Source organism: Pleurodeles waltl, chromosome 10 (genome assembly GCF_031143425.1).
Source record: "Pleurodeles waltl isolate 20211129_DDA chromosome 10, aPleWal1.hap1.20221129, whole genome shotgun sequence".
NCBI lineage: Eukaryota > Metazoa > Chordata > Amphibia > Caudata > Salamandridae > Pleurodeles > Pleurodeles waltl.
This window is the reverse complement of record NC_090449.1, coordinates 515,362,887-515,434,975: the sequence shown is the minus strand read 5'-3', so window position 1 is coordinate 515,434,975 and position 72,089 is coordinate 515,362,887. Positions and strand designations below refer to the sequence as shown.

The 72,089-nt window shown below is 45.4% G+C and overlaps 1 protein-coding gene across 1 annotated transcript; it reads left to right on the top strand.

The window, feature by feature from the left end:
* Nucleotides 1-28,835: 28,835 nt before the first annotated feature.
* Nucleotides 28,836-58,870, top strand: LOC138260787 (antimicrobial protein CAP18-like). The gene is made up of 4 exons (XM_069209240.1): nt 28,836-29,050; nt 31,737-31,844; nt 52,910-52,978; nt 57,344-58,870. Exons 1-4 carry the CDS (start codon nt 28,877-28,879, stop codon nt 57,404-57,406), a joined length of 414 nt encoding a protein of 137 aa, XP_069065341.1. The 5' UTR covers nt 28,836-28,876; the 3' UTR covers nt 57,407-58,870.
* The last annotated feature ends 13,219 nt before the right edge of the window (nt 58,871-72,089 follow it).

Genomic DNA, 72,089 nt, shown 5'->3' with positions numbered 1-72,089 from the left:
GGCACTCACTAATACATTCACTAACCTACCCAGGCATACAATCATGCATACACTAACACACCCAACCGCACACTGATACATACACTGACACATCCAGGTACACACTCAAGTATGCACTAACACACTAATGTACCAACACACGCACTGCATACACTAACAAACCCAGGCATTCACTGATACATACATTAACATACACAGGCACACACTCATGCATACACTAACATGCACAAACACACACTAATACATACACTGATGTACCCAAGCACACACTAATACATACACTAACACACCCAGGCAGAGACTAATGCATGCAGTAACATACCCAGCCATAAACTGATACATGTATTCAAACAGCCAAGCGCATATTAATGCATGCACTAACAAACACTGGAATGCATAGATACATACCCTTTTATAATCAGCCACACATTCATGCATACATTAATACACCCAGGCAACACTAATGCATGCACTAACATACCCAGCCATACACTGATACATACACTTACACACCCAGACCCACACCCATGCATACACTAACATACTCAAGCACACACTGATGCATACAATAACACACCCAGGCACACACTGATACATACACTGACACATCCAGGCACGCACTGAAGCATATACTGATACACCCAAGCATACACTCATACATAAACGGAGACACCCAAGCACACACTAATGAATACACTGGCAGCACACTCAGGCATACACTCAGGCATACACTATGACATACAATAAGATATCCAAACATACACTGATACATGCAATAGGACACCCAGGTGGACTAAACCACACACTAACAGACCCAGACTCCCATGTGAACTTGCTAAAAGATAGTAAACTCTATAATCATACATCTAATAGCATACAAACAATAAACTACAATAATACGGAGACAAACTCATCATTTTGATGGATTAAAGGGTGGTTCTAACAAGAACCTTTTTTTTCTTAATTTTTCTGAAGCAAGTTTTTTTGTATTTTTTTCTGTTTTAAAAAGCAAAATACCATGAATGCAAAACTTGCAAAGAAACAAGCTCCATGCATAAGTGTTGCATGGTAAAACAATATCAGTGTGTTATAACAATAACAACTACAAAAAATATTATGACTGCCAACAATACTTTTTCACTCTTTCCAAAAACATCACATCTGAAGTTTGGAGTTTGGAGTGAGACGTGAGATGAGTTGGTGACACTTCACACAGTTGGTTACCATGGCTTCTAACTCTACAAAACAAGCTTCCATGGTGATTTGGGCAGACGCCTGAGGTTCTGCAGACGTTGCGGTACCTGTGCCACTTCCAGATGTTGCTTTCTCCCTTATCATCCTCATTTATGCACTCTCATGAATTGTTTTCACATGCTTTCACATAGAGGAAGTTCAGTGACTGTATTTTTTCGAGGTGCATCTTGACAGTTGTTTACTGCACAGTCTGCACTCCACAAACCATGCAGACACCGTCTTTTCTCCAAATTGTATAGAAAACCACTGCCACACATCACTTTCCTTTCTTGATGTACACACCTCTTCTTGATCTTCGGGATCTTCCTCTGGTTCCACAGAAGCAGGTGGAAGGTTGCCTTCTGCCATTTCTCTTCTGGAGCAAAAGATTTTCAGCCTTTCTCCAACAATAAATAGCACGGAAATAACTGTTTTGGGGGTGGTTTTGTCAAAGAGTTGGATATAGTTAAACATTTGTCAATAAAAAGAGAGCTTTTATTTTTGACATGGAGTGGATCTGTAGATCTTGCCATGGATCCACGGATTCACTAAAACCATAAAACAACTGATTTTTGTAGAAAAATGTAAAGAGGATAATTTATAGGATTTCAAATATGTTCACCCTTACGCTATAATTCAAAAGAGAGATTTTTATATATTTAAAATATTTTTTTAAACATTTGCAGGATCCACAGATCACTCCTGCCCATGTGATCAGAACAAAAACCATAAAGTATGTCCTGTTCACATTTTACAGGACCACGGAGGATCCGCTGATTGGCAAAAAACTGAACAAAAATATTAGAGTGAATATAATTACTTTTAAATTATCCATACTTTCTCATTGACTTATCCAAGTAATTCAGATTTTCCCCTCATTTTCACTGCTTTCTCCTTACTTTTTAATCTATTTTTCAGTGCCTTCACATTGCTTTACGCATATTATTACTTCTTTCTCTTTGATTTTTCTCCTCTATTTGGTGTATCACCTTCTTGTTTGTCCCTCGTTTTCACAGATTTCTCTTTGCTTTTTTCCCATGTTTTGAGTGCCTCCTCATTGCTTTTACTACTTCCTCCTTGCTTTTTACCACATTTTATAAGTATCTACTCCTTGTGTTTCCTTTATAATGTGGGGTTAGAATTAGGCAGGGGCTTGGCCTGCGAACAACCCACTACAAAATCCCTAGAAATTCAGTGGAAAAAAACCCAAAGGTTATAGGGATGTTATAGTTATGAAATACCATAAAACAACCTTCAAAATGTACTGATTCAGTGATGTCCTCAGCGATGTCAATGACCATGTCATGAGTAATGTAATATGTGAGGTCATAAGCAGTGCATGCCGGGCGTAAGTTAGAGCTTGTAACTATAACTGCTGAATTTCTATTGTTTTGTGCAAGTGAATTCATTATATATATATATATATATATATATATATATATATATATATATATATATATTATTCCAATATTTTCTCACCCAGTCGGACAGAAAAATCAAGACTCAAAACGAAATGATATTCCTCCCAACGCGTTTCAGCCGTAGCCTTGTTCACGGATGGGGGAGTACGCCATACACCAAGTATAAATACAAGTATATAAACATAAAGAAAGGACTTACACCACAGTACATACATATATCAAATTGAAACGATGGACGCCATCTTGTAAGGGTTGTATAGAGCATAATGCATCCAAAAGAGCACTCATGAATACAGCAAAGTTTGTTTCTACCTAATGTAATTCCAAATGTCATCTTTCACAACACATATTTTTTAATGACCAATAAATAATAAAAATGTATGTAACAAAAGATTGGTTTGTTTGGACTTACAGTACTTAATTTCGGTACAGTAGATAAAATAATAGGATATGTTGAGCACGCGAAATATATGGTCATTTAGTTGATAATCTAAGTAATTAAAATACATTTGGATTATTTATTGGTCATTAAAAAATATGTGTTGTGAAAGATGACATTTGGAATGATACATTAGGTAGAAACAAACTTTGCTGTATTCATGAGTGCTCTGTCCGACTGGGTGAGAAAATATTGGAATTAATTAATGGGATTCCCGTATCAAGACCGCCATGAGTGAGCCTCGATAAGTAGGTGATGTCTGGTGATTAAAATTGTTATTGGAGGCTCCTGCACATTGTTTCAAATTGAGATTGTCGCCCTCCGTATGGAATGGTGGTTCATTTCATGCCATTATGCCTGTTGTGAAGATTTTGAAGTCCGACCGCCATCTCAGTAGTATCGGCGGTCGTTGTGGTTGTTGGAATTGAACAACAATGTACCTCTGAGTACGAGCCAGAGACCTGCAAGTACAGCTTTACCCTTGGAACTGAAGGGTGTCTCTCTGCCGATAACAGTAAGAGTTGTTTGAGAGATCTGTGGTGCCGCTTTCGGATATTGAGGAGCGTGCGGCTGCAATTTGCTGACCGTATCTACGGGAGACTGCCCTTGCCGGCTGACGCAGTGATTCTGCCGGCTCCTGGACCGTGGCTGTGAAACAACAACGAAGTGCCTGTGAACGCGAAGGATCGGTTCACTGAACACATAAGCAAAGGAGCCGCAGCTTAGATCCAGGGTAAACAAATGAACAACTATTAATGGTTTTTTATATAAACAGGCATGTATAGATCTTTTGTGGGGCGTGTGATTGAACTACAGGAGGTAAAAGTTTAAGACTGTGACAAAAACCATCTTTCTGCAGACAATCAATTGAGGATACCTTATATATAGTTTGACTGAGTCTGCTAAAAGTGACAATATTAGTCAATTAACAGCTTTAGTTTGGAGATACCAATTGTGTGTGTAATAGGACAATGTGTGGTGTGGAGTGGGACTTTTGAATATTGTATTCTTACTTGTGCCCACAAATGGACAGTTGCGGTATTGAAAGATTTGTGAAATTCTAAACGGAAATGGCTTCCTCATTAGAAGCTCGAAGAGAAGAGAAGTCTAGTAAACTTTTCTTCACCCAGCAGACCCGTGATAAAGATGCACTACAAGGAAGATCTAATGTAGGTTCAGGCTTACAAGTACAACTTATGCATGATAAATTGGAGAAATTAATGAGAAAATAACTTTCGAAATGGTGGGAGGTTGAATCTCTTCAACAATATATTGAGGCCCAACGTGTTCCGAGGGGTTACGCATTTACACAATTCCCTCATATGAAGGCCCTGATTTGGAACTATTAGAGGAATGGGCTGAAAACTCTAAAACAAGTTCTCTCAATATGATGAGGATTTTAATCAAATATGCGTCGAAAGACTGAGAAAAAATTATGGAAGAGATCGATAAAACCACCAAATTGATTCTCACTTTGGCATCACAAAGTTTCTTTGAGGAAGAGAAGGGTAATTTGGATAAAAAACTCTCCGAATTTGAAGAAGAGATTACTATGAAGAAACAGAGAAAATGTATACGTGACTTTACAGATTATCAGTCAGGAAGGATTCTTACTTTCCATCATAAATATGATCATATGTATACTGAGGATTATAAGTACCTGACACCCTTGGGTGACAATGGAATATCTGACAGCAATTTGAGACTAACAGAGGAAAGTGATGTATCTGATGAGAATCTTTCGGATGCACCAGATATTACAGTGGGAGAAAAATCTTGATGTGGATACTAGTGCTAGCAGATCTAATTTTTTAAAACAGTTTCACCTTTTAAGCCAAGGAAGGACAGAACAGAGGAAGGAATTTCAACCCAGGGGCAGGGGACGAGGACAGAGAGGCAGAGGAAGAGGAATCGTGCAGCGAAGGTACGAAGAAAGAAAAGAAGTTCCTATAACAACAGTAATGACCACGAGAGCACGCAAAGCTCCACAATGACTGTGGTGAACCTGTCCAATAAGAGACTGACTAAGGAGGAAGAAAGTCTCCTTGCTCTAGGGTTATCTTTCTGTCCTACCAATAATTTTGATTATGTACAGACTCGGATAGATCTTTTTCACTTTATAAGAAAATTAAAATTGAAAAAATGGTACAAAAACAAAGTAACGGCAGAAACTGGTTTGGAAAAAACTGATAACATCAGTAAACTTTGCATTTCGGATGTCGATTCGTTACATACACTATCTGTATTAGATGATGATACTAATGTACATGATGATCCTGTTATGTTGTAGTATAGTGGTAATAGGGCTTTAAGGAAGAGAATGTTAAGAGGATAGAACCTAGCGGTATCCGGTTAACGGGGATTTGGTCGGAAGGAAAGCGGAGCGTGAAGAGAGAGGAGGCAGTTGGAAAGGACGGAGCTGGGTCAGGGGTTTTAATATCGATTGTACTTACGAGAATAAACTTCCATTGATGAAGAACTGCATTGTGTAATTATTCCGGACGAAGACTAGGGGATGTAACAGTGGCGACGAGATAGTACGGATGAAGTACGACGAATCCAGCGAGGACCGAAGATTACTACGTGACCCCTGACCTCGGTAAACAACAGGAGACACGAAGGACGTCCAAAGTACACAAGCGCAAGTATAAATAAACACTATTTTAGTGTTTACAGTTTTGCGCGTGCGGGAACGCGTTGAACGGCAGCCGCACGAGCGTGCTAAGTGTAGAGCGTGCTAAACAGGTGAGTTGCCTGGCAACGCGACGCTAAAGGCAAAAACAAAACAAAGAGTTGCCTAGCAACGCGATGTTCGCAAGGAAATAAAGAAAAAGAAATCGTGTCTGTAACATTGCATCTAAGTATTTAAGTGCATCCTAGAAATAAAACATGATGTATGATGCTGTGAACGTACCATAATGCACGCAGTACATGTACAAGGAAAATAAATTACTTTTATAAGATTAAAAAAACAAAACAAGGAAAGAACGAACTTAACCAGTACATAACAATATGGCATCACAATTAATAAACCCACCACCAATTTTTCTACAATATCCAGGCGAACCATGCATGGTTTGGGAAGATTGGAAAGATGCGTTTGTTACCTACTTGGATGCCATTGGAGGGGAGATGTATGTAGAGAAGAGGAAATTGACAATTTTGAAGCACTGTCTTGGTGTGGAGGGAAGGAAAGTTTTGAAAACTCTACCTTTGCAAGGTGTACAAGGAGAAGATTCGGATCAAGAGGAGGAGGTGTAGGAAAATGCCATAAAGGCGTTGGAAGAGAACTACGGAAAAAAAATGAATATTGTGGTGGAGCAGCATACATTTTTCTCATTCACTCAGAAACAAGGAGAGACAATAGATCAGTATGTAAGCACCTTAAGAAGATTGGCTATAAGTTGTAAATTCAAAGATCTGAATGATGAAATAATTTGTGATCAACTCATAAATAGACTAAGAGATATGAGGATACAGGAGAAATTGCTTGGTTTAAAAAATCCTACGTTGAAAAAAACGGTTGAGGTAGCAAGACATATGGAAAGTACACAACAGTATGTTAAAGAATTAAATAGTACAGATGCTGGAAGTAAAGAACAAAATACCGTGAGCGAAGTAAAGTTTATCAGGAGGAATGTAAATGAAGGATGTTGGAAGAAAAAAGAATGTTATGGATGTGGCAGTAACAAACATTTGGCGGAGGCAAAGAATTGTCCAGCGGTCAACATCAAGTGTTTTAAGTGTAAAAAGATTGGACATTTTGCAACAGTGTATAGGATGATTACTGACAATAAATTCAAGAAATCTGTAAATGCAGTAAAAGAAGGCGGAATAGCCAGTAAAATGAGAGACGATAGTGCAAGTGAGGAAGAATTGGAAGTCATGACCGTCATGACCGTGGAAGGAGAAGATGCAATGGTGGGTATCCAACAGAATGTGAAGAAGAAAGAATATAAGCCACCTAAGTGCATCGTCGAAATAAATGAGAGACAGTTACATATGTGGGCAGATTCATGCTCGCCATTCACATTAATAGATGAACGGGTTTGGGAAACCTTGGGAGAAAACAAACTTAATCCAACTGATGTGGTGCTGGAAGGATATTGTGGTGGTAAGCTTCCAATTTTGGGTTATTTTGAAGCAGAACTTGCATTTAAGAACAGGAAAACCAAAGTAAAGATATATGTGGTGCGTCAAGGGAAATCGTTGCTTGGGTGGAAGGAACAACGAGCTTTGGGAATTATACTGGATCCCAAACATCCGGAACAAGTGTTGCTGATGGAGGAAAGTAGGGAAGAGAAATGGGTGCAGAGGTTTCCTAAGTTGTTTGGCAAGAGATTGGGTTGTCTCAGGGGTTTTGAACATCAGATCATTTTAAAGAAGGAAGTGGTACCCAAGATACACAAGGCACGGATGGTACCATTGGCATTAAGAAGTAAAGTGAAGGAAGAACTTCATAGGTTATGCGGAGAGGGCGTGATAGAGCCAATAGAAGTGTCTGAATGGTTGAGTCCAGTGGTCATAGCAAAGAAACCTGATGGAAGGATCAGAATGTGCATTGATGTAAGAGACTTAAATGACAACATATTGGTGGATCGTTATCCATTACCAAGGATAAACAAAATGTTAGCTAGTGTTCGGAAAGGAATATGTTTCACGACTTTGGATCTGTCGAATGCCTATCATCAAGTGCGGTTGTCAGAAGGGTCTCGACATTTAACTTCATTCATCATGACAGAAGGAGCATTCCGGTGTATCAGAATGCCTTTTGGGCTGGCATCTGCCTCTGCGGTGTTCCAGAGAATAATGCAAAGGATTCTTGTCAGTGTGAATAACACTTTGGTTTTTCAGGATGATGTCTTGATCTGGGGAGAAGATGAGCAAGCGCATGATAAGGTATTGTTGGAAGTTCTGGAAAAGCTGGAAAAAGCAGGACTTACCATAAGTAGGAAAAAATGTAAGTTCTGTGTTGAAGAAGTAGAGTATTTAAGGCACACGTTGAACCAAGATGGCATAAAACCTAAGCTTAAACTGATAGATGCTATATCGGAAGCTCCATCCCCTCAAAATAAGGAACAATTGAGGTCATTCCTTGGATTAGCTGAATATTACACAAAATTTGTAGACCATTTTGCGGACAAGGTGCATGTGCTAAGAGGTCTAATGAAGAATGGATGTCGATTTGAGTGGTCTGAACAATGTCAGGAAGCATTTGAGTTAATCAAGAGGGCAATAGTAAAAGCAATCACATTGAAACCATATGACCCCGATGATCAGACCATAATTGTGGCGGATGCAAGTAATTACGGATTGGGAGCGGCGTTGTTGCAGAGACATGAAGGCAAGGAAAGAGTGGTGGCTTTTGCATCACGTACGTTGAAGGGTGCCGAACCAACGTATTCCACAATCGAAAAGGAGGCTCTAGCATGCTGGTGGAGTGTGCAACATTTTCGAACATATGTGTGGGGAACGGAATTTGAGTTACAGACTGATCATAAACCATTAATAGACATCTTTACGACGAAAGGAGCAAGCAGGGCAACACCAAGAATTGCAAAATGGATATATAGACTACAAGAATACACATTTAAGATGGAATATGTTCCGGGTATAAGGAATATAAATGCAGACTGTATATCTAGATTGCCAGTGGATGATGGTGAGAAGATTGAAGAAGACGAGTGGGTGGTGGCAGATGTATCAGACATGGACAGGGCCATAGATAAGGAGGAGTGGGAAGCCGCCATAGGAGAAGACATAGGTGGTCATTACAACCCTGGCGGACGGTGTTAAAGCTGCGGTAATTCCGCAAACAGGCCGGCGGACAAAAAAAGGGAATTATGACCCTGGCGGAAACCGCTAACAAAGACAGCAACTTTAACACACCGTCCGCCACGGCGGTAGAGACAAGCAGCGCGGCGGTCACCGCCAACAGACAGGCAGAAGACAATGTACTGCGCACACCATTACAACCCGCCAATCCGCCACCTTTTCCGGGGCGGATTCACCATGGATAAAAACACGGCGGAAACAGCTTTTGCTATGGGAAAACGCTCACCTGAACACATCCCACAAGGAACGACGACTCCATGGACCTGGAACTCCAAATACTCCCTGCCCTTGTCTTTCTGCTCGCTTACGACCAACAGCGACATAGGCGCAGACGATACCGGTGAGTACTGCATCTACGACACGGGGGATGGGGGAGGCAAAAGTCAGGGGGACACTCACCAAACACCCTCACCCCCACCCTCGCATATTACAACATACACACCAATGCAGTCAAAAATATCACATTAACAATCCACAATTCCCCCGGAAGAATGCAAAGACAAAGCGAATTTCGGTCAAACATTGTAATGTGCCAATATACATGTCATACAAAAATATACAGATATATATTTCTAAATCACTCATAATTATATATACAATACAAGAAGTAGTGCAGATATGTACACAACAATGTCCGTGCACCAACAGTCCAAAAATGCATGGGCGAGGCCCACAATAGATACCTGGCCAAAATCGGAGAGAACACTGCCGGGGCATCAGATAGAAACACTACAGACACCTCAGGGGGAAGGGAAGGGGGGGGCACCTCAGGTAGATGACTGCAAAGCCAGATCCATGCCCATTGATGTATCCTGGGGAGTGCAAAGCCACAGTCTCTCAAGTCTCTACAGTGGGTGGCTTGCCCACTGTGCCATCCTGGGGAGTGCAAAGCCACAGTCTCTCAAGTCTCTACAGTGGGTGGGTTGCCCACTGTGCCATCCGTGGGAGTGCAAAGCCACAGTCTCTCAAGTCTCTACAGTGGGTGGCTTGTCAACTTTGCCATCCTGGGGAGTGCAAAGCCACAGTCTCTCAAGTCTCTACAGTGGGTGGGTTGCCCACTGTGCCATCGTGGGGAGTGCAAAGCCACAGTCTCTCAAGTAGATGCAGGTCTCCACTGGTTCTGGAGGGGGACTGGTGGCCAGACTGGATGAGTCTCCCCGTGAAAGTTTCTGCCCTGTCACTGTCCCAGCTGCACATGGGATAAGGATGCCTGATGTGGCGGTACATTCATTCCTACACGGTGCATGCCCTGTTCAGCGGTGCTTTGCCATGGCGGTCTCGGCCCTGTTCAGCGGTGCTTTGCCATGCCGGTCTTTGCCCTGTTCAGTGGTGCTTTGCCATGCCGGTCATTGCCCTGTTCAGCGGTGCTTTGCCATGGCGGTCTTTGCCCTGTTCAGCGGTGCTTTGCCATGCCGGTCTTTGCCCTGTTCAGAGGTGCTTTGCCATGCCGGTCTTTGCCCTGTTCAGAGGTGCTTTGCCATGGCGGTCTTTGTCCTGTTCAGCGGTGCTTTGCCATGCCGGTCTTTGCCCTGTTCAGAGGTGTTTTGCCATGGCGGTCTTTGCCTGTTCAACGGTGATTTGCCATGGCGGTTCAGGACTGTTCAGCGGTGCTTTGCAATGGTGGTCTCTGCCCTGTTCAGCGGTGCTTTGCCATGGCGGTCTTTGCCCTGTTCAGCGGTGCCTTGCCGTGCCGGTCTTTGCCCTGTTCAGTGGTGCTTTGCCATGGCAGTCTTTGCCCTGTTCAGCGGTGCTTTGCCATGGCGGTCTTTGCCCTGTTCAGCAGTGCTTTGCCATGCCAGACTTTTCCCTATTCAGCGGTGCTCTGCCATGGCGGTCTTTGCCCTGTTCAGCGGTGCTTTGCCATGGCGGTCTTTGCCCTGTTCAGCGGTGCTTTGCGATGGCGGTTCAGGACTGTTCAGCGGTGCTTTGCCATGCCGGTCTTTGCCCTGTTAGCGGTGCTTTGCCATGCCGGTCTTTGCCCTGTTCAGCGGTGCTTTGCCATGGCAGTCTTTGCCCTGTTCAGCGGTGCTTTGCCATGGCGGTTCAGGACTGCTCAGCGGTGCTTTGCCATGTCGGTCTTTGCCCTGTTCAGCGGTGCTTTGACATGGAGGTTCTGATACTGACATTGGTGTGTGGCATGACGATCTCCATACTGGACATTGGTGTGTGGCATGACGATCTCCACACTGGACATTGGTGTGTGGCATGACGATCTCCATACTGGACATTGGTGTGTGGCATGACGATCTCCATACTGGACATTGGTGTGTGGCATGATGTTACATCATTGGCCAGCGGGGCTGTGGCATCCTGTCCCCTCCTGGGCTGTGACTCCGGTGGTGGTCTCCTGACCAGTAACGATACTTGGGCCCTCCTGGGCTGTGACTCCGGCAGTGGTCTCCTGACCAGTAACGATACTTGGGCCCTCCTGGGCTGTGACTCCGGCTGTGGTCTCCTGACCAGTAACGATACATGGGCCCACCTGGGCTGTGACTCCGGCGGTGGTCTCTGGACCAGTGACGATACTTGTGCCCTTCTGGGCTGTGACTCTGGCGGTGGTCTCTGGACCAGTGACGATACTTGTGCCCTCCTGGGCTGTGACTCTGGCAGTGGTTTCTGGACCAGTGACGATACTTGTGCCCTCCTGGGCTGTGACTCTGGCAGTGGTCTCTGGACCAGTGACAATACTTGTGCCCTCCTGGGCTGTGACTCTGGCGGTGGTCTCTGGACCAGTGACGATACTTGTGCCCTCCTGGGCTGTGACTCTGGCGGTGGTTTCTGGACCAGTGACAATACTTGTGCCCTCCTGGGCTGTGACTCTGGCGGTGGTCTCTGGACCAGTGATGACGGTGCTGGTGGTTGTGTCTGGACCGCCGGAAATGATGGCGCACTTCTCCGCCGTGACACTCACAACAGGCTGGGGAGACTTCTTCTGGACCTTCCCCACCTTCTTTGGAGTTACAGCTGACTCACCAATCGCCTTGGATCCCATTTCACTTGTTGTCCCACCAGGAGTCTTGACACGGTCCCGTCGTCCACTCCCCAATTTCAGAGCCTTTACAGGGGGTGGGCTGCCAGTGCCTTGGCTCCGGGTCCTACTGCCTGCCCTGGTGGACGGTGCACTCCAAAAACCTGGAACACGGACCACTGGTACAGGAGGCTTTTTGGCTGAGGTGCTACGACGGGACTGATGAATTGCAGGGGGGGTGGGGGCAAAAAGGTCAATTTGACATAGGGACAGTTTCTGACGGACACTGGGATGGGTAGCTGGAGGGGGTCTGGGAGTGGAGGAAGAGGAGGTGGTTGTCGGAGGTGTCACTTTAGGTGTTTTGGGTGCAGGTGCAGGTACTTTGAGGCTGTCGTGAGGTGTATGGATGTTGGGTGAGTGATTGCCGGCGTTTGTGTACTTTGGGAGGGGGCGTCACAGACACACAGGGGACGTGGAGGTGGTGAGTGCAGGTGAGCGGCTTGTGGTGCTGGGTGTCCTGGTGTGAGTCCTAGTGCCTGTAGATGTGGTGCATGCAGGTGTGTGTGTAGACGAGACTGGGAGGGAGGAGGGAAAAGAGGAGGAGGGGACACAGTGGAGACAGTGGATGTTGCTGTGTCTGTATGTGGGTGAGGCTTGCGTGAGTGCCTGTGGTGTGTGCGGTGCCTATGTTTGCTTGAGCTACTTGTGTGTGTTGACTTGTGTGCATGCTGGTCTGTAGGTGTGCTTGGGATGGGCTGGGGTACAGGGGATTGGGTCTGGTTGGAGGAAGTTGGAGGGGGGAGGCTGGACACAGGGACAATGGCTGCCATCAGTGCTGAGGCCAGAGATTGCAGGGTTCGCTGAAGGGCAGCCTGACCAGAATGAATGCCCTCCAGGAATGCATTACCGTGTTTCAACTCTCGTTCTACACCCTGGATGGCATTCACAATGGTAGACTGCCCAACAGTGAGTGACCTGAGGAGGTAAATGGCCTCCTCACTGAGGGCAGCAGGGGTGACTGGGGCAGGGCCTGAGGTGCCTGGGGCGAAGGTGATGCCCACCCTCCTGGGTGAGCGGGCACGGGGCGAACAATGAGGGGCTGCTGGGAGGGCGGTGCTGGTAGGGGAGGTGGCGGCTGTACCTGTAGTAGTGGGGCGCACAGATGGTGCCGCCACCACAAGGGAGCTCCCATCGGCGGACAAGTCTGTGTCGCTGGTTGGTGATCCGGTGGCCGACGTGAAGCTCCCCTCGCCCTCCGTCCCACTGGTGCATTCAGAGTCTGTGGTGTGGCCCTCCATGGCCATGTGGGATGCAGCTCCCTCGTGTTCCGGTGCCACTGTACCTCCGCCTGATGATGCTGATGTACAAAAGGACAGGGAGAGCAGGAAAAGGGGGGGGGAGACAGAAGAAAGAGAGTTTTAGTGCATGGCATACCGCTACCGTTGGCAGACAAGACAGATGCAGCAGCCCCATGCATAACGCCTTGCTCCTGGCCTCTGCACATGCAATTTCTGGTATATGGCCTACATGGCAATGGTGGAAATCTGCACACATGGATGCCACAAGGGCAACTATACCTCAACTTGCCACTCTTCTGAGGTGGGGTAGAGTGCCACATGGCCTACATTACGGAGGGGCCTTGCCTACCTAACTCGCCCTGGCCTAGGGACACCCACAGCCCACCTCCCCCACCCAGACAGCTCCACTGCACGCAAAGTCCGCAGAATGAGGTTGTACTCACCCCCTTGTGTCTGCTGTGATGTCCTTAAGTGCCCATCCAACTCCGGATAGGCCACTGCCAGGATCCGGAACATCAGGGGGGTCATGGCGCGACGGGCACCCCTCCCACGTTGGGAGGCCATCCCCAGCTGAGCCTCTGCCGTCTTCTTGCTGCAGCAGCGAATGTCCTCCCATCTCTTCCGGCAGTGGGTGCCCCGTCTCTGGTGGGCCCCCAGGGTCCGGACCTCCTTGGCGATGGCACGCCAAATGTCCCTCTTCTGGTGGGCGCTGACCTACATGACATGCACAAGGGAAGAGGAACAGTCATTACCAACTGCACCGTCAATGTGAGTGGCCCCCTCCCTACTCTGGCCATGTGGCCCATTCATTCCCATGCATTACTGTTCAATGTACTCTGCCACCTTCCCTCTTCCACCCAGCCCTCTCCACCCAGGCCTCCAACTCCTGTGCAGTGAAGGCAGGGGCCCTTTCCCCAGACGCAGCAGCCATCGTCGCTTCCAGACCGAGGTCACAGCAGCACTAGCAGTGTAGGTCCTCTCCTGTCGAAGGTCAGGTATCTAGTGAGTGAACAGATAGAAAATGGCGGTGACGTCCGCGGCGGTGACGTCCACGGCGGTGCGCATCATCACCGCTGGCGCACCTGTTCATTGGCTCCTGGGACCCATAGGGTCCAATGTTAACCAATGCAGCATTGCGCAGCAGTCTATGACCGTCTACCGCGACGGTGTGCAACGCCAGCGCTGTTACCCCACAATCCCATTGTCCCAGTTTAGAGGTCAGGCTGCCACCATTTCAGGGGCCCACATGGATTCCTTTTCAACTGCGTCACACATACCGAGGCCTATACTCAACACACATACAGGAAGGGTTTATTGTCTGGTGCAGTCTTGTGTGTAACTGTGGGTACATACCTGGAGGAATAGTGACTGTTTCTTCGCTGTTGTCCTTCTTAGGCACCGTCAGCTGGGACATATGAGAAGATGGCGGAATCCTCCGGTGTACCGACCGCTGGTGGACCTGTTGACAATGGAAGAAAGACATTTAATCGTCACCTACAGGTTTGACCGTGCTACAATCCAGCAACTATGTACCCATTTGGAGCCAGACCTGATGTCACCAATCTGCCATCCGACTGGAATCCCCCCTGACGTGCAGGTGCTGTCAGTGCTCCATTTCCTTGCAAGTGGGTCTTTTCAGACAACAGTGGCCATGGCATCAGGGATGTCCCAGCCTATGTTTTCCAACGTGTTGTCCAGAGTGTTGTCTGCCCTGCTGAAACACGTAAGGAGATACATCATTTTCCCTGAGGTGGAGGATTTGCCTACAGTGAAAGGTGACTTCTATGCCCTTGGACATATCCCCAACGTCATAGGTGCCATTGATGGGACCCATGTAGCTCTGCCCCCCCTGCAGGAGTGAACAGGTGTACAGTTACAGGAAGAGTTATCATTCGATGAATGTCCAGATGGTCTGTTTGGCAGACCAGTACATCTCGCAGGTAAATGCAATGTTCCCTGGCTCTGTGCATGACGCCTACATCCTGCGCAATAGCAGCATCCCTGATATGATGGGTGAACTCCAGAGGCACAGTGTATGGCTATTGGGGGACTCTGGTTACCCCAACCTTTCCTGGCTACTGACCCCAGTGAGGAATCCCAGGACCAGGGCAGAGGAACACTACAATGAGGCCCATGGGCGGACTAGGAGGGTTATCGAACGCACCTTCGGCCTCCTGAAGGCCAGGTTCAGGTGCCTACATATGACAGGTGGGTCCCTATTCTACTCACCGAAGAAGGGGTGCGACATCATCATCGCCTGCTCCATGCACCATAATTTGGCATTGCGACGCCAGGTGCCTTTTATACAGGAGGATGATCCAGATGACGGTGTTGTAGCAGCTGTGGAGCCTGTGGAGCCCGTGGACAGTGATGAGGATGAAGCTGAGGAAGAAGAAAACGACAACAGGGAGTCAGTCATACAGCAATATTTCAAGTGAATCACAGGTGAGTACATTTTCAGGTTTAACATTATATTAACTTTCACACATCTACCTCTATCCTGTACCGAAATTTCACTCACTATTTGTTAACTGAGTTGTCCCCTTCCATTTCAGTTTCACAAATGTGGTAACCTACGTGTCAACTGCTTGCATCCTTGAAGGGCTTGTGATGTGTGACATTGGTATGTTTGCCTTCCAATGGGTAACCCATTATGACACTGTAATTGATAATACAAAATTACAAACATAGACTGACTCCATTTTATTTAGTGTTTCAAGGGTGTTTATTTAAGTGCAAAAAAATGAGGGGGGTTTGTAAAATGGGGATGGGTGATGGTGGAGGAATGTCCATGGCAGAGTCCAGTCTATTAGTCTCACAGGTGCACTGCCCATCTGGGCATTGGAAGCGGAGCTGGGGTAGTTCCGATTTGGACAGGGTAACAAAGTGGGATAGTGGGGGGACAATCAGGGTGGTCTTATTTCCTGGCGGGGGTCTTGCCATCTTGCTTTGTCCTGTTCCTGGATCTCAGGGCCCGCTTTCGTGGTGGTTGTCCGTCTGCAGGGGATGGGGTGCTGGTGTGGTGGTCCTCTGGTGGGGCGTCCTGTCCATTAGCGCCGGCGGAGGTGGTGGGCAGTTAGTTGTCCTGCCTAGTGTCAGGGGCCCCTTGGAGTGCCACGGTGTCCCTCATGGTCTTTTGAATGTCCGTCAGCACCCCTACGATGGTGCCCAGGGCGGAGCCGATGGTCCTGAGTTCCTCCCTGAACCCCAAATATTGCTCCTCCTGCAGACGCAGGGTCTCCTGCAACTTGTCCAGGGCCGTCAACATCGTCTACTGGGAGTGGTGGTATGCTCCCATGATGGAGGAGAGGGCCTCGTGGAGAGTTGGTTCCCCTGGCCTGTCCTCCCTCTGTCGCACAGCAGCCCTCCCAGTACCCCTATGTTCGTGTGCCTCCGTCCCCTGGACCGTGTGCCCACTACCACTGCCCCCAGGTCCCTGTTGTTGTTGGGGTATTGGGTTAGCCTGGGTGCCCTATAGTGGTGGACACACCGCTGATTGACCTTTCCTGGGTAGGGAGGTTTGGGCCCGCTGGGTGGATGCTGTGCTGGTGTCACCAGAGGGTGGAAGTTCGGTGTTGGGATGTGGCTGGGCAAGGGAAACCGACTGTCCTGAGGCCCACGGTGGTCTGGGCTGGTCATCAAGATCCAGTAGGGCAGAGCTGCTCTCGTCACTGTGGGCCTCTTCTGGGGGTGGAGTGGTGTTGTCTGGACCCCCTGGTGTGGTGACGTTCCTTCGGGTTCCTGCGGGGGTATAAGTACATGATTATTGCATGTGTGTGTTTCATGGTGTGCAATGGGTGGGTATGCGTGAACCCCAGTGCAGGCATTCCTGTGTGGGGGCTTGTGTGCTGATGGTTGGGGGGTGTTCTGGGTATGTGCAGTGGGCATGCTTTAGTGATGGGTGTCCATGCTTAGTTGTGTCATGCAGGTCTTGGGGTTGGGATGTGTAGTTGGTGTTATGGGTACATTGGAGAGGAGTCTGGGTGGTAGGGGAGGGTGTGAGGGTGGGGGTGTGTGATAGCATGCAGGTAGGGTGGGGGATATGATAGTGAAGATTTGACTTACCAGTGTCCGTTCCTCCAACGACTCCTCCGAGGCCCTCAGGATGCAAGATGGACAAGACTTGCTCCTCCCATGATGTTAGTTGAGGGGGAGGAGGTGGGGGTCCGCCGCCAGTCCGCTGTACTGCGATGTGGTGCCTGGATACCGTGGAACGCACCTTCCCCGTAGGTCGTTCCATCTCTTCCTGATGTCCTCCCTATTTCTTGGGTGCTGTCCCACTGCGTTGACCCTGTCCACTATTCTTTGCCATAGCTCCATCTTCCTGGCTATGGATGTGTGCTGTACCTGTGAGCCAAATAGCTGTGGCTCTACCCATAGGATTTCCTCCACCATGACCCTGAGCTCCTCCTCGGAGAAGCGGGGGTGTCTTTGGCGTGACATGGGGTGGTGTGTGTGATGTGTGGGGTGGTGTATGTGTTGATGAGTGTGGCGAGTGTAGTGGTATGTGGTGTTTTGTGTGTGGATGTTGTGTGGGTGATGGTGTTGTGTGCCTCTGTGTGATGGGGTTCTCGATTCTGTGCTCTCTCTCTCGCCTTCTCTAAGAACTTTTGGTTGTAGGGGTTTGTGGGTGATGTGGGTGTGTGTTTTATATTGTATTGGGTGTGTGGGAGTGGTGTGTGTATGTGTATCAGGTGTGTGTATTTGTAATTGTCCAATGTGGCGGTGTTTTGTAGATGTGTGTGTATTTTGAGCGCAGCGGTGTGTACTGCCAATGGAATACCGCGGTTGAAAGACCGCCGCGTGGATTCGTGGGTCGTAATGGCATGGGTGTGTTTCTGTTGGCGTGGAGGTGGAGGAATTGTTTCCGCATGTTTATCGCTGACCTTTGGTGTGGCGGTATTGTGTGGGTGTCTGAATTTCGGCGGATTCCGTGATGTGTGTCATATTAGCTGTGGCGGTCTACCGCCGCCGCGGCGGTGTATTGGCGGTCTTCTGCACGGCGGTAAGCGCCTTATACCGCCAATGTTGTAATGACCCCCACAGTGTTGAATAAGATAATAGAACAGTTACCGGAGATAAAAAAAAGACAATTGAATATCGATTTGGCTGAATATAAGAATGTGTGGGAGGAATTGTCTGTGATTAATGGTATACTGAGAACAGGGGACAAATTGGTTGTACCAGATAGCTTAAGAGAAAGAGTGTTGAAATTAATGCATGAAGGACACGGGGGCATACCGCCATCAAGAGGAAAGTTCGGGCAGATTATTGGTGGCCAGGAATGGACAAACATGTTGAAAGGTATGTAAGAGATTGTGTGGCGTGCGCATGCAGCGATAAGTCACATGTGTTGTCGTAAACAACCATTAAATCGAATGAATTACCGGAGAGAGCGTGAGAAAAGGTTGCCATTGACATATGTGGTCCCTTTGAAAGTTTGGGGTGGACGGACAGATTTGCAATTGTTATGATTATTATTCCAAATGGCCGGAAGTGGTGTTAATGAGGGAGGTGAAAGCGGGTAATGTGATAACCTTCTGCGAGGAAATTTTTAGGAGAGAAGGTTGACCTGGAGAAATAGTCAGTGACAATGGGCCACAATTTATTTCTTGTGAGTTTGAGAATTTTCTCAAGAAATGGGGAATTAAGCACCACAGGACTCCGGTGTGCCATCCTATGGGAAATGGTATGGTTGAACGATTTAATCGAATGCTGGGGGAAAACATCCAGTTGGCTGTGGGCAGTAACTCTTCATGGAAAACTCAGATTAGAGATATGTTGTGGAATTATAGGACAACACCACACAGTGTGACTGGTGAAACACCGTTTTTGTTGTTAAGAGGGAGAGTGCCTTGTACGGTGGCGGTACCAGCATGGGTGGTAAAGAATAGGAAAACTGTAGTAGATTCTGAAGAGATCTGCCAAAGGGTGAAGAAGTATCAGCAGCAGTATGTGTGAAGGCACAACGATAAAATTAAAAGAAAACAGGAGGTGTATGAAAAGGGCATGTGGGTAAGAGCTAGCACAGGTAACATGGTAAGGAAGGGTGAATCTAAATTATCAGAGCCTAAGTGCGTGATTGAAGTCAAGGGAAACTGTGTTAAGTTGTCGGATGGTAATTGGTGGAGTGTGAGGAGGATGGTTATGTGTACAGACGTGGAGAAGGATGGATGGCTCAGGAGAAAGGAAATGAAGGAAGTGTGGATTGAAGATAGTATGAGTAAAAAGTCTAGTGACAGAGTTAAGGGAAGACCAAGAAAATTGGAAGACTATGTGTGCTATTAGGGTTATAGATATAGCACTGATGTTAGTTTTAGGATTTTGTTATTTTTATATTTATTATGGGCTCTACTCAATTGTTATATAGAATAGGGGATGTGTTATGTTGTAGTATAGTGGTAATAGGGCTTTAAGGAAGAGAATGTTAAGAGGATAGAACCTAGCGGTATCCGGGTAACGGGGCTTTGGTCGGAAGGAAAGCGGAGCGTGAAGAGAGAGGAGGCAGTTGGAAACGACGGAGCTGGGTCAGGGGTTTTAATATCGATTGTACTTACGAGAATAAACTTCCATTAATGAAGAACTGCATTGCGTAATTATTCCGGACGAAGACTAGGGGATGTAACAGATCCATTTATAAATTTAATGAATCTGGGTATAGAGACAGAGGTGCTATGTCCCAGCCCATTCAGACCAAAATCAATCTTTTTGCCTGCTGTTCAGAGTGAAGCTATTCAAGTATTTGAAAAAGATATGATAAATCAATTTAAGAAAATGAGATATGGTTCTACAAATGTTAAATATGAGAATCTTACTATGAAACAGAAAATGACTCTGGACAGCTTGAAGAAAGACCCTAGTATTGTCATTCGTGAGTCCGATAAGGGGGGCAATGTAGTTGTCCTGAGTAAGATGCAATATTTAGGTGAAGGGGTACGCCAGCTGAGTGATCCTAATTGCTATGTCTTTGCCAATCAGGCGAAGTTTAAAATGTCTATTTTTCAATATCATGGGAAACTGGCGGGTTGGAGAGACAGAGGCCTATTGGAATGGGAGGAATATATATTTTTTTATCGTGTTCATCCAAAGATCCCGGTATTGCACCTTTTGCCTAAACTGCATAAAGACAAACAAAATCCTCCTGGTAGACCGATTGTGTCAGCAATGGACTCATTACTGGAGAATACCTCGAGATATATAGATTTTGTCCTCAGGCCTTTTGTGGAATGTCTACCTTCCTATGTGAAGGATGCTACACAATTTGTAAGGATTGTGGATGGCCTGGGTTGGGAGGAAGATTTTCTATTTCTGACATTGGATGTCACTAGTCTGTATACCTGCATCCAGCATGAATTGGGCCTTAAAGCAGTCAGACATTATTTAAGAGCTAGATCCTTATCGTATCTTATACATACCGAAATGATTTGCGACATGATTTGGTACTGTCTTACAAATAATTTTTCTATTTGATGACCAAATATACAAGCAAGTCCAGGGGACTGCAATGGGTACATGTTTTGCCCCGAGTTACGCGAACCTATTTATGGGCTGGTGGGAGGAACAAGTGTCCTCCAACATAGCCAACTATGAGGACAATGTGGTGCTATGGTGCCGGTATATAGACGATATTTTTATCATCTGGAAAGGGGATGTGGAATTGGCACTTAATTTTGTGGTGACCTTGAATGACAATCAATATAATCTTAAACTGAGTGAGCAGCATAGTAACACATCCATTCAGTTCTTAGATGTTGAAGTGAATATTGAAAACAACTTGGTACATACCAGGCTATATAGGAAAATAACAGCAGGCAATAGCTTGTTAAATGCCAAGAGTGCTCTCCCTCCCAATCTGATCAGAATCATACCGTATGGTGAGCTATAAAGAGCAAGACGAATATGCAGCACTGATGAGAAATATCAGCCGGAATGCAAGGTTATGTGCACAAAATTCAGTGAAAGAGGCTATAGTGCTAATATTATCCAGCAGGCTGTAAAAAAAGTAGAGAGAGTTTCAAGATCAGAAATCTTATACCGAATGCACCACTATACCACCACTGATGAGAAGATCAGATTTATCATCACCTACTCTAATCAAACATTCAATTTGAGGCGAGCACTTACTAGGAGCTGGCACATTCTCCAGACAGATCCGGACTTACAGGAAGTTGTGTCTAGTAGCCCTGCATTAACTTTTCGTAAAGGCAGGTTGTTAAGAGATAATCTCAGTCCTAACATGGTATTGAGCAGCAATAAACCTGATAGTGTGAGATCTGCTATTTCAGGTTTTTATTGCTGTCATCAATGTAAAGCATGTAGATACAGTAAAGACTGCAAAAATGTAAGATTGGGTAATGGCCAAAATGAATATGAGATTAAGGGATTTTTTAGATGTAACACAGATTTTTGTGTATACTGTTTAAGATGCCCATGTGATAAGATATACGTGGGTAGTACGATTCATAAGGTGAAAAAGAGAATGTTAGGACATATAAGGGCTATCCGCAATATTGATCGTAGCTACCCCGTGGTACGACATTTCCATGAAGTACACCAACGTGATGAAAAACAACTTAGCTATTTGGTCTGTGATCAGATCAAACTCAACTCACGCGGTGGTGACAGACAGATAATGTTACGTGTTCTTGAATCAAAATATATCATTAAATTTATGACTTTGTCCCCAAATGGGTTGAACTTAAGTGAAGAGATGAACACACATTTTGGTAGCTGAATAATCAATTTATATTTTTCGAGCTTCTTATGATATCCTGTAAATATGAAGGATTTTATTATGTTTTTCTTTTGGGGGTTTGTTAGGACTTACAGTACTTAAGTTCGGTATGGTAGATATGACTAATTGTGTATGTTGTATGAAGATGTTTATTGTACTGGTATTTTTATTAAAGTTCATCAAATGCAGGGAAGGTGATATTTCAATAAAAGAAACACCATTGTGCTATTTTTGAAGATTAGATTGTTACGACCGCAATCAAAAGGTAAGCATTATTTTTTAAATGGGATGGTGCCTGCAATAGATCCAATTAGTTTTTGGCTATGGGTACTCCTCACAATGCCAGCATGTGAGTTGGGTACTTTAGATATATTGGGACTCTGTTGAAATGATTGGAGGATTGGCCAGATTATCAGTCATTTTCTGATCTAGCATATTGGCACACACTTATTTAGTTTGTGGGGTATTTTTTGGACTATTTTAGTGCCCTGCTTCTGGTGGGGTCTGAGCTCCGTACTTTAAAATCTTTAACGTGTTCTTTAAAGTTTGAATTGTTCAAATCAAATGAAATTCTCAAGTTTAAGATTCAGACTTGTGGGAAATTGGGTCTGAGTCATCTAGCACTTTACTTTTGAAACATAACCGAACAGATAAGTTATCCAATCTCTATGTATACTAATCAGTTTTCTGCACTTTATAATTTGGTTATACTGTATTTCATGGACATGGCATGTCATTTGTGTAGTGATTATCCAACCATTAGCTTTGTATAAATGTAAAGCGTATGTATATCTTTCATATACTTTGCATTTTGTGAGATTTTGTTCTTCTGATTTATGAACATATTCATGTAGATTTTTTTTTATTTAACAGCCCTGAAGAAGCGCTTGAGGTGAAACACATGCTGGCTGTGGCTGTTTTATGTTACTTTTTATTCTGGCTTAAACAGAAGAGAATACAAGTTTTTCGAAGTGATCTACTTGTGAAGCCGTGTTTCTCTCAGATCCCATTGAAGCAATATTCCACATAGACTCCTATCTGTTTGAGGGACCAGAGATCTGGGACTTTTTACGCCAGGCAATTATTTCCTGAAACCCTCTAATTTTTAATCATATATACATATAGTGTTAGGACCTAGTTTTTATATAAAGTGTTTTTTAGTTGCCTATATCTTTAGTGCCACCTAGCGAATCTTCACAAAACTTTCCAATAACATTTGCCAGTCATGTCAGCTGCTGTCTGGAAAGTTTCAGGGTGATCTGTCCGTTGGGGGCAGGAAAAAGGGGGTGGGGGTCCCAAAACACTTTTTCCCCATTCATTTCTCCATAGGAGAAAATGAACAGAGATAGTGCCGAAACTACTGGACAGAATTACACCAAATTTTAGCAGTAAGGTAGATCCTAGTTCAGAAAACTACCTTTTTTTCTTTTGGTATAAATCCATTCAGTAGTTTTTGAGAAAGTAAGGGGGAATGAAATTTGTTTATATATATATAGGGATGCGAAGGATTTGTGACCCCTCCTGATCTGGTGCTGAAATCTGATTGGCTGTCAACACTTTAACCAAGAAGTGTTGGCAGCCATCTTGGTACTTGGCAGCTGAGTCCCACAAAAAAAAGTAAAAAAAACAAAAAATGGGTGGGGTACCGACACCCTGACCCCTTTGCTCTTGTGCTGGGGTTCCAGAGGGACCCCCAGGCTAAAATTAGGTTAATTACCAAGTGGGGGGCCATCCGTTCTTCCGCTGCTCCAGGAACCACAACCTCATCGGGGCAAAGATTAAAAAGAAGTGAAGAGGTACATTTTGGACCCCTTAATCCCAGGACCCCCACCTTCCTGAGGCTATACTTGTTGGAGGGGGCTGCACGGCCCCCATCAAGGAGCCAATGATGGCCCTGGGAAGGGCCACCACCTAGGGCCAATTTCTGATATGTCCCGGGGTGCCCACCCATGGGACGTAGTTGTTTGCTGTGGCTTGGCAAACACTCCACTTTTTGACAGCTGGACCTGTCAAACAGTTCCCGCTGTCAAAAAGCAGATATGTGTGCAGGGAACAGAGATTAAAGCATTGCTTCAGCAACCCCAGGACTGCTACTTAAAGAAGCTCCCTGCTTGCTGGAGCAATGGGACCGTGGGGAAAGGCCTTGAGGCTTCCTGAGCGGTCCCAGATAGCCCGTAAAGGGCATATAATAAAATATGTTTAAAAAATGATTAGGGTCCGCAGGGAAGGCATTGAGTTAAAGTTACCTTAGGGCATGAGGTATAGTTACTTGAGGTTTCTCTAACTATAAATTGGGAATTCATATAGTTTGTATGTTTAAATTATGAGCCTAAATATAATGTCACAGTAATGTTTGTTTTTTTAAGTCAATTTCTATGGGTTTTTTAAAATTCTATTTCCTAACTATAATGTCCTTGTAAACTTAGTTTTTTTGGTGAATTTCAGTTTTTTTAATGTACAGTAATTTTCCTTACTATATGTTAATCCAACCACCGCCACACACAGCCAAAGGATGTGCGTGGCGGCAGTTGGCCACAGGCCCTAGAAACACCCAACCTTGCACTGTGCATAGCCTTCGCCGATGCGCAGTGGAGCTTGCCCACAGGACCTGGCCTGAAGCCTGGCCTTCAGCCAACCCCCGTAACCACCCAACACCACTCTGTGAACAGCCCTTGAGCCGTGCACAGCGGGAGTTGGCTGTGGCCTTCCTGGGTGTGAGAATAGCTGTGAGAAGGTGTATGGGGGGGTGAGAGTGGGTGTGAGAGTGTCTGTTTGGGTATGAGAGTGCATACATCAGTGTTTTCGTGGGTGATCAGTGTGTGCGTGAGTCTGTGAGTGAATGCATGAGTGTGCCAGTGGGTCAGTGTGTGTATGAGTCTGAGTGGGTCTGTGAGTGGGTGCATAACTGTCTGAGTGGGTCTGTGTGCGGGTGCATGAGGGTCAGACTGGGGCTGTGACTGGGACACGAGGGTCTGAGTGGGTTTTTGAGTGGGTCCGTTAATGCTGATTCGGTCTGTGAGTGGGTGCATAAGTGTCTGAGTGGGAGTGTGAGTGGGAGGAAGAGATTGAACGAGAGAGAGAGAGAAAGAGAAAGAGAGGGAGAGAGATAGAGTTGTTTAGGCTTTGATGTATGATGTACTTAGAACTAGATGTTTCTGCAGAATTTGAAAACAAAATGCATTTCTCATTTAAAAAAGTAAGATCACCTTTCGTATGAGCCTTAAACTTTTTAATTAAAAAAATAAATAAAGGAGGGAAATGAGTCAGGCTGGACTCAAACCCTCAACGCTCAGTCTGAAGGTCCATGACCTTCACACTTTGAGCTATTCTTTTTAAAAAAAATTGTTTATTGTCACCCTTTATGGGCTATCTGGGACTGTGGGGAGCCCCCAAGGGTTCCCCCGCAGTCCCCACATATTTATTTTTTTCAAACATTTTATTATGTGCCCTTTGTGGGCTATCTGGGACTGCGGGGAAAGCCTCAAGGCCTCCCCCGCAAACTCATTGCTTCAGCAAACAAGGAGCTGCTTTAAGTAGCAGCTCTGTGTTTGCTGATGCAAAGCTTTCATCTTTGTTCCCTGCACAAACATAGATGAAAACTCCGCTTTTTGACAATGGGACCTGTTTGAAAGGTCCTAATGTCAAAAAGTAGAGTGTTTGCTGTGATTTGGCTGCAGCTGTCAAAGGTGCAGCCAAGCCACAGAAAACATCTATGTCTTGGGGGTGGGCTCTACGGAACATAGCAGGAGCGGCCCTGCGGAGAGGTGGTCTCCAGGGCCATCATTGGCTCATTGGGGAGGGGCTGTGTGGCTCCCCTCCAACAAGTATAGCGCCGGGGAGGTGGGAGTCCCGAGTGCTACAGGGTGTCCAAAATGGACCGCCTTCGCTTTTCATAATGTTTGCCTGGGAAGGTGGTGGCCCCTGGGGCAGTGGGTGGCAGCATGCCCCCCCACACTGAATATTAAGAAAGTCCTTGGGAGGTGGCAGTCCCCGAGGCTCGAGGGGGATGGGCACCCCCTTTTTAATCCATGAAGCCCTGGGGAGGTGGCAGTCCCTGGGGCCGTGGGGGGTCTGGGTGGTCTCCTGTGTGTTAATTGATTAAAGCCCCAAGGTGGTACTGGTGGTTCCAGGGGATTTGGAGTGGCCAGGCTGTTCCCCTGCACTACAATAAAGGAATGCTCCCGAGTCTTGGCTGAACTGGAGGATTAAAAAAGACGAAGTGTGGGAGCCCGTGCTTTGTTTTTTTTTTCCATTTGGATCCGCCGCGTCGTGCTGCACATTTAAAAAAAAAATGCCTTTTCAGCCCTGTGTCTCTATCCTGACCCCTTTTCTTTTTTTTTACATTTATTTCTGTGACTCGGCTGCCGAGTCGCAACATGGCTGTCAAGACTTCCTGGTTGAAATGTTGACAGCAATTCAGATCTCAGCATGAGATTGGGAGTGGTTGTGAATCCTTGGCGTCCCTATATGTACACATTTTTTTTCCCCACTTAATTTCTTAAAAACTACTGAACAGATCTACACCAAAACACAAAAGGTTGCTTTCTGGACGAGGAACTAACTTTTTGCCAAATTTGATGTAATTCCGTCCAGTAGTTTCGGCGCTATCACTTTTCAATTTTTCCTATGGAAAAATGAGAGGGGAACAAGTGTTTTGTGACCCCACCCTTTTTCTCACCTCCCTGAATGAATCACGCCGAAACCTTCCAGACAGCAGCTCAAGTGAGCATCATATTTTCTTGGAAACATTCATGAAGATTCATCAAGGGGCGCCACAGTTATTAGCAAAACAATAAACGTTCTTTGTATAGAAACTTGGTCCAAACTCTATAACTACCTAGTGGCGACCGCCACTAGAGATTATTAATAAAAATAAAAAAATAAAAAAACAAAAACATAAAAAAAATATATATATATATATATATATATATTCATTCATTGTATGAGGATGTGGATTTGAGAACAGTAAATGTATATTTCCCCATAGGCACTTATCTTTCAATTTTCTGTCCTCTATATTCTTATGCCATAATATTCTGGGGGTTGATATTGAGTAGTACAGTCAGTAGCCAGGAAGAAGAGTTTCTGGCCAAAGGCCTTTTCCAGGCCCTAAAAGTGAAACAATAGACAGAATAAACATGGGAGAGAAAGAGAGACAAGAAAAAGAAAACAGAGAGATAGAGAAAAAGAAACAGGCAAAAAGGACACAACGAGAGAAAGACCATGATTAGACTCATATGGCATCACTGGAAATTGCACCATGGAAATGGGTAAAAAAAACTAATAAAACGTTCAATAAGGTCAAGGTTATACTGCTGAAACTTGCCTACATCCTGCAATAAATCCGACACAAGCTGTATGCATGTGTAGAGGTCTTTGAAGCTCAGGCAACAGACGGGTTTGGTTACAAAGGACCTAAGTATCATGCAGCAGGGGTTGCACCCGCAGCAAATGGGCACCATTTGTGACACACATGCCCACCAGTAGGCTGTGGCAAAAAACCTCGTCAGAAGATGTTCATTCAAACACGTTATTCATGGCACAGTTCTCCTACACCTACATATGAATCCGAGAATAAAGTTTGAGCAGTGCCTTTTACACCAACGCCTTTCCTAATCACAATTTTATCTGTGCTGTATTAGCTGATAATTGCGTTAAACAGGGTCACTAGAATTTTGCAGAAGTGGAGACCTAAATTATGTGGCAATGTTGACTAAATGATGCAGCAAGGAAAGGCAAATTATGCAGCACAATGTTTCACATTCACAATGTTATCAAAATGTACACGGTAACACTGTAAAAGCAAAGAGTTCACCTCATTTTTATCAGTTTAACATTTAAATGCAGCAACTGGCAACATAACTCAAATGCTATAACAACCATAATTATGCCTGAAAAACGCCATGGACGTAGAATCACATATTTAAAGTGACCCCGATGCTAAGGCATAACAGCGCTTCATTAAAAAACAAGCATTTGCAATGCAACGGGTCTCGCGTTTGCTCATGTTAGAGCTGATAGCGTTGTAAACTCCTAACCCGAATACGTAACCCGAAAAAGTGCAATTAATTGTGTAAAGCGCTCGACTTCTGCCAAGCAAAATCGCGCTAGGAAAATAGAGAAAAAGTAGTCCACGAGCCGGACAGAAAACAGCGAGCCTCGCATGTTTTCTGTACTTGGTCGATGCGCTCGGGGAGGGCTAGCCACCGGAAAAGGCATGACGTATGCATGCCTTCCACTAATGAAAGGAAGCGGATTTTAATAGGCAAGCCCACGAACGAATGAAAAACACTGACCTGACGTCGACAAGGCTCCGAGCCCTGTTCTAATACCTAAAACGTCTCGCTGCGATACACATGCGCGAGCGCATGAGACACAGGCTCGACCCTAAAAAAGTGCTGGTGACTAATGTTGCTGTTGAACGCCGCTGTTGCAGATATCAAGGCTGCATAGTTTCGACTCCACTTTCTGTTTCTTTACCTCATTTTACAACTCCTGCGGTCTCCCTGCTTTCTCCCTTTGTCACGACCCCTCTATGTTTCTCTTCCTCCTTCGTTCCCTTTCTGTCTTTCTCTCCCTTGCTACGAGTCAGCATTTAATTATGAGAAATGATTACCGGCCACTAAAAATGAGTGCTGATTCCCATCTCCTGGAGCAAGGTGCACATATTAGTCACTGCATTCGTTTGCGTTTAGAGACTTCATAATAAATGTTTAACTCATGCTAAAATGGTTTCCCAATTTAATTGCTCAGGAAAAGGGCCTGTCTCTTTTTTCGTGCCCAGGCTTGTTTTGAATCATAGGAGTTTTTGTACAACAGGAAAATATAAACCCACACTTTGTAAGAAGAGGCACACCTTCTCCTAGGGGGAAACAATCCTGATCTATAAGAAGCTCTTCCACTACAGAACACGGCTTCCATCCTGCGCACGAGTAGAAGACCAACAGAATGGAGAATTGGTGGAAAGCCTTGCTGTTCCTTGTAGTGTCAACTGCAGCCAATGCAATTCCTCTTCAGCCGCAGACAGTCCAGGATGGAGCAATAGTAGTAGCTATTGACATCTACAGCGAGCGACAGAGCACAAGCTCTGTATACAGGCGTGTCAAAGATGATCCATGGATGGTAAGAAGGAATCTGATTTAAGTTGTGCATGTCACTGAGTGGAATTTTCTATCTTAGATTAGATTTAGAATTCAAACGACCTGAATAATTGCTTCATTCTTCACCTTCTCGTCAACATAAATCACATTTCATTTTGCTTGATGCAAACTAGAGTCCACATATTGACACCTTTTGCCATCTGTATTTACAATAATTTCTAAATAATAGTGATCATGGGAGATCGTTATTTTGAATAGTGGCATCAAACTCCTTCACCACCTAGAGATCTGGAGCAGCATCAACAGGGACAATGGAAAGTCCTCCCTTCTTTGTAAGCATGTATGTATGTATTTATTAATTTAGGAGTTTGGGAAAGTGCCATTTGCCTGCTATCTATTACTTGTGTGACTAGCCCATAGTCAACCAGCACTGCTTTTAGACAAATACACTATGTCCAGCTCTGTTAACATCCATTTTCTTCAATATATTTTAAAAGATTTCAAAGAATCATATTATAATAGGATGACGTGCACATGGTATATAAAACAAGTGAAGAACTGTAAATGACCTAAGGTCTGTCAGAAGCTTTAGTGTGGCTGAGTCACAAACCTCATATGGGGCCCCTTGCAGATTTGCTCCTAGCACAAGCAAGTTGTTAAGAATAAAAACAAATCTGTTGGATAGATTTCAAGATATCCCAAGCATATGGCGCCATATACTGGTGGTTTGCCCGCTTGATCATGAATATGTTGCAAAAGTGGGCTAGGCCTTGAGTTTGTGATATTTAAATACATATAGCATCGTGACACAATCATTACTATGTCAAGTATAGTGTAAAAGGCCTTTTATTACGACAGGAAATAAGTCAAATGCTATAACAACATTAACATTTAACTTGCAGTTTAGCCATTTTGCACCACCCCACTTTAAGCCTGCCTTTCACTTTCATTACCCACTTTTACCTCCTTTCACCCAGTTTCCACCTTCCAATCACCAATTGTTCACGCTCTGCTTCCTTACCTGCCCCATTCGGGCATCCCACACACTGTCATCCTTCACCTGTGTTTCTCCCCCCCGAGGGGTGGGCAGGTCCACATCTGACTCTCCACCCACCCAAATAATGCCATTGCTTATGCAACCTACCCTACACTGGCAACCACAAACCTTCCACTCTGCATCTACACACCAAGCACACGCGTCATATAGGGTGGGTGGCCAAAAAAATTCTTGCAGTGCAAGAACATCACCCCAGGAAGAGGGTGACCCCTCCCCACCCTCGCTATTTATACCCCCACCCTAAAACCTTCCTCCCCACCTATAATGTCCTTATGACGCTTCCCGCATGATGAAGAATCCCATGGAGAGGTTCGGCTGCGCTTGTGCTCTCCACGGAGCCCTTCTGTGGCAGCCAGCACCCTCAAAGAGTGAGGCCTTTGCCTGACAGCCCCAGCTGTTCAGCTCTTGTGAGAGCTTTAAGAGAGCTGCATTCCTACTGTGGTGGGACCACCAAGACTGACCAATTGAATATCAGGTGCTGTTACCATGGAATTCTTTGGGGCTATTTTCCTATCTGAAATTTTGATTTTTTCCGTTTCAAAAGTGGAATGCTTGACATCTGATTACCCGTTCCCTGATAATATTCAGCTTTCTCAAAGAGTCACGAGCATGCTGGACAGAAGACAAAGCCACATTAGCTGGCATATTTAAGAACCCCTAGCACCACCTTAGCACCAACATAGCATAATTGTTTTTATGCTAAGGTGGTGATAAAGTGACTTTTCTGCCATGCCATATTTACAAAGAGGCCCTATGCTTTTATTGCACCACTATGAAACCCCCTGTGCCACATTATGCCTACGCCAGGCATAATGTATGCAAGGGGGGCGTTCCAGTGCTAGGAGGCCCGCAAAAATGGCACAGTGAAATTTAAAAGATTTCAATGCACCATTTTTGGCATCATTTTTTATGTCTGCTCAGAACAGATGTTAAAATGACGCTCCCATAGTAACCTATGGGACTCCTTGCACTTTGCTGCTTAGCGTCAAAACAATAGCTTTAAAAATGTTATGCTATTGTGCTAACGACTGCCATGGTGCCCCGTAATAAAAATACAGTGGAACCCTGGTGTTGTTAGGTGCCGGTAGGGGTGCGCAAGAAAATGGCGCATCACAACTGATGTGCAACTTTTTCTTAAATATGGGCCTTGAGATTAAGTATTAATTCAGATCAGAATAAATATGATCATATGTTGTTTCAGGGATTAATCAGAGGTTGGTACAATATAGTGAAGATCGGCAATGCTACATTGATTGTAAAAGTTTCATGCAGGACACCTCTTAGTCTAAATAAAACACTGTTTCTGAAATCAAAGCAGCATTTGTATTTTTTTTTTTTTTTTTTTGGTATAGTAGCCAATACATCTGTTGCAAGGGCACTGCTGGGTTCACCAATAGAGGAATGTTAGAAAAAAATGAACAAAATGTCCACCGTTTGTATGGGTATGCTTTTTTTTCCATGAGTGTGGCAAGTACTGAATTTGCTGACTGTTTTACTGTAGGATGATCCATGGGTGCGGATGGCTGCTTTGTTAACTCAACTAAAGGATGATGTCACCTTGCCGGCACGTTAAGCTCTTATTTTCTAAATATGTTTTTCTTTGCATGACATTGTGCAGCACCAATGCTTTAATAGGTGACTGTTCTTGCAGGACCAGCTCACCTTCTCTGCTCAGCTGAGGTTTAGAATCAAAGAGACTGTGTGCTCAAAGTCAGATAGGAAGAAAAATCCTGAAGAATGTGACTTTAAAGTGGACGGGGTAAGTTGTTGTTTGCCCTGAAATACATCTGTACGTCGATACCATGCGTTGCTAGCGAAATATTAGTGCATCCAGTGAATTCCCTATTCTTGTAGCAAAAAGATGAATGTGAACTCTTCCTTAGAAATTTTGGCTTTTAAAAACGTTTTGCATCTTTATTTCAATTTTGTGTAATGGGATGGATTTTTCTGATGATTCATTCATACTTGTCACTGTTTTCCATAATGTGGATCTTTCCTTAATGAGGAAAGTCCACCATATACTGCAAGCACCTCAACAACTGAGAGCACTAACCAAATACAAGTTCTGTAATTTCAAAATGGGACATGGGTTGTTCTTTCTTATTTACTAAGGTTTTGAGTGGACATTTGTGTGGTACAAAGTGAAGCCAAGTATTTGGTCAATATACCTACCATTATAAAAGCACACAAACCAAAGTCATTCTCATCTGATAATGGGATTCACTTCAGAAAACCTGGACAGGCGAAAAAGTGGCAGTCCTCCACAAACAAGAGTTAATGATTCTGTGCTTTATTTTTAAATTACTGCCAGATTCTCCAGGCTCAAAGTTTACAGTGGCATTTCAGTTCACAGTGCATATCAGCATTGTTCACAAATTTGCAAACAAAATTTGTTTTAATATTGATGAAGCAGGGGACTTGAACTGCTTCCTTGATTCAAGCTCCCAAGATAGTTGACATATGTTACAACCTATAGAGAAAAAACTGAGAAGAAAAACTTTGTACTGTAGTCTTATAGCCCACTACCAAGGGCTATAGCAGCTGTTAAAGGCCCTGACCTAATTTATAACGTGGGAGACGACCTTTAACAATTGTATAACCCATGGCTGAAGGTCTATAAGGCTATTAGAGAATTTTACCCACTGTACACAAAATGTTCTAAATTTAAAAGGGAGAAACAGAAAGAGAAGCGTTGGAAGGTTGATGCAGAAGGCTTGTACCACCTCATCACAAAGAAAGCTTTATTTGGTCTAAATACCCATCAAAGCAATAACTTACAACAATAAAATCATGATCTATACATAATAAATATATAACAACAAATTTAAAAAGTAGGTAATAAGAATAAGATAAAAATACTGTAAAATGAGGAATCTACGAGTGTACAAAGAGGAAAAAATTAAAATAAATCTTCACATATGTATCCCGTCCTATAAATAAGGGGGAAGTGTCAAAGATCCTTTTGTTGGCTGCTTTTAACTTCCTCATCAATAATTTATAAGAAATTCAATGAATAAAGCAATTAGGTAGAGTAAGATAAAATCAGGGATCAATTAGTATTAAATCACTGTAATCCTTCTTTTAAAAAGTATGTACGTATATGCCAAGCGGACACAAGGAACATGCTGACCGCACAAATTAGAGGAGAGGAGCAATCTCTCAACATCAGCCTAAGGGCATCTCTACACGTTCTCAACCCCATGTTTCTACAAGCGGGACAAAGCCATTTCCGCCGGGCAATACCATAGGCAGGACAAATAAACATAAAGTGCACTACAGTTTCCACAGAACCATTACAGCAGGGGCATTTATCAGGTAACAGGGTGGAGCTCCATGAACTAGAAAAGGACTGTAAAGGGAGGCATCCATACCTAAATCGAACATACAAACTTTTACTTAGTTGATCGGTAATTAAGTCCAGGAAGGGTTCGAAGTGGGGAAACCACTTATAATCGAGGAAAAGAGACGTCAACCTACCATGTGAAGTACAGAGCAGATATTTTTCCCTAACATGGGACCAATAAACAGATATCAGGTGGTCCTTGTGAGCCCTCCTTAAATTATTGGGCTGGCGCCAAAAGTGACTGAGTCCCAAGATATGGAACCATTCTGAAATGTGCTTGAACCAGGGGTTAGAAAGTACATTTGGTCTATCCAATAAGTCTTGCAAAGATTCCTTGTATGTGACTAATTCAGGGATAGTCCAAATATGAACCCAAAAAATTAAAGGCCTTAAAGCTATTACATCAGAGATGCGAGGGAACCCTAGATCCAAAAACACTGGAACCAGGGGCGTACTACGAGGACATGCCAAGAGTGGTCTTGCAAAATTATTTTCCCCCACAGATAACTTGCTAGATTTAGAGCAACCCCAGACCTCAGCACCGTAGACCACGGCGCTCTGAGCCTTGGCTAGATAAATTTTAATAGCTGGGGAAACAGCTTTCTTAATATTAGACATTTGAAAACGCAAAATAGCCCCTGACCTATGTGCTAGGAGGGCTGAGCATTTCCCTACCTGGGCCTGCAGTTCATATGATTGCTGATTCTCACCCCTAAATAATCAATAGAGCATACCTTGCTCAAAGGAACCTCATTATACAAAATGTTACATCGTTTTGAGCTACCAGGACCAAAGATCATAAGTTTTGTTTTACTAGAGTTAAGTTCCAATCCATGATCTGCACAAAACACACTAAACCTATCCAGGAGGGCCTGAAGGCCCATAGGTGTTTTAGAGATCAAGAGGGAGTCATCAGCAAATAAGAGAATTGGAACTTTTGAATCATTCAAGGAAGGGGCATCGTTTTGACAATCAGTTGCAACTTGCACTACTTCATTGATAAACAACGAGAAGAGAGTAGGTGCCAGGACACAGCCCTGGCGTACTCCCCGCCTGATATTAATACGATCAGTAAGTTCCCCCTGGCTGCCCCATCTTACTCGAGCATAGGTGTTCTTGTGTAATCTTTGGATTAGATGTACCAAGTTCATCGGGACGCCAATTTTCTTTAGGACTTCCCACAATTTCTGCGTTGGAACAAGATCGAACGCAGACTTAAGGTCAACAAAAGCAACATAAAAGTTTTGTTTGGCCAATGTAGCGTATTTCCAAAGTAACAAAAAAAATCTAAAAACTTGGTCCATAGTGCTCATTTTTTAACGAAACCCAGCCTGAAGGGGAGATAGAACCTGGTTAGCTTGGACCCAGTCCATTAGCCTGTCTAGGACTTGCTTAGAAAAAATCTTTTGAAGATTATCAATGAGGCTAATTGGGTGGTAATTAGCTGGCAGTCCCACATCTCCTTTTTTGTAAATAGGGATAATTTTGGCTCCGAGCCACGAGTCCGGAATGGGGCTACCTGCTGCGATAGCATTTGATAAAGTATTAATGTACCACGCCCAAATAACGGGTTCAGACTTAAACAGGTCCCCCGGTATCTTATCAGGACCAGGAGCCTTAGCAGGTTTCAAAGAATTAATAGCTGCTGTGGTTTCAGCAATTGTAAAAACAATATCCTCCGTGGGACCCTCAATGAGAGGTCTACATTTGCCACCCGTATAGGCCTTGTGATGCTGTTGCACAGATGAGGCATAAATCTCGGAGAAATGAGCCACCCATCTTTCAGACTGGATGTGAAAATTAGGAATAACATTACCCTCTCTTTGCCTGTGAGTCAACAACCTCCATAAAGAACCCTTGTCTCGATTTTTGACTGCCTCTAGCAGCTTCTGCCAGATCTCAAATTCCCAGTTTTTCTTCGCTAGATTCAGGGCCTTAGTGTAGCTAACTCTACCGGTCCTGATCTCCTCCTGTGAGTGCTTGCGGAGGGCTAATTTAAGATTGAGCCTAGCAAGGTTGCAGTCATTGTTGAACCATTCCCTGGATCGAATAGCATCTAGAGTATGTCTCACAGTGGTTTCTTTATAAAAAACATTCTGTAGAAAATGTATAAATTCAGCATGAATTTTCATGATTGGAAGACTATCGACCTCTTGCTTTTCAAGACCGGAGAACAGCTGTAGAAAGGAAGAATACATTTGTTTAACCAGAAGTGGGTTAGATATAACTTTTGGCCAACTAACACGAGTTTGCCTGGAGTTTAGGGAAGGGATCGGAACATCAGTGATCTCTAGATGTTGAGTTCTCCCAAATGCTTTGTTGAATAGAGTAAGACATAGGGGGTTATTACAACTTTGGAGGAGGTGTTAATCTGTCCCAAAAGTGACGGTAAAGTGATGGATATACCACAAGCCGTATTACGAGTTCCATAGGATATAATGGACTCGTAATACGGCTGGTGGTATATCCGTCACTTTACCGTCACTTTTGGGATGGATTAACACTTCCTCCAAAGTTGTAATAACCCCCTTAGAGGGTAGTGGTCGCTGTCATGACGGAGTTCAACTTTCATGTCCAGAATATGTGACCAAAGCCTGGTGTCAACAAAAAAATAATCAATAGTGCTGAACGAACACCCCCGCTTAAAAGTGGGGGCACGATTAAGATCAGATCTAGTCCGTCCATTACATTCCTTGAGTCCATAGCATAGGCAAAGGGAAGCCATCTGTGTATCGGCACAAGAACCAATGCTAAGAGAATCATCCTTCACTTGGGGAATACCCCAGGAGTCATCTTCTTCAGATGTTAAATTACCTACGAGGTTCTTACATACAAAATAACAATTTATATCGCCCCCTATCACCAGATGGTTAGAAGGATGCAAAGATTCCATATGCTCAACTAACTGGGCAAGTACCCTTGATTCCATATTGGGGGGGACGAACCTCGCATACACGTTGACCAAGGTCACTATGAAACCAGGGTGAAATATAAGTCTGACACCCAATAGATCTCATGAGTTATGCGGAAATACAGAGTGGTCGCATTGCAGTTTCTTATTCACTAGAATCATGAGCCCACCCATAGGCCTACCAAAGCCTCCAGAGGCAGGCTGAGCTCCGACAGAATAAGTTGTGAACCCCTCAACATATATTAGTTCTTCCGCCCAGGTTTCCTGAAGGAGGCATAAATCTTGCTTAGAGATGAAGTTAACCCATCCAGGATCTCCCATCTTTTTCCTTATTCCAGCCACATTCAAAGATACAATATTAAGTACAAAGGGCACAAGTGTGGGTCTAGCTCTCGGGGGTATGATTGTGTTCAGGACCCTTGATCGTTTGCCTCTATAAACCATAGCATCTGAGGTGGGAGCACTGAGGGAGAGACGTCGTTTAGTCAATCTTAATCAGATAGCCGGGGGGAGCGGATCTTGGTCAAAGCTGATCGATTGCTATTTAGTGGGCCCAGAGCCCTTCCCTCATGAGTATTGGAAGGTCTATTGGTCCTTTGCAACTCCCCCCCCCGGAGAATACATGCAGAGGCCAATTCCGATATTTCTACCATATGTCAGAGAATGAGTCCGTAGGTTGAAAGCCAAAAGGTTATCAACCATAGAGGTGTCAAAAAAGAGCATTGAAATATAATCAAAATCTGAGTCTGGTTGAGCATATCTACGTGCCTCCCAAATATCAGAATGGATAACAGACAGACATTTCCTCTGAATGCGATACCAATAGACAACTTTATTAATGAGAGAATCATGGGACTCTCTCTGCCCAGCAAATAACCTGGGGACCCCTGTCATGTAGATGTATGCATCCTTCCTACTCTGATCATTTCTCCCCTTTGGAACTGTCGCCTGAGTGAATTTGGATTGATCTTGGCGTGGGACTCTGGGTGGACTTGCATGCACCCATGCACCCTTCCCAACCATAGCTCCCATGGACAGGGGATTTATACAGGGAGGACGTGGATCGTTGTTTGTTGGAGCAGGAATAAACATGCGACCGGAGTCGGAAGGGTTGCCATCAGATAGAAAGAGGCAACTTTCCTATTTATTTGTTGCCATACTCATAAACTTAGCCCCCAGCTTTGGACAGTTAGGGTAATAAGCTAAATTGTCCCCAGTGTCTAATGTAGCTAGCACCTTAGGCCCTCCAATCAACTCAGGAAGGTGGTCATTCGTACTAAGTGATTTACAATTACACAATACCTTTGTCTCAGATAGGCCAGAGATTTTACCCAAAATAACCATTACCAAGGAATTTAAATTGTCCAGCTTCTGGGAAACATTTTCCAGTTCGAGTGACATCTTGCATTGAGCCTGCCAGACCAGTTCCTCTGTATCAGGTTCCACAGAAATTAAGGGGAGCGACCTGGGCTCTCGCTAGAAGTGGATAGGAGTTCAAATCTATTGGAGCAGAGAATATCACTAGAAACTACAGACTTGGAACCCAAATGCCGAGAGTCCCTACATTAGTTACATTCTGCAACTTCAACATTCGAAGTAGACCTCATTGGCGGTGAGGAAATTGCAGCCTCAGATATAGGAGGGGGATGGAGGTCCGCTTCCACCGACAAAAGAGGTGTCCGTATTTTTTTGCTAAGTAAATCCGGGATCTTCCTAATAGTCGAAGTAGCAGGAATGGGAGGAGCGGTAATGAATGGAATCCTCAATATTGCCTCTACTTCCTCAAACAAGGAGTCAATAGCTTGAAATTGATTCATAATGGGCTTAGGAGGGTCATCAATTTTCCGACCAGCTCGTTTCTTGTGTTTTTTGGCGCCAGAAGGTGGCGCAGGGACATCATCTGCGTTATGCTTCCCCATTATTCACTATGGCGTGTCCGAGCCAAGGGCTGGGGCCCCCAAGAACGAAAACAAAAGGAAAGTTGAATAATGATGACCCAGCCCACACAGATCCCCTAGGTGTAGGAAGAGAATAAGGGTACCTGGGACTGGCGGTCCCACCAGGCACTGACCAGGCACTGGCAAGCCTGCTACTACCACAATGCAGATGAAAGAGCACAGCCAGCCTCCTCCAGTCTCCGACGGGCACAGGACGGGCCCGCCCTTGGCCCGGGGGCGCCCGTGCGCATCCCGCGTAGCGGGAGCGCGAGCAAGTTTATTAAAGGTCTCCTGCCCCAGCACACTTCACCGCCTCCTCCTCCCTGTGAAGGTCGTGCTTCCCGCGGTAGCGGGAGCGCGAGCAAGTATGATAAAGGGCTCCTGCCCCGGCACACTTCACCGCCTCCTCCTCCCTGTTAAGGTCACGCTTCCCGCGGTAGCAGAAGCGCAAGCAAGTTTATTAAAGGGCTCCTGCCCCGGCACACTTCACCGCCTCCTCCTCCCTGTGAAGGTGAGCGCGAGCAAGTATGTTAAAGGGCTCCTGCCCCGGCACACTTCACCGTCTCCTCCTCCCTGGGAAAGTCGCGCTTCTCGCCGCTTGTACCACCTATTTTTTGCCTCAAGCCATTTTATTTTCTTCAATAGAGCTCCCAACATTCGTATGTTCTAATAATACTTTTGTACTCATCTATTATGTGAGCAACAAAGAAAGAAAGAAACTGTCACCATCTCAATTTACTCTCACATGACAATGGACAACGGAGAAAAATAACTTTGCAGTGTAAATTGTAGTTCATTTAAGTGCAAGAATATTATTGTTTAGAGCAGTCAATGAAAAAGGCTCAGGCAAAATCTCTTATGGTGGCAATTTTTGTGAATTTCAAACTAGGTGAATTTTTAGACATTTCGCATAATGCACAGAAAATAGTGTGCCAGAGGCATTTTGTCCGCAAAGCAGCCTACTGCCTGCATTGTGCATGACTTTTGAATGTCAGGCATGCTTGTGTTCAATTTTCACATCTATTATTGGCAAAATGATTTTCACAATTTTGGTTAAATTCCACACATATAGTGCTTAATGCTGATTACCACTCCACAAGTACCACTTTCTTTGACAGTGAGAGAAACTGAAACTTTGTGATCAAATGATTTATCCAGCATCATAACATTTCTCCAAGTAGGGAAACCGGAATTACAATTCTGGTATCTTAGTTCTAAAGTTAGCTATTTGCCTCTCGATCACATGCCCACCAACGGACATCCTAATGCTATTCCGGACAACTTACCTGCCCTTCTCTCGTCACAAATATGATCTGAAGGGAGGACTCCAAGACGCAATATGAGAGTTGCACATTCCATGTCTAGGCATTCTTTGACATTCTCTCCTCTGAGATATGGTGGTAAGTGCCTCAAACAGCATCTACTTCACATCAATTCATCTAGTCAATGGAACTGGGATCATCATGTAAAGAAAGACCAACTTATTGCTCAACTGAGACAGGTAAGTGGGGCCTCTATCACCCAGACAAATGCTTTATTTTTACTACTCTCTTTTATCACTCCAAACGCTTATGTTTTCATATATTTTATTGAATTGGGAGAATGAGCAACCTGAACAGTTCACACCCGAAGATGTGGATTATTTACACTTAACAAGTTCTCACCACCGTTACTTGGTGCTATCATGAGTTTCACACCCACATAGTGTTGAATTAATGGTTCCTCATGTTAAGAGAGCAGATATACTTTTTCATCTGAACCTTGCCTTCTCTGTAATTAATTATTAAGTGGTACGTCACTCCCCTTGATCAATGCCTTTGTTGGCTGTGCGGCCATTTCCTGAGTTGACTGAATAGATGCTGCTTCATTATCAGAACTAAATCAGGAAAGGAGTAAGTACGTTAATTATTTAATTTTGGGTACGTGAGATTGTGATTTAGAGAGCATTCGTGCAATGATGAAGCAAGTAACTTTGGTTGCCACTTTTCAGAAAATGTTTACTGTTATACTTCTAAACTTTCTAAATAGTGAATGTTCTACTGCCGAACTGTGTGTATTTTGTTAACGTTTTATTAAAATAATTTAATAGTTCTGTTCTTGTTTGACGTTTTATGGTTTCTGTAAAAAATACAATGGTATTTAAAAATCAGAAGTATAAACATGGAAGAACTTTGCATGAATCTTTCTCCAGAGGTAAAGGAAGAGGAGAAGGACACCAATTGGCAAAGTCAACATGTCTGGCTTGCATTTTAAAAAGCCTGCATGACTGAAAAAACAAACTATAAGCTAATGGTTTCTTTACACAATGTATCTCTGAGAAAAAAATGTAATGTGCGATTATTCAGCATACTTTTGAGGTGTAAAATACCTAATGGTTTGCAACGCCAGCACTTCATAACTGCATAATGACACACCAAATAACCAATAGCATGAAGTAGGAGAGATTTACATTCCTCTGGGCAGAACCAAAGCCCTCTCTCTGACTGAGAATTGGTATCAATACATTTTATAGACAGCTTAGTTGTCAAGCCAGGGCTAAAATATTAATATTCCACAGGCCAAACACAAAGGCTGTATGCCTCTCTTAGTACATCTTCAGACTGAGGAAAGAAATAATAGCATTCAGAGTGATAGTCTAAGAGCAGAAGCAGCTCTGGTAAATATATGTAGATCAAGATTCCATGAATCAGCAGTTGTTATATGTAGGGACAGATGCCACCTTTGGTGCATCTAAGAGTAACTTAGGTACAGAAAAAGATCAGTGAATCGGGGCCTCTCCAATTGTATTTGTGTAAATTATGTTGCAAATGGGCTAAAGTTAAGACTAAGGCGCAGCTAATGATGGGTGTTTCCTGTGTGTTTATTCCTCATGTAGGTCAGGTACATCACTGTTCTGGATCTCCACCCTGGCTTATTAATACTACTGCCTTGACAGGCGGATGCAAAGCACGTCGCGTTTCCCACTACTTTCATTGGTTGCTGATTTCTCGATTTCACAATAGCTCACAATAGGCGGTGTCCCTAAAAGCTCAGAGCAGTTGGAGCAGAGCCAGACAGATGTTAAATACGGCTAAAGTGAATAAGGTTGACAGTTTTCTCGGAAACCATTTCTTGGTCGTTTGTTCTTATTTTGAGATGTGGAAAGGACAGCAACTCTACTTGAACAATTTTTATTGCATACTCCATGTTCTTTATTAGCAAGGCTATTATCCTTCTATTTGTTTTACAAATAATTTAGACAAGGTTTAGAAAGTTAAAACATTTTTTATTCTGCTGCTTCCTGTTGCAAGTTTACATTTCAGAGGGGAAAAACACATTCATTTGCATTTTTAGTTTTTTTCGACCTAGACTTATAATACTGGCAGGAAATACTCGCTTGTTGGAACCCCTAAATCAGCAATATTCGACACCAAGCTATACCAAGCTATACCAATGACCATGCTAACTTTGCCCTCTGTCACATACATTTGTTTTACGTGATAGAAAAGCAGGTATCTGATTCTTATAATTGGCTATTGCTATGGATGTTGCGTGATTTAGCGTGATTTATCTCAGAGTGCCGTCTGAAAGATACTCACTGCAACAATTGACCAATAAAGTTGTAGAGTGGGCTGGGTGATTTTGACTCACTCGAGACAAGGCTACCAGCTGCAGATGATACCTCACAGTATAGATCTGCCTCCAGTCCCATACATTGGGTGTTTGTAGATCTACGTTAAGGCCCTCATTATGACATTGGCGGTAAAAGCCGCTTACCGCCGTGCAGAAGACCGCCACCACACCGCCGCGGCCGTGGAATTCCGCCACAGCTATTATGACCCAAAGTTCGGAATCCGCCTAAATTCAGACACCCACACATGTTCGCCACACCAAAGGTCAGTGATAAACTGGCGATAACAAAACCTCCACCATCATGCTAACAGAAATACACCCACACTAGCACGACCCACGAATCCACGCGGCAGTCTTTCAACCGCGGTATTCCATTGGCGGTACACACCGCCGCGCTCAAAATACACACACATTTACAAAACACAACCACACTGGACAATTCAAAATACACACACATGATACACAAACACACACCACTCCCACACACTCAATACAATATGAAACACACACCCACATCACCCACAAACCCTTACGACCACAACTCATGAACAAAAGCCAGAGAGAAACACCACCGTCAACAACACTAGCATCCACAGGAACACAACACCATCATCCACATAACTTCCACGCACCATACACAACACCCCACTACATATCAGCACACTTATCACCCCAAACACCACCCCACACATCACCTACACCACCCCATGGCACGGCAAAGACACCCCAGGTTCTCAGAGGAGGAGCTCAGGGTCATGGTGGAGGAAAACGTCCGGGTAGAGCCACAGCTATTCGGATCACAGGTGCAGCACACCTCCATTGCAAGGAAGATGGAGCTATGGCGAAGAATGGTGGACAGGGTCAACGCAGTTGAACAACACCCAAGAAATCGGGAGGACATCAGGAAGAGGTGGAACGACCTATGGGGGAAGGTGCGTTACGTGGCCTCCAGACACCACCTGGCGGTTCAGCAGACTGGCGGCGGACCCCCACCTCCTCCCCCCACAACTAACAACATGGGAGGAGCAGGTCTTGGCGATTCTGCATCCTGAGGGCCTCGCAGGAGTAGGTGGAGGAATGGACTCTGGTAAGTCAAAGCTTTACTATTACATCCCCACCCTACCTGCATGCCAGCACATACCCCCACCCTCACACTCACCCCATCACTCCTACTCCTCACAAATGTCCCACTATCACAAACCACCCATCCCAACACCAAGCCCTGCATGCAACACCAAAGTATGGACACCCATCACTAAAGCATGCCGACTGCACATACCCATACACCCCCCTAAACCATCATCACACAAGGTCCCACACAAGAATGATAGCACTGGGGTACACGGTCACCCACCCATTGCACACCTTGACACACACAGATGCAATAACCACGCCTTTATACCCCTGCAACGTCACCGGACAGGAGGGTCCACACATGTCCACACCACCAACAGAAGAGGCCCACAGTGATGACAGCACCTCTGTCCAACTGGATCTAGATGGCCAGCCCGACCCATCGGGGACCTCGGGACAGTCGGTTCCCCTCACCCAGTCACAAGCCACTACAGAGCTTCCCCCCTCTGGAAACACCAGCACAGCACCCACCCAGCAGGCCCATACCTTCGTACCCAGGACACGTCAATCAGCAGTGTGTCCACCACTACAGGGAACCCAGGCTAACCCACCACCCCAACAACAACAGGGACCTGGGGGCAGTGGTAGTGGGCACATGGTCCAGGGGACGGAGGACCAGAAACACAGGGGAACTAGGAGGGCTGCTATGCGACAGGGGGTGGACAGGCCCAGAGAACCCACTCTCCAAAAGGCCCTCTCCTCCATCATGGGAGCCTACCACCACTCCCAGGAGACGATGGCAACGGTACTGGCCAAGTTTCAGGAGACCCAGCACCTGAAGAAGGAACAGTATATGGGCTTCAGGGAGGAACTCAGAACCATCAATTCCACCCTGGGCACCATTGTAGGGGTGCTGAAGGAAGTACTCAACACCAGGAGGGACACTATGGCACTACAAGGGGCCCCTGAAACTAGCCTGGATGATGAACTGCCCATCACCTCCGCCGGTGCTACTGGACAGGAGACACCGCCACAGGACCACCACACCAGCACCCCACCCCGTGCAGAGGGAGAACCACTTTGCAAACGGTCCCTGAGATCCAGGACAAAGACAGAGAACGATGCCAAGACCCCTGCCAAGAAATGAGACCACCCTGATAGTCATCATACAGTCCCACTTTGTCACCCTGTCTATCCTCAAACTGCCCTAGCTCCACTTCCTATGCCCATTTGGGCAATGCACCTGGGAGACTAATAGACTGGACTCTGCCATGGACATTCCTGCGCCATCACCCCTCACCATTTTACAACCCCCTCCAATATTGAACACTTAAATAAACACCCTTAAAGCACAAAAAAATCTGGAGCCTGTCTGTGATTTCAGAATACAGTATTAGCAATAACTGTGGCAAAAAGCTTTTTCATTTGTAATGGCAACATACCTATGTCACACAGCTCTAGTCCATGAGGAATCAAAGCAGATGTCACACAGTGGGACCCACATCTGTGAAATCGTAAGGGAAAGTGACAACTCAGTGACCATACACTGGGTGAAAATGACAGACAGTAGAGAGGTAGTAGTGTTTAAGTACATGTAGTAGGCAGGTTTGTATTCTTACCTGTGTGTCACTGGAAATATTGCTGGATCAATGAGTCCCTGTTGTCCATGTCTTCTTCCTCTGCTTCCTCGTCTTTACTGTCCACAGGCTCCACAGCTGCAACAACACCGCCATCTGGACCATCCTCCTGCAGAAAGGGCACGTGTCGTCGCAAAGCCAAGATGTGAAGCATACAGCAGGCCACGATGATCTGGCACACCTTCTTTGGTGAGTAGAATAGGGATCCACCTGTCATATGGAGGCACCTGAACCTGGCCTTCAGGAGGCCGAAGGTCCGCTCGATCACCCTCCTAGTTCGCCCATGGGTCTCATTGTAGCGTTCCTCTGCCCTTGCTTTGGGATTCCTCACTGGGGTCAGTAGCCATGACAGGTTGGGGTAACCAGAGTCACCTGCAAATGGCTAGGGACAACGGTTAGACACACACTAACCTGGAGGGATATCCCCAGACCCAGACAACCATTCCCACTGACTAGCTTCCAGGTACTCACCTAATAGCCACACACCGTGCCTCTGGAGTTGACCCATCACATAAGGGATGCTGCTATTCCGCAAGATGTAAGTGTCATGCTCTGAGCCAGGGACCATGGCATTCACATAGGAGATGTACTGGTCTGCCAAACATACCATCTGTACATTCATCGAATGATAACTCTTCCGGTTTCTGTACACCTGTTCACTCCTGTTGGGGGGGGACCAAAGCCACATGTGTCCCATCAATGGCACCTATGATGTTGGGGTATTGTCCCAGAGCATAGAAATCACCTTTCACTGTAGGCAAATCCTCCACCTGAGGGAAAACGATGTAGCTCCCCATGTGTATCAGCAGGACAGACAACACTCTGGACAACACGTTGGAAAACATAGGCTGGGAAATCCCTGATGCTATGGCCACTGTTGTTTGAAATTACCCACTTGCAAGGAAATGGAGCACTGACAGCACCTGCACTTGAGGGGGGATTCCTGTGGGATGGCGGATAGCTGACATCAGGTCTGGCTCCAACTGGGTACACAGTTTCAGGATTGTGGCACGGTCAAGCCTGTATGTGATTATCACATGTCTTTCCTCCATTGTCGACAGGTCCACCAACAGTCGGTACACCGGAGGATGCCGCCATCTCCTCACATGTCCCAGCGGACGGTGCCTATGAAGGACAACAGCGAGCACAGAGTCAAACAACTCAGAGGTATGTACCCACAGCTTACACATAACACCATTCATACTCAATAAGTGGCCTGTATGTGTGTTGAGTCTAGGCCTAGGTATGTGTGACGCAGTTGAAAATGAAGCCATGTGGGCCCCTGAAATGGAGGCTGCCTGACCTCTAAAGTGGGACAATGGGATGTGAGGTAACTGCGCTGGCATTGTACACCATCGCGGTAGGCGGTCGAAGACCGCGGCGCAATGCTGCATTGGTTAACATTGGACCCTATGGGTCCCAGGAGCCAATGACGATGTACGCCGGCGGTGACGGTACGCACCGCCGCGTACGTGACTGCCATTTTCTATCTGTTCAATCACTCGATACCTGATCTTCGACAGGAGAGGACCTACACTGCAAGTGCTGCTGTGACCTAGGTCTGGAAGAGACAATGGCTCGAGTGTCTGGGGAAAGGGCCCCTGCCTTCACATCGGAGGAGTTGGAGAAATTTGTGGACGGGGCCCTCCCCCACTACCCGCTACTCTACGGTCCTCCAGACAAACAGGTAAGTACACTGGGAGCATGATGTATGGGCTATGCCTGTGTGGAGAGGGGTGGATGTAAGAAGGAAGGGGGGAGAGTGCGGCGTGCATGAAACAACGGTGAGTGCATGTGTCACATGGCAAGGGTAGGGATGGGGCCAATCACTTTGACGGTGCAGTTGGTAATAAGTTTCTCTTCCCCCTGTACAAATCATGTAGGTCAGCGCCCACCAGAAAAAACGTATTTGGCGTGCCATTGCCAAGGACATCTGGATCCTGGGGGTCTACAGACGGAGCACCCACTGCTGGAAAAGATGGGAGGACATTCGCCGCTGGAGCAAGGAGACGGCGGAGGCTCAGCTGAGGATGGCCTCCCAACGTGGGAGGGGTGCCTGTCGCACCATGACCCCCCTGATGTTCAGGATCCTGGCGGTGGTGTACCCGGAGTTCGATGGGCGCTTGAGGGCATCACAGCAGCCACAAGGGGGTGAGTACACTCGCATTCGACAGACTTTGCGCGCAGTGAAGGGGTCTGGGTGGGGGAGGTGGGCTGTGGGTTTCCCTGGGCCAGGGCGAGTTCCGTAAGCAAGGTCCCTCCGTAAGGCAGGCCATGTGGCACCCCACCCCACCTCTGTAGAGTGACACCTAGTCATGCCCCTGTGTCTTCTATATGTGCAGATGTCGTCCATAGCCTTGTAGACCTTTTCCCAGGAGGTGAACAGTGGAGCCCAATAGCATGGCGTAGTGCAGGGCGCTTCTGTGTCTGTCGTGTCCGCCAACGGTAGCGGTAATGCATACACTCAACACCTCTTTCTTCTGTCACCCACCCTCTTTTTGTGGTCTCTCTGTTCTTGTGTGCATTAGCATCATCAGGCGGAGGAGGAGTGGCACCGGAGCACCTGGGGGCTGCATCCCACATGGCCATGTAGGGCCACACTATGGAAACGGTGGGACGGAGGGCGAGGGGAGCTCCACGGCGGGGACATGAGCTGAGAACAGTGACACGGACTCGTCCTCTGATGGGAGCTCCCTTGTGGTGGCAGCAACATCTGTGCCACCCCCATCTACAGGTACAGCCGCCACCCCCCCTTCCAGCACCGCCCTCCCAGCAGCCCCTCAGCCCCTCAGCCTTTGCCCCGTGCCCGCTCACCCAGGAGGGTGGGCATCACCTTCGCCCCAGGCACCTCAGGCCCTGCCCCAGTCACCCCTGCTGCCCTCAGTGAGGAGGCCATTGACCTCCTCAGGTCCCTCACTGTTGGGCAGTCTACCATTTTGAATGTCATCGAGAGTGTAGAAAGGCAGTTGCAACAAACAAATGCATTCCTGGAGGGCATTCATTCTGGTCAGGCAGCCCTTCAGCGAGCTTTTCAGACTCTGGCCTCAGCACTGATGGCAGCCATTGTCCCTGTCTCTAGCCTCCCCCCTCCAACTTCCTCCACCCCGACCCAATCCTCTGTACCTCAGCCTATCCCAAGCACACCTACAGACCAGCATGCACACATGTCAACACACAAGGGAAGCTCAGGCAAACATAAGCACCACACATCCCACAGGCACTCATGCAAGCATCACACACATGCAGACACACCAACATCCACTGCCTCCACTGTGTCCCCCTTCTCCTTGTCTCCCTCCTCCCTCCCAGTCTCGTCTACACTCACACCTGCATGAACTACCTCTACAGCTACTACGTCCCTCTCCAGCACACCCACCACCACACCCGCTCACGTGCAGTCACCACCCCCACTACCATTCACACGTCCCCTGTGTCCTCTCCCAGTGTGTCTGTGACGCCCCCTCTGAAGATACACAAACGCAGGCACACACCCACCCAACAGCCCTCCACCTCACAACAGCCTCCAGCGCATGCACCTTCACCCAAAGACACGCAAATGAACACCTCCGACAACCACAACCTCTTCCTCCACTCCCAAACCCCCTCCAGCTACCCGTCCCAATGTGTCAAAAATGTTTTCTTGTCCAACCTTGACCTCTTTCCCACACCTTCCCCACCCCGTCCGTCTCATAGGTCCAGAACTAGCACCTCAGCCACAACATCTCCGGGACCAGTGGTGCCTGTAGTCACCAGAATCTGGAGTGCACCGGCCACCAGGGCAGCCAATGTGGCACGGAGCCACAGCACAGACAGTCCCCCACCTGTGAAGCATCAGAAGTTGGCCAGTGCCCGGCGGGAGAGGGGGAAGACTCCAGCCACCATAGCTGCTCCCAGGGGTCCCGGTGGGAGTGTGGAGTCAGCTGTGACACCTTTCAAGGTGGGGAAGGGCCACAAGAAACCCGGCAAGTCTGGGAGGAGCAGCATGGCAGAGAAGACCGCCATCATTCCCACTGCCCAGCAGGAGGCCAGCACCAGCCCAGCTGTCCAGGAGGCCACCACCAGCACCAGCCCAGCTGCCCAAGGGGCCACCGCCAGCACCAGCCCAGTTGCCCAGGAGGCCACCGCCAGCACCGGCCCAGCAGCCCAGGAGGCCACCGCCAGCACCAGCCCCGCTGGGCCATGAAGGACCGCCAGCAAAAGCCCCGCTGGGCCATGAAGGACCGCCAGCACAAGCCCCGCTGGGCCATGAAGGACCGCCAGCACAAGCCCCGCTGGGCCATGAAGGACCGCCAGCAAAAGCCACGCTGGGCCATGAAGGTCCGCCAGCAGCTGAGTCCCTGCAATGGAAACCGCCATCTCAAGCACCTCCCGAACAGGGCACCGCCGTCTCAAGCACCGCTGAACAGGGCACCGCCGTCTCAAGCACCGCTGAACAGGGCACCGCCGCCTCAAGCATCGCTGAACAGGGCACCGCCGCCTCAAGCACCGCTGAACAGGGCACCGCCGTCTCAAGCACCGCTTAACAGGGCACCACTGTCTCAAGCACCGCTGAGCAGGACACCGCCATCTCAAGCACCGCTGACCAGGGCACCCCCATCTCAAGCACCGCTGAACAGGGCACCGCCGCCTCAAGCACCGCTGGCCCATGAGCGCCAAGGGCACTGACGCTACTGAGTCCGTCACGGGCAGAATGAAGCACTCTGGGCACCATGCCCCCTCCAGAACCAGTGGAGAGATCCATCCACTACCTCTGTCCTTAGCAGGATGAAGCACTCTGGGCACCATGCCCCCTCCAGAACCAGTGGAGACTGTTATCCACTTGAGAGACTGTGGCTTTGCACTCCCCAGGATGGAACAGTGGCAAGCCACCCACTGTAGAGACTTGAGAGACTGTGGCTTTGCACTCCCCAGGATGGAACAGTGGGCAAGCCACCCACTGTAGAGACTTGAGAGACTGTGGCTTTGCACTCCACAGGATTGCACAGTGGGCAACCCACCTACTGTAGAGACTTGAGAGACTGTGGCTTTGCACTCCCCAGGATTGAACAGTGGGCATGTGGCCTCCTCATGGATTTGGCATTGTGCACTCAACCGGCTGAGGTGCCCCCCTTTTCCCTCCCCCTGAGGTGCCTGTTTAGTTGCTCTCTGATGCCCCTGCAGTGTTTTCTCCATCATGGTCGGGGATCTTGTGTGGGCCTTGCCCACACCGTGTGAGCCCAGTGTTCCACGGGATTAATTTGAGCACTACCTGGACTACTATGCTTGATATATATTTTGTAAATGGTGTATATATACATATATATTTTTGCCTACTTGATTTTAATATATTACAATGGTTACACTCATTTTCTATTGTCTTTGCATTCTTCCAGGAGGATTGGGGGGTGTAACTGTGATGTATTAATATGCATTAGTGTGTGTGTTGTAGTGGGTGAGGGTGGGGGTGTTGCGTGTGTGTGTCCCTGCTTTTTCCCTCCCCCCTTTCCTGTGTCGTAGGTGCAGTACTCACCGTGGTCTTCGCCGCCGGCGTTCGTGCTCCTGATAGAGGAGCAGGAAGACTATCGCAGGTAGAATTTGGAGTTCCGGGTCCATGGTGTCCTCGTTTCTCGTGGGGTGTGTAGAGGTGAGCGGTTTCTCTTCGGAATTCCTGTTTCCGCAGTGTTTTTATCCGCGGTGAATCTGCCCCAGAAAAGGTGGCAGATTGGTGGGTTGTAATAGTGTGGGCGGTACATTGTCTCCCGCCTGTCTGTTGGCGGTGACTGCCGCGCTGTTTGTTTGTACCGCCGTGGTGGTCAGAGTGTTAAAGGGGTTGTCTTTGTTGGCAGTTTCTGCCACGGTCGTAATTGAATTTTTTTTACTGCTGGCCTGTTGGCGGTCTTACTGCCGCTTTCACACTGTCCGCCAGGGTTGTAAAGACCACCTAAGTCCTGCTGGCAAATTGACAATTCTTGGCCAGATTTACAAGGCCCTTGCGCCCCTTAATGCCACATTTCCGTCAAAACGTTTGCCGCAAATGTGATGCTAACGGACCACTACCATAGTTTCATATTTACAAGGTGGCGCAAACTACCACCTTCTAAACCCTTTGTGACACATCATGCATAATGATGTATGTAAAGAGGGAGATCCTTCGTTAGAGGATCGCTAAAAATGGCACAATGGAATCTACAATTCAATTGCACTATTTCTAGCCTAAAAGCAGGTGTTAAAATGAGGCTCCCATTGATTTCAATGGGCCACTATTCTGGATTAGCGTCATTTTTTTTTCACGCTAATCTGGTATGGTGTTACAATAGCATAAAAAAATAACGCTATTGCCCCTAACATGTGCCATGGTGCGCCGTATTGTAAATATGGCGCTACCATGGTGGCATGTGCCATGGTGCGCCGTATTGTAAATATGGCGCTACCATGGTGGCATTAGGGAATGGAAGGGGGCTACAAGAAAAGTGGTGCATCACTAGTGATGCGCCACTTTCTTGTAAATATGGCCCTCTGTGTTTTATCCTGCGTCATACTTGCATTAGACGCTTTTAACCATTCGCCAATCTTATCAGGGTTAGGAAATAAGAATCAAGAAAGTAAAAATACTTTTCCCAAAATTGCATCATTTGACCTAGATTAGGGCCCGGGTACAAATGCACCAATGTCCTTCAGTTCTGCCCTGGTTTGTAGCATGTTTGTACCAAATCAACATTTGCATCGACTGATAGGTAGAAAGTGTAAATTTGCACCTGTAATCAGTACAAGAATCACTGTAAAACTGACAGGAACCTGCACAAAATTGCCTGTCTCGGGTGCAATTTACAAAACGCAGCTCCTGGTCTTTAGATGAACATTAAAAAACTAGCCAGTTCAGCAAACATCTCTGCATGAATGTGACATCTGTAGGGGTTTGTGAGAGTTTAATCATAATGAAACTAAGTTGTGACAACTGGCCCTTGGATCTTCAAAAATAGCACAAGTGGGCAAATTGCTTGCTCTGTGTGAAACATTCTGCTGAAATGCAAAACGTGACGCGTTGCTGGTTTTCAGGAGAGTTTCATAGACGTGTTTGGTGGTTTCTGAAGTTGTAGTGGTTCACACATTAAATCTGAACTGTTTCAGGAACTTTGGGCCATATTGTATGTAAAAGTATGGCGCCATTCGTGGACGCTGGCTGGGCACCATATTTATGGAATGGCACTAGCCAGCGCTAATGCCCTGTTAGTGTCATTGTAAAGGACACTAAACGGGTGGGGGAGGGGTAGGGGAAACCGTGGCTTCTGCACCGAATTATGGCACTACACTGTTTAGAGGCAAAAAAATGCCTCTAAGCAGTGTAACACCATTTCCTGGTGCACAACCCCCATGGACATTGCTCCTGTCTTAGTAAAGACAGGAGCCATGCCCACCACCCCAATGGCCATGCCCAGGGGACAGATATTCCCTGGGCATGGCCATTGAGGCCAGCGCCATGCAAGGGGTCCAAAGTCAGGGACCCCAAGCGGGAAAAAATAAAATTCTTGCCGGCACTTACCTGGGATGGGTTCCCCATCCTGTGGTGTCCCTCTGGTGTGGGTGGGGTTGTTCCTGGGGCCAGGGAAGGGCACTTGTGGGCTCTTTCCATGGTCTCTAACCATGTTAAAAGGCTGACAAGTCCCCTAACGCCTGCCCATACCCAGGCGTTAAATAATGGCGCTAAGCAAGCCCAGTCCCATTATTTAAGGCCCCCCCTCCCCGTGCTTCAATTTAGCATGGGGGGATAAATATGGCGTTAAGGTCATATCGTCATTTTCTGGATGGGAACGCCTACCTTGCATCTCACTGACGAAAGGTAAGTGTTCACGTCAAGAAAATGACAGGTCTAGCACCAAAGTATAGTTGTGGAGTTAGGTTTGTGCTGAATTAGCATTAAAAAAATGACGCTAATTCAGTGCAAACATGGTATCAATATCCTCCTTTGTATGCAGTGGCCTTGTTCTATAGGTTTAACATCACCGATTCACGTGCATGAAAGCAAAATTGCAAGAATTATGGCTGTTTTCCTTCTGCATTTCGCAAATCAATAAAAAACACTAGGGCCTAGCAAAGCCTGCTTTTTAAACAAAAGCCTCCGTCCATCTCCCATGCCCATCTGATAGGAATCTGTTTACTGAGGAAAGACCCCACGAATACGATGTTAATTCTAAAACCAATATATAGTACATCTCTTCTCGAAAATTAAACTTTATTCTTTCATTCAGAGGGGTTTGATTTTTAAACTGCAAATTAAGGACAAACGAGTATCAATATGTGGTAAAAGCATATCACATGTTTTCTCTCTGACAGATTGTAAAAGACTGCACCGCGTCGAGCACTGGAGAACAAAAAGTGATCTGTGAAACCTCGCCACCAACGGTATGTTTACCCGCTTAACTGGCATAAGCATGAGGTGTAGCACGGTCCGGTGATAAATGCGGATATGTTGGAAGAATCAGGAAGAATTCTGATTCTGTTTGCAAAGATAAGTTAATATCTTGGAACAGTGTGGATCCTGAATATCAAGCACAGAATATTGTGGGACACTAAACTAGAGGATAAAATATATAGGGAAAAAATAAAGAAAGACTGTGATTGAATTGGAGGGGGTGGGCTCGAAGTGTGATCTTATTTCTTGGAATATTGCGGGGTATGATGCCAAGATATCCGACCTGGCGTGGGTTAGGTGTGTGGCTGATTATGATATTATTATGCTACAGGAAACATGGTCTGAGGGGCTGGCTGCTTGGGATGGTTATGATAGATTTGCCATCCCAGCAGCTCAGTCCTTCGGAGGTCGTTTGAAAGAGGGCCTGGTTACCTTAATACGTTTTTCCAAGATAGTGGCTGTCTTTCAAATTAATTGTAACCATCAGGGTATACTGCCTGTTTGGGTAATTTTTTCTAATAATTTTAATGTTTTGTTGGTTAATTTTTATAATGCTGTATGGGATGGGGGGGGTCAATTGGGGACTCTTTTCTCCATTCTTCAGGTGTTGAAATATATAATGGAGTAGATGGGGTTGGAATTTTGTGCCATTGTATCAGGAGATTTTAATGCTAAGCTGGGTCGCCTCAGTACAGTGGTAAATCCCTTCGAGTACGACTGTGTGGACTACTCGGAGGATGACATTCAGGATGTGAGAGACAGGGCTTTGATTAAGGAACTTAGGAAGTTGGGCCTTTTGAACTTCCGGGGCACTGAAGTAGTAGATGTTCACCAGCTCCCAACATTTGTGGGTAGAGGGTCTGACACTACAATTGTCTACATTTTCGTGTCTCCATCACTGAAAGATCTGATAATTGGAGGAGAGGTGCTGGGAGAATGTATTAGTGACCATAACCCCCTCACAGTGTGCTTTAAACTTTCAGGGGCTCCAAGTAAATTAAGACGGGCGGTCCTGCAACAGTGAAGATAAGAGATCAGGGTAGGCGACTTGGCTGGAAACAGGTATATGCCCAACAAGTTATTGAGAGGGTGGCGGGGGGTAACCTACCCTTGTTTATGGATATACTTCTGAGAGAGACTCCGAGCCCAAAAGAAGTGATGGATGCAATAGCTGAAGTAAACATGGAAGTTAGAGACTGTTTATTTTCGATAGACAGTCGTCCCAACAAGCGCAGAGGTGGGTGGTTTGACGAGGCCTGATACTATGCTAGGGCAAATATGAAAACGGCCCTCAAGGAATATCCCAGAGATAGGCCCATGGTGAAAGCAGCAAGGATTAAGTATAAAAGGGCTCTGAGGGAAAGTAAGGACAGATATAAAGCAAAAGCCTAGGTAGAGTTGGAGCGTGCCACAGTCCTGAAGGATCCTGGTTGGTTTTGTAAGGTGGTGAATAGAGGTTCTGTTGCAACAGAGACATCTGAGGGTTTGGGTTGTAATATTGCCCCGGAAGTTTGGGTACATTATTTCTATAGAATTTTTGAGGGAATCCCACTAAGAAATAACTGGGTAAAAGAGTGAGTTGTGGTTCCCAATTTAGCGATTAGGTTTTCGCTCCAGGAAGTTATTGATGCACTCCAGGGTAGCGCTAGTAACAAAGCCCCAGGCTGGACTCCATTCCCATGGATTTGTACAAATCTTGTCCTCAGTTATGGGCACCTGTTCTTTTAAATGTTCTTAATGCGGCAGTTACTGTGGGAATTCCTGCCTCTTGGAGAAGGGCTTGTATTATTCCAGTTTTTAAAAAGGGGGATCGGAATGACCCTAAGTCCTCTCGCCCTATTTCCCTACTTGACTCTTCTGGGAAGATTTTGGGGCGGATCATCTTAAGGCGTATTGAGGCGTATTGAGGCGTTTTTAGCCGGGACCAGTATGGTTTTAGGAAAGGTCTTGGCACACGTGAACAGTGCCTTAATCTTCTGATGATGATTGGGAAATATACGCAAGCTAGGAAGGGCACCCTCTATCTTGCCTTTATGGACCTCAGTTGTGCCTTTGATAAGGTAAATCGGTCCATATTGTGGGAAAGGTTAAGTCAGTTAGGGATGGATCCTGATACTGTGGAGCTGCTCCGGTACCTCCACTCAGGATCGGTTGCCAATGTGAGGGTGGGGACAAATGGAGAATGTTCAGAGACTTTTATGCTCACCAAGGGCGTTCACCAGGGGTGTGTGTTGGCCCCTACTCTGTTCCTTTTATATACTAATGGATTGTCGGATTTCTTGGTGGAACACTGTAGGGATGTCCCAAAGGAGAATGACACTAGTGTCCCGGTGTTGACGTACGCGGACGATACGGTCCTTATGGCCCGCACCATGAATGGTCTCCATAAAGCTGTTAGAGCCTACGCATCTTATATGTCAGGCTTGGGCCTAGAGATCAATTATAAGCAATCGCATTTTCTGGTATGTCGTAAACCTTTGAGCAGGGTTGGGGAGCTAAAGGTTGATGATCAAACTATTAGTAGGGTCAATGAATTCCCACACTTAGGGGTAATTTTGGATGACAAAGGCTCATGGAAACCCTCTATTGCTAGAAGGAGTATGCTCTTCCATGCCTCAGTTGGTGCCACTTTTGATTTTGATGCAAGAGTAGGAAGTAAACCCATTAAGCCTCTGTTTGAAATCCATAGGCGAAAATGTCTCCCTGTCCTGTTGTATGGTACAGCACTCTGGGGGTATATGGACACCCGGATGCCCATTATTGAAGACATTTTTTTTGTAGAAAACTATTGGGTGTTGGTCAAAATACCTCTGTTTTTTGCTTGCATCTAGAACTAGATCTTGAGTGTGTGCACGATACTATTCAGTTGGCTCCTCTTTTGTTATGGATTTCGATTTGGAGAAATTAATTTGACATTTTTAATAGAGAGATTTTAAGGGACTGTTTGGCCTGCGATAATGTAAAATGCATTCCCTGGCTGAAGTATATAAGAAAGGTAGCACAGGAGTTGGGGCGGCCGGATTTGTTTGACTCTCCAGAGGGTCTGACTAGCCAGGATAAAAATTGGGTGAAGGAGAAGTTCTTAAGAATTCGGAGGGCTGAAAGAGAGGGAAAGGAACTAGGTAAACAATCGGTCAGGGACTTTATTATGTTAAAGATGGGGGTGGGTCCTGAGCCCTATCTCCTAGTAATAAATGACCTGAGGGAGGGGACTCTTATTACTCTATTCCGTCTGGGGATCATTAGAAATAATCTCTGCTTTCCGTTAGGGGTGTCCCTGCAGACCTTGTCCCATTTTACATTTTTTACACACCTTTTAGAAGACGTTTTTTAGTACCCCTGCTGAGGCCAAAGGGATTTGTGCAATTTCGTCCTGCTTTTATGTGGCTGTAAATGGCCTCAGATGCATTGGAATGGAGGGTTTTGGGATTGTTTTTGAGGGGAGCCATTACTTGGCGCAATAACCTAGAGTTTGTTTAAGGGACTTTTTAGATTATTATCCTTGGTAACGAGGTTTGATCTGTTTTTAAATTATGATTAATGTTATTTTTATTGTTCTATTGATATTATGGTCTATTTATTCTTGTTTATGTAATTTAAGGGTTGAATTATTTCATACTGAATAAAGTCTTTCTATTGAAGGTACATTGATGTGGATTTAAGAATAATGAATCTATACGTCCCTATATGCACATACTAGTCGGCATTTTATCCCTCTACATTTTGGAGACAATATTATTGTGGTACAATATTCCTGTTCTCTATATCCTAGTACACAATCTTTGGAATAAGTGCTTAACTTGTAAAAAGTAAAGGTGTAGGTGTCCAAAGTTTTCTCCACCACTGGTGCTGCTGAATGCCAGGATTATTGCATACCACAGATGTCTAATCTTTGTTCCACCTCATGCCATTTTTTACTCAACCTCCTTACTCTGCCTGTTTCACCCTTCTAGGCTCTTTGTCATCCGGCGTTTTGCATTTGTCACTGTTTTCCATTTTTGTCTTCCTTATTTCTCCATTTTCTGACCTTCTCTCTCTTGCTCTGGGTCAAACCCTGATGATAAAATACCTAACAAGGCCCATCAACTGCAATTATCGGCACAAATAAACCATCATTACCCATATAAATTGATCATGTGTTTACAAAAAGCAAACAAAGTAAAAATGCTATGACACACTAGCTACCAAAACCCCACTTGTACATTTCTCCTATCCTTGAAAAACGTAAAAAAAGTTACTGATGACTGCCATTTTCTGACTTATACATGTTGAATTCTCACTGTTACTAATGTCCCCTCTTGTTGTCTTATGTGTTTGTTTCTTTTTGTCTGTCCTTTGTCTGTTTGATTTTTTAGAACACCTACAAAGGGCCAACACAAACTGACAAGGGGGGGAAAGACACTGGAAACAAAGGCTAAACAGGAAAGAAGAAAAAGAGCGACAACTGGTACATGAATTTGCTAAACAAATTTCTAGATCTGATTGGGTTGAAAGAAGCAGGAGATGACAGCGAGCCTATTTGTTTCAAGTGCATTTTTGATATGTTCTCTCAGTAGATCTGGGTGCTTCATCTCTTGGTCGGCCTGATCCAGCATGACGTCTTCAGTCGAACTTTCGCTCGAGTAAACCAATCCCCTCTCATTGAGGGGCTTATGTTCCGCTTTAGGCTAATATCAAGAGTCCATTGTGACACAGAGGACAGTGGTGTAGTCCCAGGAAAATCATTAACAGAGATACGGTGTCTGTCAAGTGACCCCCTATGCCTGTGGCTTTGGACCTGTGGAAGAGAACATAATTACCTCACATTCATATATCATGTAACAAAATCATATAAGGCAACGTGATTTTAGCAAAGAAAAATAATGCATGTAGGAAAATGTGCCCACGAAGTAGTTCGCCATTATTATAAACGAGCTTAATTAATCATGAAGAATCGATAATGTAGTAATCTGTTATAATTGCAGATGTATTTTATGATTTTCTTGTTAAAACTGTTATATACTTAGCTTAAATTTAGCAGAGGCTTTGGCCTAGTCGCCTGGTCTCAAATGTAACTGCTTGGTTTTCGCTTGTATTAACAAAATGTGTTTAAACTTTAAGGTTGTATTTTTCCAGTAGAATGACTAATACACTTATCTCAAGGTTTCATGCTAGGCAAGTTTCATCCCCTTTGAAGCAATGTCAGTTTCTGCAGGTGCAGACAATAAAGACACTGATACAGAAAAAATTGGCAAACTTTGTTGCTACTTGTGTTCCAAAGCTCCAAGAACACCTTATGCATAAATGAGTACTAAGAGAAAGACACTATTCATTGGTCAAAGAGAAACCACCCTATGGACCCTCCAATTGAAGACCCTGAAGAATTTGGAACGTTTTCTTACTTAAACCCACAGGACAAAGAGAAGTCAGCCATTTTCTTTGATACCATTTTGAAGCCAGATTCAAGACGCCATTTTAAATGACACTTTGATGCTTTTTCTCTATCCCAGAGAGAGAGACTTTAAAGAATTCTCACCCTAGAGACTTTAATTTTAACTTTACCCCGTCTTGCCCATGCGATAACTTTTGTCCCATTTTCCTTGTTGCTGCAAGGAAAACTTGATTTAACTTTGCCCCTTTGAAGTTTGCCCCATGCTGATCAAACAGGTACCTGAAGGACGAAGACCTACCTTGAATGCTGATTGTATTTGGTAATTATGAAAGGATAATTGTATTATGCATTGTGTTTTCCTTCTTAGGTACCAACTGCTTATTTGACAGAGCCTAAGCTAGAGGTTTTCTAAATTTATGTTGATTAAATTCTTTTGCATGAAGCCCCACATGCCAATGCTAATCAGAGGTTAGTTGAGGTATTCATTTGATGCTAAACAAAGGTACACTGTTCCAACGAAAATGAGAATGAAGACAGGAGACCTGTGATCTCAGGAGCGAGAACCCTCAAGCATCACTCTGGATGACTAGCATCATCATCGGGAATTGCTCCTCACTAGGCCGGCACTGCAATGCCTAGTGGGCACCCCGAAGTGGGGGCTCTCAGCCGGATCTTTTATGGTAGTGACTGGTAAGTTCAACTATACAAAGTGTGGATGCTGTAAGTCATCACCAAAAACAGAAAAGAGGTTAAAATTGGTTCTTCATCCATAGAATACCATCATTTAATCTATCTGACATAACAAGGATGAGGACCAAGGTTAAAAACAAAAATTTGAAAGTTGAGTTGAGAATTATGCTCAAAAACCTTTCAAAAAGTTGATAAATGTTATAGAGAGTCTTAAACAATTAAAAGAACCTCTATATTATGGTCGACATGTTTCGCGTCCATTGGTCCATCCGGATCCATTGACGCTTCATCAGGACCTACGTAACTCAATAAACAGACCTCTTTTAAGTGCGTATCATAAATCAAGATACATGGAGACCGGTCACTTACTTAAGTTAACTGGTTAGTACAGGTACCCAACCTCTACTCGAGAACAGGTGCCATGGGTAGTGTGTCTCTGGGACTCAGGGTAACACTAAATTCTAGATCCCCGGTCCTGCTTGTGGACCTACCCTCGGAGACAGCCAACCCGGAAGCATGTTTAAGCAAACAAACATTTTTGTTTTTAACCTTGGTCCTCATCCTTGTTATGTCAGATAGATTAAATGATGGTATTCTATGGATGAAGAACCAATTTTAACCTCTTTTCTGTTTTTGGTGATGACTTACAGCATCAACACTTTGTATAGTCGAACTTACCAGTCACTACCATAAAAGATCCGGCTGAGAGCCCCCACTTCGGGGTGCCCACTAGGCATTGCAGTGCCGGCCTAGTGAGGAGCAATTCCCGATGATGATGCTAGTCATCCAGAGTGATGCTTGAGGGTTCTCGCTCCTGAGATCACAGGTCTCCTGTTTTCATTCTCATTTTCTTTGGAACAGTGTACCTTTGTTTAGTGATTATTGTTGGGAGACTGTACACTGGACCACTAACTCTCCTGGTCCCTCCTCCTTTGTTGATAGCGTATTCATTTGATGCACCATGCTGAATTGAAATCTTGTTATGCTGACCAATGTATGAAATTAGTCAAATTCAGTTACTTTTATTAGTGATTTGCATTGCTATAACCAAGTGCATTATAATCCAGATTTTGCGTAGATTGCGTTTCTTCCGTTGTTATGGACAGCTAGTAATGTTCGTATACGTATATCATTTGATTTTGAGACTTACTTATATTGTATTAATATAGGAAAATAAACTCATTAACCTTTAATAAACAGGTGTGGTTATTGATGACTGAAAGGTCATGGTGTGTCTAATTACTGATTTTCGGTTTAACTAATTTGTTGTTTTTTTACTAATTGAGTACTAGTCATTGATTATAAATGGTTATTGATTATTAATTTGAGGGATCCGACAATTCTTTGGATGAGGAGAACCCTGTCAAAAGGTTCACCGACCTCCGGCGTGTCCAAGTATAAGTAATTTATAAAGACTGGATGCTCTATCACCTCCACTATCAAAAACAATCTATTATGGAATGATTGAAAGCACCCACAACATTACTTATTAATGGAGAGTTATCTATTAACTGCGCCATGATTTTACGTTTAACTTTTATACTAATTGTAATCTTTATATTTATGCAAAGTATAATGTAACTTTACATGACTGTCTTTCAACAACCAAAAACATCGAAATTCAAATTATAATATGACAACTCATTGAAAGTGTTATTTTATTTACATGAAAATAGTACCAATTACATCCTCAGATTAGAAGTGAAAATAAAACAGAACTTAAATAAAGGACGTGTAGCTCTTTGCTTCACATGGCTAATCAATAACAGTTCATGACGTGGATGTACTATAAATATTCAAGGTCTCTGCTGTATCTGATGAATTGATTAGTAAATATTTACCTATAGTTTTTCCTCTCCAATAGGAGTCTGAAAAATCGATATTACCGAACGTACTTGGCACCTGGTTCACCCTGTGCCTTTCCACTGCAGACTGTAGTCTCTCAAAATAGACAACAACTCAGCAATAACTATATAAACCATAAGCTTTGCCTTCTGTCCCCTCAAATCACCCTCGATGGGCCACGTATGGATAGGTTTCAAACTATTTATCGGTATTTAGCCATCACAACCAGCACTCCGCTTATCTTGCAGACAAATGCAGTCTCTGATGGTCACTAGCACAGGTACAGCCAGGACACCATGAGACTGCAAATAAAAAGTGTACTAAAGAGAAAAATTAGACAGCAGGCCTTTTCCATCTATGCAACCAAAATCTGGAATAACATGCCTGTGTCCATCAAGAGGCCCCAAGGCTCCCCTATTTAGGAAAGAGCTGCAAATGCACCCCTTTGAAGAGCACGTCATTACAATATACTAACCATCCACAACTAAGCTATGTCTCCTATCACTCATTGGCTTTATGCTTGTCTTTAACCCTATGCAGAATTCTATTGCCTTTTGACTAGGTTCGGGCTGTAAAAATACACATATGTACATACATGCATAACCTTATTAACACTGATCTCTACTCTCGCTCCTCATGGTCTTTAACAGATAAGGGTTATTTACAACTGGAGATGGACCTCACAAAAATACTTCATAAATAAATACATCTTATATTACACTAGGCCAGATAGTACACAATTTTAATTTGTTTAAATGCCACCCCACTCTGTCTTCAGTTTAAGAAAAAACACCTTCCACAACACCTTCTTCACTGCTGTTCACCTGTCACAGTGAAGGGTTTTTAAGGATTGAAGGACTTAAGAAAGTGGCTTGTAATTAACATTACCATCAAGTAATCCAGAAACTTTCACTTTATTCTTCTTAGTTGCCATGGTCATTAATATATGAGGATGTAGACAGCAGTAAAAGTGAGCCGTCATAAAAATCACGGTGAATCAGAAATTACTTCTCACTCAAATTTATTATTGACTGCTGTCATTCAAACTGTAGACCAAAGGATGATTCCAAAGTCTGTGCTACTATATGTAACCCAGTTGCAGAGGAAGACACTGCCAGTTGGTAGTGATTATTCAATGTTTTCACACAGGCTCATGAATCTGTACAGCAAGTCTAAAGTCTCCAATTCACCCATATGGGTTCCATCCCCTATTTGCACCTACCCTCAACACCTTGCCAGATTAGAGCAATAGATTAGGTTAGTCTCACCCATCAATCAAGAAAAGAAATAGAATGTCTAGTTCTCTGCTCCATGGTCCAAAAAAATACAAACATTGCCTAAGACAACATATCAGATGTTGCACTTACTAGGTATATTTGAACCCATCTTCCTACATTTGAGAGAGGTGCACAAAACCCTCAAAAAAGGGTATTGCAGATCAACAAGGTAAGTAATATTTCCAGATTGATGAGGAAACCTGGCATTTGTGTTTCTAAAAGTGGGAGATAGTCATAAAACGTAATATTCTGAAAGGAATCATGGTCCCCAAGCCCTGACAAGGCAATGTGAATTAAAAAGCTCTTGGTTGACAGAGTGTCAACATAACCTCATCCAGAGGATCAAAGACTGCATCCCTCATGGTTTGCAGAACCAGAGGGAAATCGCAGGAGAGTACTACTTATCTACACCTGTGTTTTTAAATTGCCAAAATGCACAATTAATCTTGAGATAAACACTTCTGTCATCCCACATCTAGTTTCCCTGAAGAGTCTATTATCTGCTATCTGCCAAATGAGGGCTGCGGAAGAGAAAAAAAAATATATCAGGAGCCAAGGATTGTGAAGGAATCACAGAAGTGAAGAAGAGGAGACCAGGAGAGAGGCATGAGCAAATAGACCACCAATGAGTGCAGTGTAATTTAAGTGTGGTGGGTGATTTTGACTGGAGTAATGCTAGTGTCCCTTAACAGAATTTGACTCTCCTTTGAAGACCAAGACATTCAGCTTCCAGTCAATCATGATGCAAGTGACCTAGTTACTTAAAACGCAGAACTAGCCATCAAAAAAGAGGAGTAACATGGGACGGGTGCCCATAATCATGAGACAAAGATTAGGAATCCAAGAACCACTGCTGCACCAAAGAGCCACCATTTTGGTTGAGACCTTCTTGCTCATGAGCATGTGAATACCATAGAGAGGAGATGAAGAGAACTGAAAGCAAATAGTAGGCCCCGAGTCAGCCCTGTGGTCGGTCCTGTGGTCAAGTAACATTCAACCAAGTCGACTCAATGAGCATCTAGATCTCCCCCAGTAACGTAGATTGACTGTTAGTGAATTGCTCTAAAAGGTGGATAAGTTGATCAAATTAATCCTAGCTTGCTTGCCAAACTGAATGAACACACCAGCTTTTGTGAAACATTCAGACAGAGCAGAAAACCCTGTCCACATGGTGTGTCTGCAGACCTTGTAATGTAGGAAGCATGTATGTGCAAGGTATGTTTAGCTCAGACCTCTTCAAGGACCTGCTCAATTCTGTCAGTGGTTTGAATCTGCCCTACTTTGTTAATTAATGTAGCTTTTAATGAGCAGGTTGTCTGCTTTAATTATGAAGACATCTCCACAAAGAAAAGTCAAAACCAATGTGGCTATTTGACCAGCCCTTTGTTTTCTTCATGTTTTTATGAGATTCTTTCAGATAGGGAGATGAAGTCCCTAAGTGGTTGCGGGTAGTAGGATAGGTCTCTACCCCTTTAGCCTTGCATCAAGAAATAAAATGATTATAGTGAGGGCACCTGCTACACGACTGGGCATGGGATATCACCAATCAGGTACTTTGAAACTGGGAATAACTGTTCAATATCCTAAGAGTTTAGGGCCTATTGACAGACATGTACTGTTAAACAAACTATTTTAGATGCAGCTTTAGCCAGGCCATCACAAAACACAAGAATTTCTGTTTCTAAGTATTTGAAACTACTGGTAAAATTGACCATTTATCTTCAACAAAAATTCACAAGGCTATATTTTTTACTTGGTGGTTTTCACAGGAAGCAGAAACATTTTGCTCACTTCTTTGTTGGCAAACCCATGAACCTCATCCTTTGTCAGGGTATGGGGCTGTACTCATTAATTTTGAACGGACAGACCTGGGAAAATAACACACCTCTCATATCAAATCAGTACCTATTGGGGCATAAGCTAGCAATTCATCCAAATACAAGTGGATTTCTATTTATGTGTCATGAAGAATCTCCAGCAGTAGTATCTAAAGCTTTATTAGCACAGGTGGGATGCATTTCAGGTCAAATGGAGGCAATCTGGTTTGTTACATCTCAAAGCAGGAATAAAGACAACCTGTGATGACGGGGTACCACTGCAGTGTGAATTTATGTGTCTACCAGGGCACCCTGAATTGTGACATCACAAAAAAGATCGAAAGACAACCTCTGATTGCAGGGTTCTAAACAGTGTAAACATATGTGTCCCCTAGGCCTGTCAAAGAGACTTTCATTGAAGATGTTTTGAAGAGGTTCCACTCTGAAGGAGATAGTTCCTGATCCTCAAGAAGTGCGCCTCAGGGCCTGGACCCTTGGTGTGGCATCAGATGCTCTCCTCCTTGGTGAAGGGAAGAAATCATGAAGTTTTGGGCTCTTTGTGACCTCTGATGGGCCTGTTTGTGCTAAGATTTTGCCTCCCACGCTGATTGCCAACACAAAGATCCAGGAAACCTCTTTGCACTACAGCAACAACCAGCATCGACCGCCAATGAGAGAGCTGCACATTATGCAACTACTCGTGGTGCCTGACAACATGAATCTTCAGCAACAACCATCCACAATGACTATCATGATCTTCACGCTACAGCAACAACCATCTGCAAATGCACGGTCAGCTCTATGCACTACAACAATTACCATCTGCAACACTCTCCCTTATCCTTGCAGTTTCCTCTTCCGTGAACTGAATTATTCTTGCCAGATCTTCAAAGACAATAATTTCAATGAGGCTAACCTGGTTCCTGAATCCAGCCCGTACTCGATTGCAGTTAGTTTCAACTTGTGACTTTCACCCGGTCTCACACGACCAGATAACCTCAAATGCGGCTTTGTTCTTTTACGCACTAAACGTAACTTAAATGTTTGAAACTGCACCACGCTGGTTGTACTGATTGGATTTTTTTTGTTTTGGTATCAAATCATTTATTACATTTTTTTATTTGTCTACATAGATGTGGGATTTTTCTTGTATTGTGTTTTCACTTTCTTGCTGTTTGAGCGCTGCATACATATACTTTACACATGGCCTCTTAGTTAAGGTTATGAGCTGACTGCTTATGAGTGAATCTGAAAAGCATGCATAAACAACACCGTGTGTCAGGGTAGGAGTGGAATAAAACACGTTACTTAAAATTCTCTATGAGGAAGTGGGCTTTCAATAGATAAATCTGAGTGTAGGCATAATAGAATACATCAAACTGGTCAACTAGAAAAAAGATTCAACCATGCCTGTCAGAAATGACTGATCAGATGGCTTACCAAAACTCCAAGTATTTTGCAGAGTGTCATTCTGTAGATATAGGGCCTGATTCTAACTTTGGAGGACGGTGTTAAACCGTCCCAAAAGTGGCGGATTTACCACCTACCGTATTACGAGTCCATTATATCCTATGGAACTCGTAATACGGTAGGTGGTATATCCGCCACTTTTGGGACGGTTTAACACCGTCCTCCAAAGTTAGAATCAGGCCCATAGTCAGAATTCCCAGAGATAGAAATACCTCAATTGTTTGCTTCCTAATAACGTTAGGCCTTATTTAGATATTGCAAAAACAACAATTGATGGACGGAATGCTGAACATTGTCAAACACTCACCCCCAGTCATAGATCTGGGTTTAATCCATAGTTCTTTTGCTTAGCATGCCACCCCAGTTTGGACCCAACCATGTGCAAATCAGTCTTGACCCTGTTCCTCATGGGAACAGTCCAGCCCAAACTGCCAAGCCAGGTCCTCACTGGACCGGAAACAAGCATCCTGGGACCGGTTTCGGGGTTTCACCCCTCATCAGCCAGGCTAGCTTGAATCCAGTGGCATGGGAAGCACAGGACCCACGTCTGGGCATACCCTTCCCACTTAGGGCGACAAGGCAAAAACAACAAGTGATGGACGGAATGCTGAACATTGTCAAAAACTCACCCCCAGTCATAGATCTGGGTTTAATCCATCGTTCTTTTGCTTACCATGCCACCCCAGTTTGGACCCAGCCATATGCAAATCAGTCTTGACCCTGTTCCTCATGGGAAGTCCAGGGAAGACCTGGCCTAGCAGTTCGGGCTGGACTGTTCCCATGGGGAACAGGGTCAAGACTGATTTGCATATGGCTGGGTCCAAACTGGAATGGCATGGGAATCAAAAAACCGATGGATTTAGGCCCAGATCACTGTACTGGGGGTGAATGTTTGACAATGTTCAGCATTCCGTCCATCACTTGTTGTTTTTGCTTATTTAGATATTGGCAGAGCAGTTACTCCATCACAACAGTGATGGATATCCCATCTGCCAAAATATAAATCCCATTATGTCCTTTGGGATTTAGATTTCCGTGGACGGAATATCGGTCACAGGTGTGATGGATAACCCCTCCACCAATATCTAAATCAGGCCCTTTGTCACTATTGGATGAATCTCCATGTTACTTTGCACATGCATTCTTTTTGCTACATTAGCCGATTATACAATGTTTCATGGCGAGAGGGTGCAAAGAAAAAGGGTGTTTGTGTGCAAAACAGGTTTTTCCACTGATGCATTTTACAAAAACTTTTTAGGCAGGTGCAGCAAAAACATGGCTGAACCAATATACATGAAATTTGTCAGGGATATAAAATATGTCCTTTTTGAAATTAGACCTGAATGTGTTCCATTGTTTTTAAGTAAACATGGGCAAAAACATAGTGATATATTGGATCATGGTATACTGTGGTACCCGCGGTACATGGTGATGATGTGACACAATATTATTGGTTGATGAAAGCTCTTGCAAAATAAAAAAATGATCCATATTGTTTAGATCACACTTTGACTTTGTTCTGTATTTCATAGTGAAATGTAGCTTCATTAATCTTTTTGTAACGTTTAAGAAGAAATGAGTCAGTTTAGCAAAGTCTATAGACTTTGGGAAAAATATTTTATTGATCGATATATTTTTTAAAAAGTTTACACTAAACTGTGCAAGCAAATATATAAAGAGTTAAGTGCCTAGACATCTATCTTTTGATTTAGGGTGACATTCAACTCACCTTGCCCTTCTGACTCAAATTGGTGACTGTCTCTTGCCATTTTTCCTAGTAGCTGACCATTCTACCCCCAAATCAATAAATATCCTTCCTTTGTTTCTGCTGTCTGTTTTGTCTGTCCCCTGTCTCTGTCTGACTGTTCCAGTTTGCATCTTTTGTTCCTCTCAACTGCCCCTTTTGTATCTTTTGCTCTTGTTATTGCTTTGTTTTGCATCTTAGTCTCTTCTGTCAATTTTTCACCAACTTGCTCCGCTGATCGCATTTTTCACCTTTCCACTTCTACTGGACTGTCCAGCACTCAGTGAGTCCGCCCACTGCCGTTCACTGCCGGCCGCTGCCCGTGCTGCTCCTCCAATTCCCCAAGGCCCTACTTAATGGAGGCCCCAGTGCAAGCCTGTCTGCTCCTGTCCGCACACTGACCATGCCTAGTGCCAGGAAGATTACTACAAGGTGGTTGATGCTTGCAAATCGCACATCTGAAACAAGAACCAACAAAGTTGATGTGGAAAAGGCAAAGTCATGAAAAGGGTGCCAGCCTGATGTAAATACCCAACCACCATGGGTATCGAAGTGCACAGAACAAAGAAGGATGGCAAGATGCCTCCTCTGTGCCGTGCTGTATAGACAATATGAAAGCAAAACACAACCAGGGCACTCTGAGTAATGAGTCCACAATGAAGAAAGATGCAGATTTCTTTATTTCCTTATGTTGAGAAACATCAAAACATCAGTGTTCAGAGACAGCCAACACGTGTTTCATCCACACTGACTTTTTCAAGGCATAAAGATGGCTGAGAACAGTATATCCAATGTTGTCCCTTAATGAACAGGAAACGGAGGTCCTCTATGATGAAAGGACTGTATACATCAAAACATCCAAAGTTTTATGGATGGTGTATTTTGGGGCCCTGATAAGCCCACACCTGACCTCTCCCGGTCCCGAGAGGCAGGGAGAAATGAAGGAACGGCGTGCGCGTAGTCCAAACGAAAAAGTAACGTTGGTTCCACACCGGACGGTACAATTTACTGTTCCCACTTTAGTCTGTGCAACAGTGGGGAAAGCGTGGGACATAGAAGAAGCAAAATTTACTATTTCGACTTCAGTGTGTGCAACAGTAGGGAAAGCGTTGTGCCCAGTAGGGGTAAAATTTGCTGTTCCCACTCCATCCTGTGCAACAGTAGGAAAAGTGTTGGACACCTGAAGGGTAACATTTACTATCCCCACTGTAGTGTATGCAACAGTAGGGAAAGCATTGGACTCAGGAGGGGTAAAATGTTCTATTCCCACTCTAGTGCATGCAACAGAAGATAAAGTGTTAGACTTAGGAGGGGTCAAATTTAGTATTCCCTTTGACAATGGGTCTAACTGGAAGCACCTCAGAGAAATCAGGGTCACACAATACAACCAAGCAGTGGCAGCTCTACGCAAATTCATCATCAAACTAGGCTGCACACCAATAAAGCCCATTACCACCATCTATAAGCCAAGGCCTACTTTGATTGTCAGATATGGAGCTGGGGTATGGGGCTATACTGGCACATCATCTCTGCAAATAAGACAAAATACATTTATGAGAAGTCTACTCTCACTCTCACAGAGCATTCCCACTATAACTCTTCATGCAGAATTAGGTCTCCCTTTTCTGGAGGACATGATTAAGTTAGCCTCTTTAGTACTCTGGATGTCTGTTTGGACTAGGCCGGAAGCAGCTGTGACTCAGACACTGCTTATGGACTGCATGAGGCTGGATGGAGTACAGAGATGTCCCTGGATTATGTACATTAAGGAGCCCCTGAGCAGCCTTAACAGATCAGACTTATTTATTAACCCTGGGGTCACAGGCAAGCAGGACATCCCAGTAGTAAAAAATAAATTCAAAGAGAAATTGTCTACTGATAGAGAGAGGCATGATTTGTGGAAAGGCATGCTGGTAGCTTATCTTCCCTTATGTACCACATTTAATATCGAACCATATCTTTTAACTGTCCCACAGCACAATAGATTTTTCTTGACAAGGTTTCTTCTGGGCCTGGCCCACTTTTTAGTGGCTTATCCCCTTAAGGTGTACCGCAATAGGGACCGAATATCCTGTCCATGTGAGAAGCGTTCAGAACAATCACAAATGCATATGTTTTTATTTTGTAAGCTGTACAAAGAGCAGAATAAGGTTTTTTAATGCCACTTCTTAAATCACTGAATATCAGGAGGTGTAAAGAAGCTATTGTTCATCTGCAGTTATTCCAGTCTGATATGATCTGCATAGCTATTTATCTCTTTATTGCTGCAGCGATAAAAGGAAGGAAATATCTTGATTCTAACTGCTAAGGACCTTGCTACAAGTTTGCACAGCTCGGCAAACAATATTTTAGATGACCAAATGACTATCTCATCAGGTATGCAAATTTTAAGAGGTTCCAATTATTGTATGGATCTTATTATGTACATATATCCCATTTGCTATTTAATGATGTACTGTTCTGCAAATAATATTTTAGTTGATGAAATGACTATTTGATCAGGAATGCAAACTTTTAGAGGCTCCAATTGTTGTACTGATCATTTTATGTACACATATTCTACTGCTATTTATTTATTTATTTGTCTTACCTTTTTAACCTTTTAATTAACTTTTGTGCATATGCTCTTTTATGGATTTCTGTCAAAGATCAGAATAAAGATTTTCTGACTAACTGACTGACTGTATTCACATTCTAGTTGGTGCAACAGTAGGGAAAATGTTCAACACCAGGGGGGTAAAATTTACTATTCCCACTCCAGTCTGTGCAACAGTAGAAAATGTGTTGGACTCATGAAAGGTGAAATTTACTATTCTCACTGCAACTGACTCAGGAGGGATAACATGCATTATTTCTAGTCCAGCGTGTGCAACAGTAAGGAAAACGTTGGACTCAGGAAGGAGGGGTAATATTTACTATTCTCACTCCAATGTATGCAACATTAGGGAAAGTGTGCTTGAGATGAAGGGCCCAGCGGAGCGGTGCTTGAGAGGAAGGGCCCAGCGGAGCGGTGCTTGACAGGAAGGGCCCAGCGGAGCGGTGCTTGAGATGAAGGGCCCAGCGGAGCGGTGCTTGAGATGAAGGGCCCAGCGGAGCGGTGCTTGAGATGAAGGGCCCAGCGGAGCGGTGCTTGAGAGGAAGGGCCCAGCGGAGCGGTGCTTGACAGGAAGGGCCCAGCGGAGCGGTGCCTGAGAGGAAGGGCCCAGCGGAGCGGTGCTTGAGATGAAGGGCCCAGCGGAGCGGTGCTTGAGATGAAGGGCCCAGCGGAGCGGTGCTTGACAGGAAGGGCCCAGCGGAGCGGTGCCTGAGAGGAAGGGCCCAGCGGAGCGGTGCTTGAGATGAAGGGCCCAGCGGAGCGGTGCTTGAGATGAAGGGCCCAGCGGAGCGGTGCTTGAGAGGAAGGGCCCAGCGGAGTGGTGCTTGAGACGGCGGGGCCCTGTTCAGCGGTGCTCTTCTGCACGGCGGGGCCCTGTTCAGCGGTGCTCTTCTGCACGGCGGGGCCCTCTTCAGTGGTACCTGTCTTCACGGCGGGGCCCTGTTCAGCGGTACCTGTCTTCACGGCGGGGCCCTGTCTTCACGGCGGGGCCCTGTTCAGCGGTGCTCTTCTGCACGGCGGGGCCCTCTTCAGCGGTACCTGTCTTCACGGCGGGGCCCTGTTCAGCGGTACCTGTCTTCACGGCGGGGCCCTGTTCAGCGGTGCTCTTCTGCACGGCGGGGCCCTGTTCAGCGGTACCTGTCTTCACGGCGGGGCCCTGTTCAGCGGTGCTCTTCTGCACGGCGGGGCCCTCTTCAGCGGTACCTGTCTTCACGGCGGGGCCCTGTTCAGCGGTACCTGTCTTCACGGCGGGGCCCTGTTCAGCAGTACCTGTCTTCACGGCGGGGCCCTGTTCAGCGGTGCCTGTCTTCACGGCGGGGCCCTGTTCAGCGGTGCTCTTCTGCACGGCGGGGCCCTCATCAGCGGTACCTGTCTTCACGGCGGGCCCTGTTCAGCGGTACCTGTCTTCACGGCGGGGCCCTGTTCAGCGGTGCTCTTCTGCACGGCGGGGCCCTGTTCAGCGGTACCTGTCTTCACGGCGGGGCCCTGTTCAGCGGTGCTCTTCTGCACGGCGGGGCCCTGTTCAGCGGTACCTGTCTTCACGGCGGGGCCCTGTTCAGCGGTGCTCTTCTGCACGGCGGGGCCCTGTTCAGCGGTACCTGTCTTCACGGCGGGGCCCTGTTCAGCGGTGCTCTTGCAGTATGTCAAGGGAGTCAGACCTGGCCTGGACACCCTGCTCACTCGCCCTCCGACTGTGCTGTGTCAGGCCCCTTCGGGGAGTGAGTCCTGGGCCCTTTGGTGTCATCCCTTGCAGCTGGGATGGGGCTTGTGGGGCCCTCCTGCTCCGCGCTCCTGGTGGTTGTCCTCTCCGCCCTGCTGTCCTTCCGCTCCTTAGATGGGGCTCTCGGCCCCTTGCCTCCCCTGGCTGCTGTGGCCGGTGAAGTGGCCGGAGTCACCTCCTTGGGGGCAGCCGTCTCTGTCCGCTCACGGCGGCCCTTCAATTTCCGGGTCCTCTTGCCTGGGGGGGGGCTGGCTGTCCCCTTGCTGCTCACCGAAGTGTTACTGCCGCCAAAGGGTGGACTCCACATGCCATGCACCACTTGCACTGTAGAAGTTGGGCTGGTGGTGGCTGAGGTGCCCTTGGGACTTTTCCCAGTTGGAGGGGGTGGGTCGGGGGAGGGAAAGAGGTCAAAATTGGAGAGGTAATATTTCTTGGGACCAAGGTAAGGGGTAGGAGTAGTGGTGAGAGAAGTGGAGGAAGAGGATGTGGTTGTATGAGAGCCAGGTGTGCTGTCCTTGGGTGCAGGTGACTGGGACGTAGGCTGTGGTGAGGTGGTTGGCTGTTGTTTGGG

What these genes read in the sequence shown, in the direction of transcription:
- LOC138260787 (XM_069209240.1), top strand. Translation starts at nt 28,877, where the DNA reads ATGGAGAATTGGTGGAAAGCCTTGCTGTTCCTTGTAGTGTCAACTGCA. An exon ending in GTGACTTTAAAGTGGACGGG is followed by an intron (nt 31,845 to 52,909) that starts GTAAGTTGTTGT and finishes TCTCTCTGACAG; the next exon opens with ATTGTAAAAGACTGCACCGC. An exon ending in GTGAAACCTCGCCACCAACG is followed by an intron (nt 52,979 to 57,343) that starts GTATGTTTACCC and finishes TTGATTTTTTAG; the next exon opens with AACACCTACAAAGGGCCAAC.